The 72,089-nt window shown below is 51.0% G+C and overlaps 2 protein-coding genes and 2 long non-coding RNA genes across 6 annotated transcripts in view; all 4 read right to left on the minus strand.

Annotated features, from left to right (window-relative positions):
* Positions 1-3,380: 3,380 nt before the first annotated feature.
* LOC119102429 (uncharacterized) lies at positions 3,381-5,831 on the minus strand. The gene is made up of 3 exons (XR_005094693.1): positions 5,487-5,831; positions 3,863-3,930; positions 3,381-3,525 (listed from the first exon to the last, which is right to left on the minus strand). It is a non-coding gene; the product is annotated as an uncharacterized LOC119102429 (long non-coding RNA).
* Positions 5,832-5,940: 109 nt separating this feature from the next.
* LOC119102436 (uncharacterized) lies at positions 5,941-10,506 on the minus strand. Its single transcript, XR_005094695.1, has 2 exons — positions 10,470-10,506; positions 5,941-7,112 (listed from the first exon to the last, which is right to left on the minus strand). It is a non-coding gene; the product is annotated as an uncharacterized LOC119102436 (long non-coding RNA).
* Positions 10,507-19,695: 9,189 nt separating this feature from the next.
* Positions 19,696-27,724, minus strand: LOC119102394 (glucosamine-6-phosphate isomerase 1-like). Of its 3 annotated transcripts, XM_037225777.1 has the most exons (9): positions 27,497-27,724; positions 25,629-25,763; positions 24,900-25,001; positions 24,189-24,371; positions 23,586-23,770; positions 23,017-23,112; positions 22,515-22,592; positions 22,268-22,317; positions 19,696-20,229 (listed from the first exon to the last, which is right to left on the minus strand). In XM_037225777.1, exons 2-8 carry the CDS (start codon positions 25,750-25,752, stop codon positions 22,276-22,278), a joined length of 810 nt encoding a protein of 269 aa, XP_037081672.1. In that variant the 5' UTR covers positions 25,753-25,763; positions 27,497-27,724; the 3' UTR covers positions 19,696-20,229; positions 22,268-22,275. The 3 variants fall into 3 exon arrangements, with proteins under 3 accessions (XP_037081672.1, XP_037081668.1, XP_037081660.1); XM_037225773.1 differs by lacking the exon at positions 22,268-22,317 and having other exon boundaries at positions 19,698-20,229; positions 27,597-27,721; XM_037225765.1 differs by lacking the exon at positions 22,268-22,317 and having other exon boundaries at positions 19,698-20,229; positions 27,497-27,721.
* A 41,678-nt stretch (positions 27,725-69,402) lies between these two features.
* Positions 69,403-72,089, minus strand: part of LOC119100307 (atrial natriuretic peptide receptor 1) — an 18,801-nt gene continuing 16,114 nt past the window's right edge. The window contains exons 7-10 of the mRNA XM_037223416.1: positions 71,588-71,693; positions 70,993-71,072; positions 69,741-69,838; positions 69,403-69,445 (exon numbers count right to left, since the gene is read on the minus strand). Coding sequence (XP_037079311.1) covers positions 69,403-69,445; positions 69,741-69,838; positions 70,993-71,072; positions 71,588-71,693 — 327 coding nt within the window. The remainder of the gene's footprint in view (positions 69,446-69,740; positions 69,839-70,992; positions 71,073-71,587; positions 71,694-72,089) is intronic.

Raw genomic sequence — 72,089 nt, forward strand, 5'->3', positions numbered from 1 at the left:
GGCAGCCCGCTTTTGAGCTACGTTCCTCGGACTGCGGGAACAACGAAGACTAGCCGGATCGAGTGTCGTTCACATCAATTATATCAATGATAACGACAAGAGATAAGCTGTCCGAAGAGAACCGCACGCCAGGACAGCCGTTGCACATATTTGCTGCTACCAAATTTTGTCTGCACATAACAAACAAATTACCAATGTTATGCACACCGCAACGGTCTCATTCCAATGGTCCAGCGGGTGGACGCCTGATGCGCGGGACGAATGACAGCCGCCATGTACTCGCGACCTATGGACGACAGCACTTGTCCGATAAGGAAAGATAGTAGCTTTACCAATATGCATCCAACAAGCTTCTCTAGGCGCGAACTCTGGTCTCAGCTCTCATCTTACAATGGTTTGAGCTTAAATGTGCATATGCGTGTGAACTACAAACTAAACCCTTCCGTACAAACACGGCAACAACTCCATACAGTTCACGATAGACTACTATTACCACATGAATTTGGCGTCGGAAAAACTTACCGCCTACCAGTGGGACATTTGTGTGCAATATCGTGCAACTGTGCCGCAAAGAACCCAATTTTCATAAACATTGCAAAATATTCAGAAACGTATAAAGCAAGTACGCCTGATTAACCGGTTTGGACACAGCAGATGATTCCAGGCATAACTAGCTCTACATCAGTACACAGGGTCTCAAGACATGTCTTCCACCAATATTTGGGGGCCAGGCTGTGCATAGCAATGACGCCCATCAGTGGCGCTTAACATGATTGCCACCTTCACCCCCACATGCCATCAATATAATCGAGTCACATTTGCATGAGACGAAACCCTGCCCAATTATTCACAGGCAAGGGATTGAAACCTGTATGAAATGCCGCATTTTGTACAACACCATGATCTCAGCAGACAACACTTCACTGTCAAGCCCAATGCCAAGTCGGGCAGCATACAAGTTATAGTTATGATGAACACAGCGGCTTGTCAGCCTGTCTTCGAACACCACAATGAGCGAGCCCTACCGAGTTACGCATCCGAATCAAACCTTCACACGGTCCGCTACTTGAACCTTTTTTAAATACTAGGAGTCAAACCACCAGCACCGCGCTCCGTTGACCCGCTCTGTGTCACAGCTCGGAAGCCAGCGTGTCGTGTCATACCGACACTCAGCGTGCGCGCCATGTCGTGATCTCGTGAGTGGAGTCATGTTGAACGTGATAGGCGACGCAAGCCGTGAAAACGGCAGCTGTTACTAACGCGGTGGCAGAACTCCAATCGTGCCCGAATGATTCCTGTGCAATGATGAACCCTGCACGCCGTCTCGACTGCAATCAACGTGTCGCTTATGATATGGCGAGTATCCAATGCTCATGGATTTGCTGAGCAAATATAGCGATCAAGCAGTCCGCCGTTCCCAGGGAGGCTATCGGTCCAAGCAAAGCGTGAAGATAGCGGACGCACCGCTGTCCGGCCGTCCGACTGTGACAGACGGCAACACGTCCAAAGCACCTAGTTGTAGAGATCGACTACTGATCTGTCTTTTGAGAAATCACTGGTAGAAAAGAAGGCCAAACAATGCGGCGACAAAAGTCGGCAAAAGTAACCCATGAATTAGGTCCCTGTTTTGAAGAAGTTGTGAGTTCCCATGCGGAGAATACCTGCCACCAGTACACCGCGGGTACCTGATAAAATTACCACATAAATTAATCATTAGAATACGCCATTAAAACCCATGAGATGTCCAGCAGCATTCATGGCCACGAGGGTGAGACCTCACAGTACAGCGAAAGGCCGTTAATACTATGTGTAACGGAAAGACCACACATGATCCCCCCCCCCCCCCCCCCGGTGTGATACATAATCACACGGTTATCAGACCAACAATCACACACACATCCCTAACACTTACATCGAATCAACAGCGCTGGGCTCGAGCCGAGGCACGTGCCATTCTTATTGAGATTTATGCCGCGGGACCATCGGATCGAATCCACGCACGTTTTGTTGACCGCACGACAGTGCACCGCTCGCACTGCCATGTCAACATGCTACCTTCGAGGACACATGCTTAAAGGGTTCTTCCTTGCTGGTATGATATCAATGTCATTGCATTACCACCGATATGGAAAAGAAGACAATATATAATTGCACCATCTGGCTTTTGTTCTTTTCTATGTCCTATGCCTAGGTACCTATAATACATATTTATCAACAAAATTGACTGTCATGAATGATGTATCATGCTTTAGGTCAAACCAAACAGACGTCCTCAAATTATGGAAAGACTTAATTCCAATGATGACCCTTCAATTCAATGTACATCAATTTCTAGGTCATGTAGCATTCATTTCTAACCTCCCATGGAACATGAATCTATTGGGCAGCCCATCATAGGCAGTTACTACTCATAATAGTCAATCAACTGTTAGCCCCAGCACTCAATTTACACACACCTATCATGAAGTTGTGTCTGCACAACTTTAGAATGGGGGAGCTAACATTTGTGCTGGAAACCCCATGTTCGAGCACTGCAGGTATGCAAAATGTTTTGTGTGGCATGTAACATAACATGTTTACAATCTAGTTCTTACAAAGTGTATGTTGGATTCTCTGACTTTCAACATTCACTTTCAAGCATATCAAAACATGCAAATATTTTATACTGGGGAGGGAGACAGCCAGCAAACCTCCTAAATACACCCATGCACCATGTCACAATGAGTAAGGTCATAGGTCATTCTCATAGGATGAGAATAAGAAGTCAGTAACAGAGACAGCAGGGCAGACTTTAATTTGAGTGACCAAGCCCAATCAGGCACCTTTTCACTACCTCCATGATCATGAAGATCTTTCCAAAAATGTTATGCAATACAGGTCCATACAGCTTTCAAGAATGATTTTGGGTTTGGTTCCATTGTGTTGTTTATTGCATTTTTTTCCAAAGCTTTACAGGCAACATTATCACCAGCCAAGCCCTTCATGCAACATTGCAGAAGCAACAAAATGTAACCCACCTCATCCAAATAAATGTGGAAAAATATTACCAAAGGTGGAACTTAATGGCATTTCATCCATTTCATGCACCAATAACAAGGCATGGACCAGGTAAGCCCTGGTATTTTTGAGCAATGTGTGCAAAAACCATGCAAGCCCAGCTCAGTGAGCTTCTGCACCAAACTACCACACTCTTGGAAAGTCAGCAAAAACAAAGCTTTGAAAAACCATCCCTTTTCATGTTTTGATAATGCTGAAAAATACTAGTCAACAGCACTATCTTGTGTGCCTCATGCTATAGGAAGGGTGCTGCCAGTTGTACACATATGACATGCATAAAACAGCCAATTGCTTTTGAAGCTCATAAATGCCCCAGCACACAATGCTGTGCCAGCATACCCAATTATCACAGCTCAAAGCAATGCACCACTTACTCTGATGCTTGTCAGCTAATGAGATGAGGGATGAGGAGATGTCTCTCCTCCTGTAGAAGCACATCACCTTAGCCTCCACATTGCCACTTAAAGTCTGAAACATACCAAAAACATATCAACACATCTGACTGTATCACAGGTAGCGTCAAGTGCAAAAATGAAACTTACATGAAGTGGTACAAATAACACTAAGCAACTCAATCATTAAGTGACACATCAAGCATAACACCAGAAGACTACCTTTCATAATGACCAACATGATGTCAAAGCGCAAAGAGCACAAGACACATTGATAACACAGCAAACGTAAAGCAATTATTGACAGAAAACTGCATGACAGGTTTTGAGAGTAATTACTGATTTCATCTGTATTCATTCTTTCAAGTACAACCAATACAATATTAGCATCATGACATCAGTATTCTAGTTACCTTATTTAGTTCCTCAATCCTACGAATCTGGTAGGGAGAGGTGGAGGATGTCTCAAAAAAGACATAGTCTGAAACAAAAACAAAAACAGAGTCAATCAGAAACAAAATATTGTTTAGCGACATTGACTAACTTTGAAAGCACTTGCAAAATGCAGATATGGCACACCCTTTGGCTCACTTAAATCATTCACCCCATGCTGATGTGCACAAACATCCAAAAGCAGCATAACTTGACACACATGATAGTAATTTGTCCTAACTCTGCCCAAACTGTAGACCAGCACTTATTCATAATGCATTTTTTGGTTATCCTTTAGGCAGGTAGAATAACTCCACATGGTGGCATTAAGCCACTATTAGATGACAATAAAAAGTGGCAATAAACAAATATCAAGGCAAGAAACTTACAGACCAGCTCAAAAACTACAAGCCCTTAATTGATTCCAAACAGTTTTCAAGGAACATATTTTCTACACTGTAGGCATGTGAGTAAAAACTAACACTGACATAAGCTTGACACCTGCAGATTCTAGTTATACTAACAAAATGGCATACAACCATTCTGGCTCACTCAGACCTTCAAGCACCAATTTCAAATCATGTCCATGTGGCAATATCACATGGGAATCACATCAAACACTGCATTGTGACATTAGCAAAATATACCAACTAGTCTTCTTTATGAATGGAAACATCACATCAACCTGAGATTCAAGCCCATTGGCAAGAGCACAAATTGCATTGACAGAGCACTGGAACATGAAAACCTGCAGCTTTGAATCTTTGACATGACTGAGCATGAAATTGTGCACATCACCTATTCAAGACATTAAGCTTTGAATACCTATGAGTCGAGGAAGCCAGAGAAATGCAAGCCAGTGGAAAACAGAGATATAACCAACTGGTGCTGTGTGTTTCATATTTGCAAATAATAAGGTTCTGCCTTGGGTCCCAGCCAGTGTTTTTATTTGAGCAACAAACAATAATATTATGTTTTGGGCTTCATCTGATCTTTTATTTGAGCAGCAGCCAAAACAAATAATGTAGTTTGCTGCTATCCTATATAACATGAATACATATGCAAAATGACCTGAACCACTAAAACACACTCTCGTGCAAATACCATCTTTCCACACTAGCATGTATCAGGTATCATACACATTCAAATTGCAACATATTAGTTGAGGCTGCTACTTAAAGTGTAATTACAATTGTTATTCATGTACCTGTGCTAAAATAGCTGACAGTGTGATCAGTCAAGCAGAACAATCACAGTCTGCATGCTAAAATGTGGCTTGAATGATATCAAGTGACTACATCACTTGGAAACACACCCTGTTTCATAGCTGAGGTGTAAATTTACTAAGAAATATCCCTATCTTTTTAACTATATCTGCGCCACGAATGTCTCAATGCAACAGAGCCGGTTGCATGTACGCGTTCTGGTCAAAAGCTAGCTTTAATATTGATATGCTTACATATTCGCCCGATAATTTAATTCCTTCGCGCATCATGACCATGCAGTTGTGCCGGTCTATCCTCATCCATTTCCCCATCAGCCGGCACATTCAGCAACCCACGCTCCGCAGAACAAACAAAACAAGCTGCTCCCCTCAAAACTCACCTCCAACCCTATACATGTTCGCAGCCATTGCATCTAGATTCCTAAACGGAAGAACAACACTTTACAAGCATCTTCAATGCTTCTTCATGGTCACAACACTCCAAATGTCCGCGATACTCGATAATTAATATGGATCACAGCATCCGCATCACCACCAACTTCGCCATTTTCTGTGTTTCCTACTCATTTACAAAACTCCGTGACGTCACAAGCCCCGAGGCGTTCATCGGACGGGTGGCAGAACGGGTAATGATCCCCTCTTCAAAAGATCTAGGTTTGTTGGATCACTCGCACGCAGCTGAAGCGGCCGCAATCGGCGAATGGAGTGAGTTTTATCCCGGTGCGTCCACCACGCCAACGGCCATTTTATGACATGGTGCGTAACGGCAATCAGCCATGCAATTGAATCCAGGTGGCGCCCCCTGACGACTCTGCTGGGAAGGGAGGACCGGACGAATGTTGTACTGATGTATTTGCGATCAGGTGAATATTTACATGTATCCAAGTACAAAACACGACCGTGGAGATTTGCACTGTGAATATCTGGTAGCAAAATAAATACGAAATGTCATTTGTCTATTTGTTTGATGCATCTAGTTACAATGTTTCGTTGGCACGGGTGCTTATGATAACGTCGAGCTGTACTGTGCGGAAGTACGTCGAGCGACAACGAATCCGTTGAAGGCACTGGCGACGGCGGGTGCGAGGAGCACCGGCACTGGGGCGGCATCTGTTGGTCCGAGGTGTTCCAGTGCGCAACGAACTTGTCGAACACAATGACAGCAAGCTCGATTGCTGCGATGATAAAACAATACATATTTACCGAATGTGTCACATGGATAATTGCAACACGACAGACAACCGGCGCTCAACCGCAACAAAACAGAACACTAAACAACACAGCGAGAGCGTCGCAACTTCATGAGCAACAAAGCATAAAATTACATCTATCAAAACCGGGCGGCCGTTTGCCGGCCACGGCCGCGTCGAGCCCGCCGGGCCCTGGTTCGCCTTGTCCGCGGGCGTACTGGTCGGAGGCCTTGATTGTCCAAACATATCACATACAGAGACAGTAGCTGAGATCTTGCCGAGCCAGTCGGAGGGGTCGCCAGCGGAGCTGCCGGCTTGCCCGGCGCGAGGCGTCGTTCGCCCGGCCCGTGTCACGGATGGCGCCCGTGACCGCCGGCGGCCCGCGCGGGGGCCGGGCGCGGGCCCGGCACCCGGCGTCCCGCGTTCAGGTGGCAGCTCCGGGGCCGGGCGAGCCTCCATCGGCCCGCCGATACGGACCGCGCAGCTTAGCCGGCGCCGGCTGGACCGACAGGCCGCGCGAGGAAGAACAGAGAACAACCAACCAATCAAAAGCCAAGACCGTATTGCTTCCGGCCGCTCCCGAGGCCGGCCTCCGCTCCGCTCGGCACGACCGGGAGGCCCCGCGAGGCCCCAGCCACGTCCAGGGGCGACATCTGCAGTGGCGCCGGCTCCGACCAGGCCCGCAGCCCGATGGCGCGCCGTCAGATAGCACGCTCGGTGGCAAGCGGGGCGCCGTGGAGGAGGCGACCACCAGCCGGGTGGACGGCGAGCGACCGGCGGGGCGACGCTACCGGCGCGACAGGTTCAGCGGCATGTCTGCAACGGCGACACAACAGCGCGGTCAGTATGGCGGCCGGCAGGGCGACGCTACCGGCGCGACAGGTTCAGCGGCATGTCTGCAAAGGCGGCACAACACCGCGGTCAGTATGGCGGCCGGCAGGGCGACGCTACCGGCGCGACAAGTTCAGCGGCATGTCTGCAACGGCGGCACAACAGCGCGGTCAGCAGGGCGGCCGGCGCGGCATGACGCCGCCGCAGGAGCTCGACAGCACCCGGCCAAGACTGGGCGCCGTCGTGCCCCGCAGCCTGCAAGCGGGTGGTGTAAGAGGAGCATTATTAGCTCAGATAAAAGTGAGTGGTGTGCCCGAATCCATTCCAAATGGAGGCCACACATTATTTCCATTGTCGATGTTACTAACCCACACTCTTCATACCCGGACCCAGGAGCCCGCCGTTGCAAGATCGATTCAAACATGAGCGAGTACAACAGTGATACCGATAGGTATGTCAGTAATTACGACCACCAAATTGGCAATCATGATCACCCTCAAGGAGAATGTGTCGCCTATGCGCGAATGTATCCAACCCTAGCCACTGCAATCTGTGGCCCGGCGTAATCAATGGCCTGCAGCGCTTTCCTGGTGCGTCGGGAGACGAGCCCGACCATGTGGGGCCAAACCAGCGGGACGGTATGATAGCCGCTGCCGCCGGGGGTCATGTGAGGTCAAAGGAGAGGGGGAGGGGCCGATGACCTCTCCGTCCTACCCTCCCACCGGCAACACCTCCGGGACCAAGTGCTCGACACTGAATGCGATAACGATGTCTATTTTCAACATTTGTCCCTGTCAGGAGAGGTACCGGCATTGTAATATCAAAAGAGCAGCATAATTTACAATGTCCTGGTGTTCAAAGCGCAACATGCCGTATGTGCCTTTCGTCGAGCTGTTTTGGTTGTTCATTTTCAAACCATATGACAGAGAGACCTACACTGGAAAAAAAACCAACGGAGACATCCACAGCGGCGTGAGAGCCGCATTTCAAAAACACAATTATGTTCATACATCGTTGAATTTATGATGCTCCTTATCAACACTGCATGTAAAATGCTGTCAAATATCACGTTCAGGGTTGCCATTTTACATGAGGGTAAAAAGAAGCTGCTCAATCACCATTACTTTGTAATAACAACGTATCTGTTCACAGCAAACCGATACAACAGCATGACCAAAAGACGTGGCGTTAGAATTACCACGATACATAACCTACCACGTGACCCTGCGTCCTTTGATCACCGCCCATGTAGCGCACGACAAATTTCTTCTACAATCAGATGAAATGTGTTGCCACTCAGAGGTACGCATTAATCACCTAGCAGCTAGAACAGGTGTACAACACCATGCCCGCAAAATCAGACGAGCATGGGCATATTAACTTCAAGTCAGTGGCTGCAAGCTAATGTTTCAAATCTTGTACGCAAATATAGTATGGTTCGCATTAAAAACTCATGCTACATTGCTGGCCCCACGATGCGCATTTATTCCGTACAATAATGCAGTAAGAAACTGGATTGTGCCTTTTGATCGAGGCCTGGCAATTCGAGCACGGCCTGGTCGGGTCTGGGGCTGGTTGGTCATTCGGCTGTTGGTCTTAGTTCACCGAAAGAAGACCAGCCTGGTTTGGGGAACGGTTTCATGTTTGCACCGGCGTCACGCATTTGCATTACATCTTTTTTATCAACGGCCAAAATGCCTCTTCCACTGCCCTTATCGTAATGCAGGATACGCAGCATTCAACACATAGTATCGGACATTGTCACTTGGTTTCTCCAGAAACTGGACTAGGCTTGGCCTGTCTTGGGTTTACAATGGGCGGGTCGCCTATGGACTGGCATGTCTCTCACATCATACTGTTGGCATCATGTCTGATGCCAACACCCACGCGTTCCATTTCTCTTCTGAGAACATTTTATGAAAGCGTGCATATTACCGGCTGATTTCAACCGATACAAGCCGGTTGGCGGAAACTGCTTCGGCCGGCTGCTGTCAAACCTGGATGTTAGATTTCGGGATGCAAAATCCTTGAAACAGTACATGGGAGGTACAAAATTCACACCATATGACGGGAAAAGTGGTGTCTAAAGATTTCGAGAACCGCGTGCCATTTTCATCTTCCTTTGCTTTCTCATCCGACGCCAACCGTTCTGAACGACTTGGGCTCAGCATGCATCCTTTTGAACACGAAAATGAGTTGCACACTTCCTACGGCCAAAGGTGAGGCAACTCCTTCCCGTCTGCATGGTGCCTTCTGTGCTCCCGCCGTTTGCTCTTTTTACTACTTCATGTTTATAAATTTTCGTCCCCGAACGATAAGAGGTGATTGGGGGTTAACACATGGCAAAGATAATGACCCCATCTATACTTACCGATGGCGTAAAACCTCACAGAATCTTGGAGAATGTGCGACCGGCAAGCAGAAGGAAATGACATGCAAATTAGGACCAAATGACCACAGTTTTTACGAACATCCCATAAAATAGATATCAGTGCTCCCAACGTTTGGTTCACAGCCTACCATAATGTTACTGCAATCCCCCACACGTGGCACGCGTGGTTACACCAGGATACTGCGATTGATTAAACGGCCACCACCAAGGCGAGCCGAACCGCTAGCCTCCGGAAAGCGGGCTTACCATGTCTAACGTCGCTGGCCCTCGTCTCATTCAAACAATTTTGAGCGATACATTTGTGATGTGAGGCGTTGCTTCGACTCATCCAAGTTGTGGGGACCACGAAGCACGCACCAAAGAATAGCTGGCAGTCGAGATTCAGCACAGACTCGCTGTACAATACATCAACACACCGAACAGTGAGAGCCCGCACACCGAAACGAGTCAGCGGATGGGAAAGATAGCTAGCTGCCGATTAGGCTTCCAGCCCTCAAACTATCGGCCCCGAGTTTTTCCGTCTCTCGTTGGTTGTTGGATAAACACTATCAAGACGTCTACGAAGGCCAAGCACGTGGTAATGACGACCACAGGTGCTACGTTCCTCAGGCCTGGCTTCATTTACCAACATGATCCAAACGACTACAGCGAGATGTAGCCATAATATGATACCATTTTATCATGTGGTTAACGCTTTTGTTTAAACAACTTCATGCATGAGCCTAGCACCTGGACAATATCCAAGCGCATGCACCAGAAGGACAGCGCTACAAATCTAGCAGTCAGCAATCCACAGTCAGTACTTCAATACATACACGCCTGAACATGACCTTGGATTTTGTTTGAACGTGGTAGGCGCGCATGGATATCTAAACAAAAACGCCTGCCACAACATCGTCGCCGTCCGCTCGCAACAACATCCATGCTCCAGCCGAGTGCATCATCATTACCTTGGTCAGTCCTGGCGGCTGCCGCAGCGGCGGCGGGACTGTGCAGGCTGGCCTGGTGCGCCGGGCTGGGCAGCGGCGGCCGGGCCAGCGGCGGCGGCGGCAGCAGCGGCGGCGGCGGCGGCGAGGCCGGCCCCACTAAGCGCGCCAGCCGCGGCGAGGGCCTGTGCACAGCTGGGTGGCTGAGCTGCGAGTAGAGCAGCGGCGAGACGAGCGGGTGCGGCGCGTAGCCGGCCGACAGCGCCGGCACCGGACACCGCTGCTCCAGGCCGCGGTACGCCATCGCCTGCAGGTAGTGCAGGTAGGGCGACTGCTGGCACGCCAGCGGGTAGCCGTGCGGCGGCGGCAGTGGCACCGGCAGCGGCAGCGGCGGCGGCAGCGGCTCGCTCGAGCCGGCCGCGCTGGCCGGCGGCGGCGCCGACGGCACGGGTGGCGGCCGCTGGCGCCGGCCGAGACGGACTGCGGCCGCTCGGTGACGCCAGCAGCGAGTCTATACTGTACACGGAAGCGGGCGCACTGGACGGGGCGGCGCTTGCGGGCGCGTTGCGGCGCTGGAGAGCGAGCGCCAGGCGCTGGAGAGCCCGCGCCCGAGGCGGTGGCGGTGGCCGGCGCGGCGACCGCCGCCGGCGAGCAGAGCCCGGCGGCGACGAGGTTGATGCGCCGGGCACGGCAGCGGCGGCGGCGGCGGCAGTGGAGCGCGCGCCGCGACCGGCTGGCGGCCCGTCGCGGGCGGCGTGCGACCGCTTGCGCGGCGAGGCCTGCCACGCGGACGGGCTGACCTTGCCGGCCTTGATGCGCACCGTGTGCGTGGGCCGCACGACCGGCCGCCGCCGGCGCTCCGCCAGCCGCGCCACGGCCGCCTCCAGCAGGGCGGCGCGACCGGCGGCGGACGGCGGCGGCCGGCGACGGCGGCGTGGGCACGGCGGCGGCCGCGGCGCCGGCAGGCTGAGCGCCGCCGTCGGCGGCCGCCGGCTGAGCCGCCGCAGTCGCGCCCGGCTGGCCGGCAACAGCCACAGACCGAGCGCGGGCCGGCGAGCGGAGCTGACGCAGCACGGCGGCGGCGGCCGGCCGGCGCCGCGGGCCCGCCTGCTTCCGCCGGTACGGGTCCACCGGCCACGGCGACGACTGCACCGACGAGCCGTCATCTGCCAGAGACGTCCCAGTCGGTCAGCACCGGCAGCCGGCCGAGAGCAGCGCTCGCACGAGGCCGGCTGACGCATCACACGTAAACAACGGGCACCGCCTGCAGATCATGATGATGATTTGGGCTTTGGGGCGCACCGACTACGTTGGTCATCTGGCGCCCATACCGCCTGCAGATCAGCTGGGGGTTAACTATACGTGCTGTTGAGGCCAACCAATATTGGAACTCGATTGCTCGCGCCCACACACAAGTGGAACTGGACACGGACGTCCAGCGGCAGGCTGGCCACAGACGATATGACCAGTATTCTTCGGTGCGCACACCACTGCGTCCAACTGATCATCATGCATTTCAGATACACGCAGAGCTCTGGCACGCCGACAATAACGGGCAGACTCTCCGTCCTCACAATCCCGAGCGAAGTCCGCACCTAGGACACCTATTCGCCTGAATCGCACGCACGTTGGTCTGTAACACTGAAAGGCACACCGATTCCCACCGAGCCCCCACCCAGCCCCGAGGATCCACCCGCAGCGCCGCAGACTGTGCACGTCCCGGTCCGTACCGCTGAATGAGGCGACGTTCTCCATGCGCGCGCTGACGGTGGGCGGCGTCCAGTAAGTCTTGCGCGACACGGCCACCCAGCGCTTCTCCCAGTTCTCCAAGCCGTGCGATAACTCCAGCAGCACTCGGCCGTCTGGAAAGCGGACAAGGTCGCGTCAGACACACGGACAGCAGCAGACAGACTGTCTGGAAAGCGGACAAGGCCCTGTCAGACACACGGACAGCTGCAGGCCGACAACTGTCGCAGCCAGGCCGTCTGGAAAGCGGACAAGGCCCCGTCAAACACTCGGACAGCTGCGGAATAGGTTGTCCGTCCAAACCGGAGACGCCGGAATGTTCAGCACGTTCATGGACCCACAACCACACCCGGCCCTCAGATATCAGAAGCAACCCTGGTCTTATATATCATATATCGCGACTGTGGGACAAACGAAAACATGAGTTAATACCTTGAAAACGACCGATCTTCAATCCGACTGGATGCATGGGTTAGACCAAGTTTTCAAAACATCATTGGGATATATCATGAACGTACCAGACGTTTCCAGCACCACCATGGCAACTCGTGACTGCGAGCTACGATGAAACGATTGCGGTGGCAGGCCAGCTGACAACTGGCCAAAGAGTTAGCCTAGCCCGGGCAGCCATGACTAAGCATCGTGTGTGCCCGTGAACCCCCCGCAGCATGGCCTGGCGGAGGTACGAGAGATAATCGCTGGGGGGTGGGCTAGAACGGCCGTCTGGGCGCCAGCTTCAGGACGCACGCGACGAGCTCTGCTAGCGAGCGCTCCAGCCCGACGCCACTCGTGCAAACCATTCGAAGTAATCCCCACACAAAACAGCACATAGGTCAGACTCGGACGTCCGACAGAGCTATCAGACACTTCGTGGATCGCACTCCGGATGGGAACTCCGGATCGCACTCCGGAATGCCGGGCGTCCATCGTCGACAAAGGCCAAACGGTCATTACAACATGGTGAACATATCACAAATGGCTTGAGACAACTTGAGACAGCTGAGTTTAGGACTGCTTAAACAGCTCATGCCGAGAATGCAGCTGAATGCATAAAAAGCGACACAACAATCAACTTGGACGCCGAAGGAAGGCCCACAAAGCTATGGACAGGCTTCCGCATCATTCTGAGAACTTGTAGGACCTGTACCGCACAGGCGCTAAAACATTAAACCACCGCAAATATGGTTTGTTCTGGGAAAACCAGACTGTGAGCACAAATTAATTCTATGAAGCTCTGCTTATGCACAAAGCACAGCTGAAACCTGTCTCACGGCGAACGAAGTGTTTGACATTTGACATTAGAGTGATTATCTGATCACCAGCAACTCCAAGCTGTTCCACACCAAACGGTCATTACAACAACTTTGCTTTGAATTGATAGCAACCAGATAATCACTGAAATCACTGTTAATTGCGCTGAAAGCAGCGTGCATTGCGTCAGCCACAGCTCGGTCCAGTATGACCATACGGCGCAAAACCACTACAGACGTACTTGGAATCATTACAATTGAATGCACCACTGACAGCGGCCCCACCCCGATCGAGTGGAACCTCAAACATAACGACTGATCAAAACGGAACCGACGCACTGCTTGGAAACGGACTTCACGCACCCACTGCTAACGTGATGGGGCACATAACAAAGAAGCATTGCGTGGTCACAACACGACCCATGGGGATGCTGAAGTCTGCCTGAAGCCACGCGACGTCTGCCTGAAGCGCGGTCGGCGCGATGCCTGAAGCTTGCCGCAGGCTTTAAGCCGGTCTCGAGGCGCTCTCGTCCATATGCATCCCACGGATCACCGGTCACGTGCACATAACGTACAGGGATGGTCGCAAACACGCCACCGACTTAGGCCAAGCGCCTGAGGTGCGACGGTGGCGTTACGGGAGGATAGTGAGCCAGACGCCCACCCTCGCAGCGCGGACAAGACTGCTTTGAAGGCGCGTGTGTGGGAACCATGGCGTACGCTGCCTGGTGTCAGTAATGGCAGCTAGACTAAGCAGTCATCTTTCCTACTATCGTGCAGTGCTGTAGATTAGCTCATGGGCTACACAGCTCACAGTATGTAACTTAAAAGGAAGCAATGGAGCATGACACACGTCATTTCACTTCTTAGCAAGGAAGATACTCAAGCCCAGCATAATATGGTCATGAAAATAACCAAAATGTATTACACAATTCATTGGAGGACTAAGCACGCCACATCCCCGACCACCATGTATCCAACAATACCCCACCTGAATCGCTGTGGATGAAAGACCCAGTACATCTTGGATGGCACAGCACTTGGGCGAAAAGGACCTCCAATGGGTGAAAACACCATGATCATGCTGACATGTGAAGTGCACTTGAGCACAGCCTGCTTCCTTTACATCTGAGCTCATATCAAAAGCAGAAAGAAACACCTGAACACTATCAGTGCGGCGCTGAGACAGATACGAGACTCCGCTCCACGTCCGCCAACCCACACACACCAGCGACTACAATGACCCACTCAGCAACCCCCCCCCCCCCTACGCCCCCCCCCCAAAAAAAACAGTTCCTTGTCCCTGTTCCCCCAGCCCCTGCCGCGAAAAGCGGCGCTGTGTCCACCGGCAGCACCGCACCTTTGCCGTAGAACTTGAGCCGTCCGCCGGCGTCGGCGCGGTGCTCGGGCCTCCGACAGCGGCGGCGACATGGTGGCCGACGGCGCCGGCGACCAGCACGGCCGGCGGCGGCAGCTGCGTCAGCTCGCCTCCAGCGGCGGCTCGGGGCGCGCCTTCCAGCACGCGCCCGGCCGCCTCGGCCGCCGCGCGCCGTTCCGCCTCCGGCGCGCTCATCGTCTCCATCGGCTCCGGGCGCTCCTTCATGTCGCGCGCCGCCGGCGATCGCCTGGGGGACGGCGCGCACGAGTGGCTCAGCGACGGCAGTTGGTGGAGAGCAGTGGGATGATGGAGAACACTGTGGCTTTATGGTTACGAATGACAGGTGGAGGAGCATCAGGTGACCAATGACACAGTGGGATGATGGAGAACCCTGTGGCTTTATGGTTATGAATGGCAGGTGTAGTAGCATCAGGTGACCAATGACACTTATGTCTGTGATCATATGTCAATGTGCCCCCATGACATTGGCAGAGAGCTGCAGTATATTAAGAGAACTGCAAGAGAACGATGGGTACAGCACGCATGTAACAAATTGATTTCAGAAATGTTCCTAGTGCAGCATATCACATTCATCCACGACACTGAACCACATGTGGTCACCGGCATACTTGGAATTGTACTACAGAATTACATCTGCTATATTGGTATGCAAGTCCTGATGCGGCAATGCATATCACATCACGCATTTTCTGGCATTTACAAAGCAAACTCTGCAAGGCAAATTTGGGAGTTTATGATGCTATACTGCTGAAGGTACCATACATGAAAACAGAAGCAAATAAAATAAACAAATAGTGGAGACATTTTGACAAGTACAACATGAAGCATCCCAGCTACATCTAAAAAGTGTGTTCATCAAAGGCAGCATATAGCAAAATATGGAAAAACTGTATATACCAGACTGCCAAGCACATTGCATTCCACTTGAGAGAAAAAATGCTATTTACAGTCCCTGGGTTCCAATTCATACAGGTCAAAGACACTTAAGATGATACAGGGCTACAGCCTATAGCGAAAATACCTGCCCTGATGTGGAAAATGCATAAGAATGTCAGAACTGTGACAGTTTACTCATCACACAAGAAGAAAGCATTGTCAGGAAAATTGGGAAGGCAGAAATATCACTACATCAAATGGATCACAGCAGAAATTGGTCTAATAAATGAAGTCAGGGTAAGGGCAGACAGCTAAAGGCTTCTTCATGATACATATTTTTCTTGCCAGCATTATGCTCAATGCATACATGTTTCCAGGACATTTCAAGACCTCAAAGGTGTATGTGTCAAATATTTGGCCTTATTGACAAGGCCTCATCACTTGAAGTCATGGCACAGCAAAGCTTCAAAATGACATTTGACACTATTCAGCATTGCAGTGTGATCACTGCCAGTGATCATGATTTACCAATAAAGGCAACATATCTGGCAGCTTAATGCCTCAATACCCTTCATCATAACTCTTGACACATGCTGAGGGTCCCCACCCAACAATGATAAAAAATAAGCTCCTACCAAGAGGAAATGCAAATGTTAAATAAGTGTCCAACAAGAATGGGATACAGTTGCAAGGGATTGAGCATGAAAAACAACATTCATTTGAGCTAAAACAAGCAGAACATTCTTGATTCTTGAGTCTTATTTTGATCTTAAAAATTCCTGAAGCCACTGAAATGCTGCTGAAGGTTGCACTTAACCAAGTGCACCAGACCTAAAATATTTCTAGATTTAAAATAGCACCAGAGGGCATTTACTACTCACTAGGCCTAGACTTTAAGGCCAAAGCTTTGAAAGCTTACTTAATACTACTAATAGAAAACTACTGGCAAGGAAAGATATTTGTGAATCACAATACCATGGAACAACTTTTAATAATCTTTTCTACAGCAAGCAGGCAGCTACCAGGGTGTACATGCAACTGACTATAACTGACAACTCCAATGACCTGAGCAGGCTGTTTACTTCATGGAAGCCTGCAGGTAAAAATATACACTCTTAATCATGTTACTGAGCACAGCTGACTCCCAATAGCATATTTATGACACCATGATCACTATCTTATCACACACTGTAAAATCAGTCTGAATGGGTCAGTGAAATAGGTGATATGCATGCAACAAACTTGGTAATTACACATATATGTATTTGTCTAGTCAGCTCCTTTCAAATCACATCAAAGCTGGACACCTAAAGCTCAAACCTAAGTTGGTCATATGATGGTTATTTATCAATCTACCATGCATAATGCAATGGCTCTTAACACATTCATATAGCATACTTATGAAGCATTGCTGACATCTTGCATTACTCTTTACAGCCATTTTTATCATCACATAGCTTATTTCACACTACATACTGAGCCTGTATTCTGTTTTAACTTGTGCAAGTCCACACAGAATATAGATACAAGAAAATGCAAGTACAGTTAAAGTGTAACTTAGAGTAGATCTTCAGCAAGCCAGACAACAGGTGAAAATCACTGACCTGAATGGCTTGCATTACCTACTTGTCTGTATTACTAGTTACTTGTTTATGTAAATAAAAGTAAGCCCCAGGTTACTATGTTAATTAACAAAAATCCACCTGATGCAGAACAAGACAGCACCAGCCCAATAGGCATGAGTGGCCAACTGCTAAGAAATGTGGGTGTATGAAGCATAATTAAGTGCAAAATGGTGGTCAAATCATATACAGCCTGTACCTTTCAAAGTAAAAGTAAACTAAATGTACCAATGGATCCCTGTAACGCATGCATTCATGTCCATGCATCCATAGCATCTTATCCAGGTCTATAGACCCTACGCCACATCCCATACGATACAATTGTAACGCAAGCACGGAACGCCTCAAAGTTAGCCATTTGCACAATGTAAGGTCATCAATAACACCTTACCGTCTGCATAGACTTAAATATTTTATAAGAATTACAAACCTCTCATTATACTCACAGCCAACAGGAACAAAACGAATCCAAAAACAATGCCCACAACAACCTATCTTTTCGCCTGCTTCAGTTTCGCCTTCATCCCAAGAACTTTTGATAATTACCTCCTTTGACAATAAAGAGCTATTTCGACCGGCAGAGGGAAAGCCGGGCCAAAATATTGCTACCAGATCAAAATGGAACGGGGCTGACAAATTAAGGAGGTGGCTTATTCATCTTGTATGGGAATATGACTGCGGTCAGGGGTAACGATCCCAGGGGCGCAGCCAGAATTTGCGAGTGGGGGGGGGGGGGGGGAGGAGGAGGAGCGGCTATCAATCATGACTTATGACGGGAAGTGGTGCGTGTTTTGCTTTGTGTCTATGATATTTAAAATCGCTTTGTTTTTTATGACCAGATCCCGCAATTATATTCAGTAGTGTCGTGGTTAGAAAACTACGTTCGCACGTGACGGGGGACTAAAACCCCATGAGCCTCCCTTCCCTCTCATTGACTGAACCACTGCTGGATTCGCACAGCTGCCTTGGCAGTGCCAGGGAATACTGTAAATGACAGTGAACGGGAACACAGTGAGACGATGGAAGGGCCCATGTATCATGCCGGGGACCCAGTAACTGTCACGTTTCGGCCAGGGTCTCAATGAGTAGAACTGGGACACTTGTGCCAATTACCGGACCCTCTTTACCAGTGAGTGCTCCTTTTGTGTGAACAGGCGCCCATACGTCGATCCAGGACCAAGTGTTCCGGTTAGATGGTTTCCTGCGTCCGTACACTGTGTGATATGTGCCCCTGAGAACCCCAGGTCAGCCGGGGCTCCTACTTCGGGTCGCTAGAATTGGAGCTGGTAGATGCTTTTCTGATACTCCGCCTTGGGTACTCGGGGCTGGGACGAAAAGGCCCTTGAGCCCCTCATGGGAAAAAATAACGAGCTCCATAGGCACCGCATTCTTCACTCCCCCCCCCCCCCCCCCTGTCGGGGCAAGGTGGTGAGGGGTATCCGCAGAGTTCAATCCCCGAAACCCAGTGAAAGCGCTCTTTGGTATGACTAGATCGGCAGCCCCTGTGGGGTGGAGCTTCTGCCTGCCAACCGTCCAGATCATCATTGCAACCATCGCGTTCCGGTGACACTCCAGGGCGGGGAAGAATTGAGGCTTGGAGACGCTTCATCCCGCCATGCGACTCGCCTGGGTTCAGTGCTCAATTCCGCAAAATTGGGGTGATTGTCTCCTTCCCAGTGATGGACTACACATCTGACAACCCGACCGGCATAGGCACGCGCTTGGTGAATGGTGACCCCCACCAAGGCACGTCGCCACACCCGCCTAAATGCTGATTTGTTCAGAGTATCAGAAGGACAGAGATGGTGGCGTTTGAGACAGGTGACATGAACAGCACTCCCACAGTTAAAAGAATATCATGTGACACATCAATGTGAAATTGATTACAAAAACAGTTCCTTTACTTGCCCACAAAACTTGTGGAAGTTCGTTCGCTCTCACCGAGCATCGCGCACAAAATACCCTGGCGACCGTCGAGGAGTGACTGTTGACCCCTGGAGAACATCCGTCACAGGGCTGAGGCGTCACTTGTCTTTTCACCTGCCGGGATTGCCGCGTAACCTACTTGGTCGTACGCCTTCGCAACCATCGTGATGTTGGCCACAAAAATGTAGATCTACACGCGTAGTCCACACCTGATTGGCGGGATAATTTGCCTGATGATCGAAAAACTGACTACGTGGGCTGCTGCATACCAGCCGTGAACAACCCAGTTCATACCCTCATTTTGGGGCACACCATTATGTCCACGGCCATGTTTGCTAGCTTATCAGTAGCATATGGTTAACATCCTAATCAAAGGTTTGCAACACTTCTGCCCTTGGTCTAAAACATGGGTAGCATAAGCAATAGGTGTATTCTGCTGCAGATCTGCAGGCGTAGACAGCAATCATACAGACAGCATCATATATAAACAGTCCTCAAAGAGTTGGGCTGAAGCTATGCTGAGCCAACAGTTGGAGCATTTCGCATATACAAGTTGACAAGACCACAAAAATAAGTTTGTCTTCTTGCAAGAGGCATGACACCGATCATAAAGTCATCTGTGCTATTATCACAGCATTCATGGCTACAAATACCAGTTGAAGGCGGTGGTGTTCTCCCAGGAGTTAGACGCCGCTCAAGATGGTTCCTACGTTACCATATAAACATGAAGAAGCCACTGCCCGCACCAAACAGCCGCTTCCAAATACACCTGACATCCGAGTACCACTGAATAAGCATGCGTACACGCCTAGACGAGATGCGGCGTGCCGCAGCCGTCGCGTGGCACTCCTTGGGTGGCTGCTTCGCGCCCAGGGGCCGGAGCAGCACCCGACCCTCTAGGTGCGGTGGGTGGACTCGAAGTCCACCGGATCGTGTATCTGTTTGCTATGCACGGACCAGAGCTCCTGCGGACACGGGACAGCCGTTAACCGCCTGACATCTGGCGGCCACACGCTTAACTTGTGGTGCGATGTACCGCCGTGGTATCGCGTCGCATTGCATTTTACGTATTGTCAACATGGTTAGGCGCATGGACGGCATGTAAACACTGGAAGAAAACGTCTATTTTACGGAGGTTATGTTCCTTGCAACACACTGGGTTAATAGCGGCAATTCGTAGCATCTTAATAATTCCAAGAAAACGTGTTGGAAATGCCATACAACATAAAGGCAGCTCGCAAACGAAAGCAAAACTGACGTCAATGGCATGTCCCTACCGGAGCTGCGTTGCGAATGCAGGTACCACACGCAGGACTAGATTCTAGCGCTAAACATGACCTGCACTGTCCCTCCATGTGTTGCTGCCTGCTCGACCTTTTGCGCCCACAATGAACGTCGTAAAAACTTCACAAAAAGTTAACTAGCACGCCACGTTTAAACACCTGACCATCTGGGCTCAGTGAACAAACATTTTCGCAGAGCTTCCCATGAATATTTTGGTCTCCAGCCATTAAAGGGGTTGGACCAAAAATTTTCCGAGGGTTGTAAAAGAATCGGTGTACGTTGTAAATCACTGAAACATGCATTCTTTATTCAGCTTCCAGCGATTATTAACTAGGGCACTATCTAAAAACGCCACAGCCAAGCGTTGTGGTTGAAACTGCAAACAACCAGACGGCATATCCAAACTGACAGGCACGGCTGTCGGCAAGTACAAGACGAACGATAATTGGCATCCCTTCTGTCCACGCCATTTAGGTTTCCGAACATTTTGGAAGGGCTAATCATTAAAACATGCTGATGCCAGGTGCGCATGCGTGCTCGCAGTGTGCGAAGCGTCACTGCTACTTGCTCCTTACAGTGTTTGTGTACAGATAAAAAATGGCTGGCTGTACTATGAGCTGCTCTGCCATAGAATCAAAAAAGTATGCTGAACCGGAGGAAAACGAAAGATCGGACACTTTCTACGAAAGAAATTATCGATGATTTTAGGTTGAGAATATCAGGATAGATATAATATTACATATATGAGTTCGGAATTTTTCCCAATGGTGTCCCACTCTCCCTTGGGATGCAGCTAAGGCCGCTGTAACAAAATTGAATACCAAGCAAACATTTCCAGCGACGGTCGGCGAAGGAAATGCTTCTTTCTCGTACCCCTTGCTTACTTTTCAAACAGATCTGGCCTAACATTTTTTCTCGGCCAGCTCCGCGGTTTTGCACAGTGCTGAGTTTTGCATAATGTAAGGTTTTGCAAATACCCTAGCTGCCACCAAGACCGTGGCAAAATTTCTGTCCAAGAGGGCAATGTTTGCTAGAAGCTCCTAATCCGGCACGTAATGTCACGTCCCAACAAAACACCTTGATCAGTTGTCAATTGCCTAATCACCACACAGCCTCTCTCGGCTTGCGGGTGGTCTGCCTTCACATTGCAATATATACGGCGACGTTGTTGCCTGCAGACGGACTATGCGAGAGCGCAGTTGACCAGTGGTATATAACAGGAGTGGCGTCTCAGCTTCCAGCCGCAGCGGTGTGGCAAAGTGCGCCACTGCCCCGTCATATAAAAGGCGACCATGCTTGCTTTTGGTTGGTTGTAGTTGATGACACTCTGAGCATATGTTTGGGTATTTGATCATCGCCCCGTGAACTGTGCAGCATGGAGAACGGCATGATAAAGCTTACAAACTTGACCTTACAAGCTTAACCAAAGTTTCAAAGTTTTGTTCCGCTTGTACCCTTATGCCTTGGGTCACTGCCGAACACTAGTTTTAACGGTCAAATTTACCGGATCTGGACACTTCGAGGAATATTCAGGCATCCAAAATCAAAAGCCCTGCTCCGCCTCAGACTAGCGCGATCCCGCAGGAATACATCAATTGCTCTCGCTATGACATAATATAGCAAAGCAAGGTCTGCAATAAAATGCTAAGATCAAGCAAATAAACGACAAAACGATGCAGCGTTCGTCTGGTCTGCAGCGGCTAGCCAATACAGCCTTACTGTAAACGTTACGAGTCTTCTAACAAACGCTGATGAACCTTGTGGAGACTCTGAAACGACGGGAATGGTGGCTGATCAGCACACACACAAACCGCCTGCCGAACGATGCACTGGTACGTCCAACTGAAGTGCTTAAGATTAAGTGGACTTCTAGAGAGCACAATGCATCAGTGACTCGGGTCACATGACAAGGACAAAGTTGGCTGTGAGGAATTAAATCGACGGAATTATCCTGACCACGCCTCACCTTGAAGTATTTGACCGTTTTGACCTTGAGTTCCATGGTGGCGTCTTCATCGCACACCATGATCGTCTTGGGATGTTGCTGCCACGAGAAGAAAGGCATCAACCCACGACACGAAGGCCCTATGATTGGGAGGAACATTATACACCCACAGCTCCTGCAGTATAATGAATCCCACCTATCCACATTTTTTACCCAAAAGGTTAGTTACCGCACGGTCTGATGATAGCTTAGCCTTCGTTGCACACGCAACATAGCAACAGAGGGCCACGAGCAGCAACACGCAGGCGGACGCAAACACACAAACAACGCAGGGGCACATCAAGCCTCCAAACTCGCCCAATCGCATCACTCGACGTGCCAGCCAGTCTGTGCGCCGGCCGTGACAGGCGCAGCTTCACACCGGGCTCTCTGAACGCAAAACAGCGTCCCCGCGGCGGGGCGGGCGCGGCAGACGGGCTGAGGGCTCGTGGGCCGGGGGCGGGGGGCGGGCGACGCGCCTCACCTGGAACGCCGACACGGTCCACATGTGGTTGACGCCCTGCTCGATGGCCTGGTGCAGGGCGTACGCCTTGTGCTGCCCGGTGATCAGGATCAGCACCTGGCGGCGCCGGGCGACCGTCACCAACACCGACCGAGCGGCGGGCAGTGTCCATGGGTTGTCATGACGACCATCTTGACACTTACACGACACGTTCTTCCTGCAAACACTACGAATGCTCCACAGAGCGCTTCCGCTGTTCGCGGGCCATGCAGCATTTTCTGATCCTGTCCTGTCACCCTGCGTATTTCGTTCCTCACGTCCCATCGTCGATTACTTTCGAGACCCCAAATTTGTTCGCAGGAGGTCAATAGGCGAAAGGCGGCCAGACTAGGCACGCGCGTCATCACATTTTCGGCACTAAACAGCCTCCGACGAAACATATAATAAAAGTCGCAGCACGTACGCACATTTGAACAGACCGCACACTGCCTGCGCTTCTGACCCCGATCGTACCGCGGGCCGCGAGCGGAGGTCGGGTGGGGCAATACCCTCGTCTCGGGCCTCCGCCCTCCGTCGGCCGGCGCTCTGACCTCGTTGGCGTCCATGACGGTGCCGACGCCGACGGTCAGCGCCCGCGTCGGCACCTTGTTGATGTCATCGTCGAAGAAGCGCGCGTTAGCCTGGATCGTGTCCTGGTTCAGCGTCTTCACGCGCGTCCGGGACACCAGCGATGAGCCCGGCTCGTTGAACGCCACGTGGCCGTCCGGTCCGATGCCTGCAGGCAGCGCCAGGTCAGACAGGTCAACAGAGCCGCCGGGGCGGACGCGGGCGCGAGGCTGGTGCATGCCAGCCGCCGACAGCGACGAGGGAGTCGTCGGAGCACCCGTCGAGACAGGACAGGACGACGACACGGCATGGCAAATCATGCCTCTCGCGCCTGACGCGGCCCACTTAACACCATCTACCTCAATCATCGGGCGAGAGGGCTAAGGTTAGCAGTCTCCAGTTCTAATCCGACCGACAGCGGGCAACGGCCGGTCGTCGCGCGTCCACCCTCAGACCGACAAGCGGGCACGGCCGGCCATCGCGCGTCCACCCTCAGACCGACAGCGGGCAACGGCCGCCATCGGCGCGTCCACCCTCAGACCGACAGCAGGCACGGCCGGCCATCGCGCTCCCACCCTCAGACTCACCGCCCATGAAGAGCTCGATACCGCCGGCGTCCTGAATCTTCTTCTCGTAGCGGGCGCACTCGGCCTCCAGGTCGGAGCACGTGCCGTCCAGCAGGTTCACGTTCTCCGGGTGAATGTCGATGTGCTTGAACAGGTTGTTCCACATGTAGGAGTGGTAGCTCTCCGGGTGGTCCCGGGGAATGCCTGCGGCCACCGGCGTCGGTCAGCGTAGCGCCGAGCATCGGGTAGCGACTTTGCAGGCAGGAGCCCACGTTGCGGTTAGGCCAGACTGCCAAGCCCTTGCCCGATCTGATTTGCTCGCGCGGGGCTCTCAAAATAGCGACTGCTTCAACCAGTAGAAGCTTAACTTACGGCGTCCTTGTGCATAGATCAGGGTCAAACGTCAACCATCGTGATGCGTGATGCATGACCGGTTTTTAATAACGGGCGGATGTTTCAGATTTCTCAAAATAGTTACCTTAGTGGATGAATACGGCAAAATTTGCGGAGCCTACGTGCATACACTTACGACCCCAATGGACCCAATACGACCAATACGACGATACGACCCAATGGAGTTAATCACTTCGACATAATACCATGAACTGGTTCAAACAACTAGGCAACCATTTGACACGCATTGCGCGGTTGCAATACATTCCCACAGCACAACCCGATAAATCCATGCAAATCAAAGTAACACGACCACAGCAAAGAGATGTGGTTACTTGCCGACGTATTCGTCCATGTTGAACGTCTTGACATACTTGAAGGAGACTTTTCCCTCCTTATGGTACTTCACCAGCTCTCTGTACGTGCCACCAGGAGTGCCACCTAGTGATCAGCAGCGAATTACGAACAGGACCACATCAAGTTGGCATTCAAAGGGGAATCACTGGCTCCGAACTTGTACAACTCTGATGACGCGCCACGGGGGGGGGGGCGCCGCAAAAAACAAACGGAATGCATGTGACTAAAGCAGGACATCAAAGGTACCAGATGCCGATAACAGTATTGAATGCTTATGTAGAATTAAGACTGATGTAGATTGATGATCACATGCACAATGGCATGTCATTTCCCATAAATAATGGCATATAGGCCATCTAACGCAGTAAGCATTCATACACAGACTTATGCAGCTTGACGACCGAACAAATTCTGCTTAGTCCTGCACCAGCAAAACACTGCCTTTTTCTGAACCTGCCATGACGTGAATCGCTATGCATCCAGGAAAGGTGAGTAAGCTCTTGCCACCATTAAAATTATTTTTACTGTTTTCGATAGCATCGCTTACAATAAAATGGAGGTGCTAGGTAAGACAGAGAAAACGTGCAACAGTCAAAAAGCAAATTTTAGAATCACCGCCACACACATATGGCATGTGCATGCAAACTCCGCAAGAAGAAGAAAAAAACTGCGTAACCCACGCGCAGGCACAACAGGTTGTTGCTCCCTCACCGGTGGGCAAGCCGAGCACGAAGTAACGGTCCGGTCCGGGGTTGAAGTCGAGGATGCGTTTGACGATGTAGCGCGCCGACCAGTCGGCCACTTGGTGCGCGTTGTCGAGGATCACCAGACGCATGGCGGTGGCTTCCTGCCGGGGGGAGCCAGCCTCTATCACCGAACGCAGGGCAGCTGCTGATGACACCCGGACAAGGCAGGAGGCCAGCCTGGATGAGGTTACATCACTGCAGGCATGTTGAGATGGGCAGTCCGTGCTCGTGCTTTTCGTCTGTCGACCCATCTCTGACCATCCACAATCTGTCTTCATGTATAGATTGTGGGGTATTTAGCAGGAACAGTGATGTGACCAAAATCACTCACAGGGTCATCAGTTGCATGCAACACTTATTTCATTCAGATGTCCAAACACATCAGTATGGAGTGTAACTAGATATCAGGGATGAAACTAAGATGCATTGAATCCAAGTTTTCAGGTTTTCCATCAAAAGATTTTGAAAAGCATTACCACTGAATACTACACCAGCCTCAGAGAGGCAACGTAGTTGGCATGCCAGTCCCTTTTGAAGACAAGCACAGGACTCTTTGGGCTGAGGCACAGCCATGATACATATGGATTCATTTCTACTCAAGGGTTCAAATTTTCTAGGCAGGTAACAGATGACACACCAAAGGTAGGGTGCTCTGCCTTTGCCATCATGTTCAAAACACATTCTGCCCTGCCTGCTATATCTGATATAGATCTTAAAATGCACTTGAACCAGGCACATGCAAGGTTTGCACACAGAAGAATGTGGGAAGGGTGCAAACATCTTCCACACAGCACCCACACTTTTTCAATGAGGACAGTCTTCTTTTTTAGCATGATTGTTATTCTTGTGCTGCTGCAATATGGGGTTGCCAGGATCTGGACCTAGTTCTGCTCTTTTGCTATTCACAAGCTGCTTCAAATATTGAATTTTGCCTTCTCTTTGCTATTGACTGAGTGTGGCAAACCTGTGTAGCAAAACTGCAATTTGTGAACTGTGTCTTGCTGAAAACAGGCTCTCAGAAACATGGCAGTCCAGCTAGGCTGGTCTAGGTAATTGAGGTTAAAATGTTTACAAGGATTGTGCACAACTCACTCAGGACACAGCTTTCCTCACACTAAAAAGTTGGTTAGCAGCTTGCAAGTTGGCATAAAAAGTTAGCAGGTTAGCTGATATATTACACTAGTTCCACAGAACTGCTATAAGTGTACCAGCTGGTAGACCAGTACGACAGGCCACTGACAATTGTCATGATCACACAGAAACATTAAGGATTATAAGAATATGATCCTTTGACATGCACACACTGAAGTAGAAGCCTTGTGCATCCCAGAACCAATTCTCTATCTGGCTTTTATTCTAAATATTACATATCAAGCCATTTTCTGAAGCATCCAAACCACACATGAACACAAAACAAAGAACACAACAGCTGCCAGAAACCAGTCTAAAAGAAAAAAACACACATGAATAAAACATATGCCACTTATTGTTGTTACCAATCCTCAAGAACTATGTACATTTATGACACTTCAATATCTAGCTTTTTGGTATGCAGATGTTCTGGGGTCACACAAGATAGAGTTCCCTATCCTACTGTTCATTTAACAATGTTTTAGTAGGCTATAATATTAAACTCATCCCATACAACATCATGATCAGTTTCAGCATGACAAATACAACAGTAATACATTTTCAAGCCACCTAGACACATTTGCATGGTACCAACATAACAGCCAACCTCCAGTTATCCGCCAACCCCAATTGCTATTCTATCCAGCATCTGCAAGGACAACACCTAATGTTCAATGCTTTCCCTGTTGGACAGCGGCATACCTGCTGCGTTCGGGTTGTACTGCCTCAAAAACGATGTCCCTAGTACAGGTTACCGTGCAAGCCAGCAGTCAGACCAGCGCTCAGCCGGAACAGGACGTACCCCCGGTTGATCAGACGAGAAACAGAACACCACGGCGCAGGCGCGCTAACGGTCAGGCAGACCCGGTTCTTATGCGGCGGATAAACGACCCGCGGCCCCAGCCAGACCGCCCCGGTCGCCGAACCCTTGACCGACTTGACCGCTCTGACATTGCCCACGTCCCGGTTGCGCCATAAAGCAAACGTAAATAGGATTGGCCTTGGGTCAGCTGATGCGTGGGGTGCCTGATAACCCAGCGAAGGGGTATGCCGAGGGCGTGCAACTGAAAATACCCAACTCTCGAGCTCAAACCTTGTTCATTTGAATGGAATATGGAAAAGACAACTCGTCAGAGGGAAGTGGATTGGTGTCAGCCAGAATTCCTAACATGTCAAAGGAAATAACGATGATCATTGTCATGACTTGGGCACTCCAAATTGTTTTCGAGCCTGATTTTTCTCAGGCTCAAAGTGTAAGCATCGATTCTCTACAAATCCTCCACAGTTGGCATGTTGCTTCGATCAACATTTTGTTGGGCTGAGGAATAGAAAAGGACTAAGTCGGGCAAACATAGGCGGATCCTGGGGGGGGGGGGGGCACGGGCCATGCCTTCCCAAAAAACTGAGAGTACGTTTTGCCCCCCCCCCAAAAAAAAACATTTCCAGAACTTCATAAAAGTTTCGTCTACTTACCGTCTGTTTTAACTTTGATGGTGCGGTATCAAACGTTTCTGTTTCGGAAACATTGTATCCTGACTCCTGACTGACTCATCATTCATCTCGTTCCGCAGCGCGGCTCACCGGTGTGCCCGCCGCCACAGCCGCTCCGCAGCTGCCACCACGCTCCATAGCCATTAGAATCATTCATTGTCCGGCCTGATTACCCTGTTTCACCGTTTGTCACCCTGATCACCATTTGGAATAAACCCCGTCTGACCAGTTGACTCTTGAAAGTAATATCTTATGTAACGAGCTTTGTAAACATGCATACTGTATATAGAAGTTTCAAAAGCATTTCGGTGCTTGAATGGTGTCCCTTCTAGGTACTCGCGAGAGGCACCATGCACTGGACCTCGGATCTCACGGCAGCCAGCTGGCGACGAACGGTTCCCCCCCCCCCCCAAAAACGGTCCCCGGACGAACTGTCCCCCCCCCAAAAAAAAAACTCCAGGCTAGATCCGTCCCTGCGGGCAGAGAAGTAATCAGGCTGTTGAGTTGACGGTGGGAAAGTTGGGCTGTTGAGCTGACGACTGGAAAGTTGGTCTGTTGAGCTGTTGGGCTGACGATTGGAAAGTTGGGCTATTGGCCTGATGGGCTGTGAGGACTAAGTTAGACCAATGATTGGAAAAGAACTAAGTCGGGCAAAGATGACTCATCCTACCATATAATTTGACCACACTAGGCTATGGGCGGGTAGAGACAGGCAGAGACACAATTCCGGTAGAACATGGCACAGCCTATCATAGCTGCTTGCCAAAACTACTCGTGTAGGAACTTGATTTTCCGTGAGCTCTGATTGGGCTACGCAACACAAAGCACAAGCAGACTCACAGCTGGGCCTTAGCTCGGGCAAGCCTCAAGATGGGCTCACGTGGGTCAAGTGACGTGACAGACTGAAGCCGCTTGTGCTTCAATCGCATTGCATAGACGTCCTGTTTTTGTATTCTGTACGTGTTATGCAATGAAATGAAACCAGCCTTGTGAATGCCAGAAGAACGACGTGAGAACAAATGTGTGGGTTATCAACTATCGTCGTAAACCTAGCCGACATTAAGACGATAACCAATTGAGACAGACTCTACCTGAGAGCTTATGAAAATGGGTGTGATCAATGTATTAGAAAGTCCGCCTGTCATGACGTTAGTAGACAGATTTTAAATGGCATCTTTTGTCGTCCAGACGCTTATTTTTACACCACCCTGCATGAAAGCTGGCTGGCCGGGCGTTTGGCCAGGTCTGGCAATGTCGGTTAATTTAGCCCATAAATGTGTGGTGATTTAGTTTTTGGTTACAGCGACCGCCACGCCGCCCGAGACCGATTTCGAAAAGGGTGACACTTGCCGCCCGTGTCGTTTACGTGCTTGTGAACTGGACAGTGCCTATGGACCGAACGTCTTGGTGGTGGTAGCGTCTTGTGCATTGTAGACGGTATGCGTATATTCATTTACGCCATACATTTCGTGTCGCTTCTCTCTGCTCTCAGTTTGCGAAGACCAGTCATCAATCCCTAAAAAAGTTCCGAAACGAGCCAATCCATACCTTGTGCTCGATGACGCGTGCTGGCTGCGCACACTGGTACCCTTTTGTTAGAACGATCGTCCGCTCTTTCTGCTGTCAAAAAAGGCTGGTTTTGAGACGCTGTCACACCAATCTAATGAGGAAAGCTATCTATCGTTCGAAAGCTATCTATCGGTAGGAGTCAGGGCTCACACAAGCACTGCTTAGCGTGAGCTCTGATCCCGGAAATCCATCCATTCAGAAGGTTCGGATCAAATCTTTTAAAAAAAAGAGTTCACATTGTAATGTTACAGGAAAATCTCACCCGGTCAAAATAACTTGCACGAAAGAGCCTTGTTTTATTTAGGCAAGAATTCTCCCACAGATTGAAAGCTGCGTGCTGGTGTGATCAGAAGTTGCAAATATGCTCGCTTCTATGCATGACGCGACACCCGGACTGTGTTGGGCCGACCCAAGTTGAAAAATTCCTCAATGCTGAAGTGAAGGCCTGTCCACGCTGCGCAGACGGCGTTCGCGCATAACGGAATTTTTACGTCTCCGACAGCGTCTGCGTGGTGTTTATAGTCCGGAGCAGTCAGCTGTCCGTACAACTGATGAAGGCCTGTCCACACTGGGCAGACGGCGCCTGGACGGGGATGGAGGCTCGCTTCCCCGACGGCGTCCGCACGGAGATGACAGCTTCGCATGCCCGACGGCGTCCGCGCGGGGATGGTAGCTTCGCATTCCTGACAGTGTCCGCACGGAGATGGCAGCTTCGCATGCCCGACGGCGTCCACGCGGGGATGGCAGCTTCGCATCCCCGACGGCATCCGCACGGGGATGGCAGCCTCGCATCCCCGACGGCATCCGCACGGGGAGGGCAGCTTCTCATCCCCGACGGTTGTCCCCAGGGGGATGGTAACTCTCATCCCCAACGCTGTCCGCACAGGGATGGCGGCTTCGCATCCCCGACGGCATCCGCACGGGGAGGGCAGCTTCTCATCCCCGACGGTGTCCCCAGGGGGATGGTAACTTCTCATCCCCAACGCTGTCCGCACAGGGATGGCAGCTTCGCATCCCCGACGGCGTCCGCACGGGGATGGTAGCTTCTCATCCCCGACGGTGTCCGCACGGGGACGGCAGCTTCGCATCCCCGACGGTGTCCGCACGGGGATGCGAAGCCACCAGCACCAGCTGTCCGCGCGGACAGTCATCTTATGCTTCTAATCTGCTGGTGAGCAGCATCACCAGCCCAACGTCACAACGTCACAGATGTCACAGACATCACAGATGTGGTACCTATAGCGAATGCGAACCATACGAGAAGAGAAGCGGAACACGGAGTACGCCAACAGAACAGCAAAAGAAAATATGGAAGAGTCGATGAACCGGAAGAAAATGCAGAAGATGTTAGGGCGAAGAGAGGACCGAATCAATGACTTCAATGTAAACAAACGGCAGTACTGACAGTTCAATTCTATCGGATACCGGAAAAGCAAAATATATCATTCGCACATAAGACTAGCGAGCGCGAGATTTAACGGGTACAGAGCTGATACCATACAACATGCGTTATCGCGGTAAGAGATAAATGTTGGTCTAGCGCCGAAATTTTTACCGACTGAGAGACGCATGACATTAATTGAACATTGTATGAAATAAATGGGTTTCGTGGGATGAGGAAGCTCAGTTTTCAAACGACAGAGGTGCTCGCGTCGGCCTGTTCAGGGCTGAAGACAGCCTCGCTTCGAACGAGAGAAGGGCAATGCAGAACTTTCGGGAAAGGCAAGACACAATCCATGAGAGTACATTCATCTGCATTATGACCGTAATCGCCGGCTGTTTGTGGTCGTAACACCACCCTTTTTAAAGCTTCATGCCTGTAGCCGTTGTAACCAGCATAGCAGAAAGGTAGCAGAAGTGTGAGGGAAGCAACCTTTCGAAGACAAATATCGCAATTTTCGTCCCATCACAACAATGAAGGTAAACAATTTGAACAAAAAGTTAAGACTTACGGCGCAAAATATGCGTTATTGAGAAAATCCACAGCGCGAGAAAAGACCTCATATGCTATCAAACATATATATACATACATATATATATATATATATATATATATATATATATATATATATAGTATCAAACGTATATCCAGAACCCTTTTCTTCTCAACATCATCTCATTCTTCTTATTCCTCGGAGCCTTTATTGATGACGAGGGGTGCAGTAACAACCACCAGAAAGTTTGAACACACCGAGTATGCAAATACAAGGAGTGGGTCTAAGAGTCCTTCCTAATCCCCTCACACGCTCTTGCGTCCTTAGGATTGCATCAGCCGTCCAGTGCATCCGACCTTCTCCTTTCTTGCTCCATTATGCATCCTCGCGACGCCCCGCTTGTCCCGGGCAGGCTGCATGTGTCAGCCACGGGTGAGCTGAGAGGCCCCTGGAGGGGACCCCGACCAGGCGCCCAGCACATACCTCGCAGATGGGTCCTTGCGCGTTGAAGCTCGGTGGTGGCTCCCCTCCCCCCCCCCCCCCCCCGGAGCATGTATTTCTGTCCTACCGTTATCCAGTGTCCTTCATTCCACAGGCCTGAAATGCTCATTACTGATCGGAAGGGCTCTAATTCAAGATAACCAGTTAACCTAGCCGTCCAGTTATTTGGTCATCTGGTGATCGCCCAGTGACCCAATGATAAAGCGGATAGCGCCGTACGCGTATAAGTAATCATCTGTTATATTTAAGGCAAGCTCTTCGGTCCAAAAAATGATTTCGATTATCGTGCGTCATGGCTGCTTTTAATGCTGCAAAGTTGTCTAGGCACGTGGTGGCTTGTCTTTAAATTTGCATAGCACCTTTTCTTTACAATAATTGTCATCTTACGTGCCCTGGGTATGACTGATAATAATGCTTCACAAGGAGAACGATGCACACGTTAGCCAGCTGACTGCCACTGGCCGTCCGGCTGCCCCTCAGCTGACCTTGACCCGGGTCCCGCCCGGAGGTCAACGGCAGTCAGGTGATGTGTCCGGGCGGGGGGTGGAGGCGGCGACGGCCCGACTGTGGGCAACGAGCACGCAGCGGCCGGCGGAGATTCAGGTAAGTAGCTCCTATGTCTCTTATTACACAGGTAGCTCGCTGCGCACGCGGGTCGGTAATGATCCAACGCACACTGTGGAGTAAGAAGCGGTGCAGCTGGAGGCGTCAGCGTAAGCCAGGAGCGGCCATGTCCAGTGCAGTCAGCTGTGACCCCCCGGGCCTGTTCGTGAGAGGTCGACTCATGGTAATAGGCAGCGCTCGGATGCACATGAGGCTCCGGCTAACACTTTATAGTTAATTTTTAACCTTTTTTGAGTTAGGTTGATTTTAAATGCTATAAATCTAAGGAAAAATATTATTGAGACAGTAGTAATAGAGAAAAACTAGGAGAATAGAGAAATTGATCCTTTGATATGTCGGCAACACGTCTTTATCGAAACAAAATGTATATTCCTTTCTAAAAAATTATATATTATCTATCAATCTAAATTGCTATTCGGTGCCACAATATCAACGCATCTTTATCTCCACTCGCCTGTTTTTTTCCCGAGGAATAAAGCTATTACTACTGTCTTATCTACGGCATAATGCTCCTCACAAATGCACTTAGCAACTTACGAAATGGATATTCTCATGATGCTAGTGTATTATTTATGACATCAAGAATATTGTTCTGCTAGGGAGGGCTGGCCGGCAGAGGTAAAAAGGCAAATGGACTGAATGCGACGTGCAGAGTCGACAGAAGTCAAAAAGGCAGCGCACCGTTAGCGGGTATGTTCTTAAAATTGTTCACAAAGGCGCAAAATCATCTGAATTTTGCTTACAATGTCATGCTGTAAAACCAACCGAAGAAATGACAATCCTAATCATCCATGGCATGGGTCATATCAGACCACGCACACTCAGTAGGCTGTAAAGAAGCAACAGCTTGCATTGCTTACTGGCATTACTCTGCCTACAAACATATCATGTTGAAATCGCAGCTTATTTTGGCAGATTCAGTGACGTCTACTAAAGCATTTGCATGTTGCTACATTCTGAAAACGAAGATCACTTTTCCACGGCATCCATAGAATGCACTCACCCCTGAGACCTCAAAATATACGGAAAGAGGACTGAGACCTTCAATATTGGTATAAAGGTGGTCGTGTACCCATGTCGCATACGTTGAATCATGAAATCCATTCAGTTTCTTCTAGATTATCCCCCGAGTCAGATAGCATGCTTCCTGAAGCCATTGGCGCCAGCGTTGATCGGTTACGTTGCGATAAGGTCCAAATGAACCGTAAATCAGTTTTTTGAAAATTAGTCATAATGATTTTGCATATCGCCACGAATTTCTTGGTTCGACAGAATCCACACAGGTAAATAAGCTTACCCAACATAACCGCATCATGATAAAAGCTTCTTGCAGCCAGGTATCTCGCACCTAGCCCAAAATAAAACTTACGCTCAGTACCTTTGGGCCCACGCTGAGCAGTGCTTGATGCTTAAGCCCTGACCCCACCACCCGATCGTTAAATAGCGGGTCAACAGCAGAATTTTGCGGAAAGCACTTAACGCACTGCAATGTTCAACACGATTCGGTCTTCCTCCTGACGTCAGCTGACCTTAAGCGCAGCCGCTGCCATCGGCCTTAGGCCGTACCCGTCAGTCGGGCGCCAGTAGCATAGCAAGTGCCTAATGTGACTCCAGCGCAGCCTGTCGGGGGCGGGTGAATCGAAGACGGACGCTCTAACCAGCTGAGCTATCGGGACGGACAAGTCACTCACTTTACAGTCGTGATAAGGGGATAAGGGATAAGCTTTACACATAGTGGAAAATTGATTTTGCCTCAATAAACAACATTGAACAATGCCTACTTAGGTTTAGTGCTATCAGGTACCGAGCACAGCATCTTCAACGCACAGTTTCGTGCCGTCCTCTCGTCTGACTTTGGGCGTGCATTTGGCTTGTTTTTATACTTTTTTTGCAGTCGAAAGTAACGGTGCACGCATGGATGTCACCGGCATGGTATCAGTGAGGCGAGATCACACGCTCTTTTAATATAATGTGACACTTGTGCTTTCTTTTCGCTTAAAACAAGTTACAAGGCTGAGAACGCCGATCTCCGATCCCCGATTAGATCACCGATTGCAGCAATTACCTTAGTATGAGCAGGCCCCTGAGAGGCTCCGCGCCATCGTTCATTCACAACACGGGATGTTTGGGATATATATATATATATATATATATATATATATATATGTATATATATTGCTTAAGCCCTGACGTATATATATATATATATATATATATATATATATATATATTTACGGTGATAATAACCAACCAGCCGGAACAGATCAAATGGTCATCGTGCTGGGAAATCAGTTGGCATTAAATGTTTCGTCGCAAACTCGAGTTTGCGTGACACCCCGCTTGACTCGTGAAAGGCAAGCGGCTCAGGAAGGTGAATGTACCCATTCGACAACGTACTTCCTGCATTCCAGGAGTCGGGGGGCTAAGGCGGCGCTCAGCGGTGGGGGTGGCCATGGAAGGCGACAAGCCTCCGCAATCTGAGGACATGATCCGGCCGTCCGAGCCCATCGCGTCAACGGCGAGGCACGGAGAGCCGGAGTTATCGCAGATGTCGCTGCGCTGCTCCCGAAGTCTTGTGGGATCAAAACGGTCTCCTGGAGGACGTGCTTCCGTTCGGTGGGGATTGCGGAACACTTCCTTTGAACGACATGGACGTCGGCAGCAGTCTCCTGTTCGACGAAGGTCACGACTCATTATTTAATGACCTGGACGTGCTCTTGGATGACGACCACACGCCATGTGACCTGGCCTTTGACCCCATTGAAGGTGATGTGGTTACCAGAACAGATGGGACAAATGGCTTCCATCAACAACCCGCGCGTCCAGGACATAGTGCTTCTCGCGCTCTGGACGAGCTTCTAGACATGGTGGACGACACCGTCTGGGACACCTCAGCCGGTGAAGGTCATGAAGGTGCTTTGAAACGGCACGTCCACCAGGGTGAGAAGTGGCCTGGAGAGCTCGACCACCTCGTGAACAGCGAATACGTCAGCTGCAGCTCCAGCACTTCGTCGCTGCACAGGTCGGCACTCTTGTCGCCGGGAGCCGGCCGCCACCGCAGCGGGGACAGCACAGTGACGGGGCTGGCGGCGTCCTCGGACAGGCAGGAGGTGCCGCGCCACTTCGTGGTGGTCAGCAGCGCGGGGCGCGCGGTCGGTGAGCTGACATTCCTTGACCAGCAGGCGCGCAGCTCCTCGAGGCCGTCCGACCTCTCTCAGACCGGACAGGGCGAGGTCAAGCGCGGCCAGCCGCACTCGCGGGCCGGAGCGGCGGCGGGAGTGGAGGATATCACCCGTGCTTTGCAGGCGGGCGGCGCCGCCGACGAGGCGTCCGTTTCGTCCACCAGTCCCGACTTCCCGTCGCTGGGTGGCCGGGCTGAGCCGCTCGGGGAGCTGTCGGGTCACCTCGCGGCGCAGGTGAACACCAACGACCCCTATTTCCCGCTGCCGGCGCTCGAGGTCATCCTAATGTCACGCGAAGCCAGATTCATGCATCTGGTGCAGAGCATGTGCCGGGAATATCCCCAGGAGCTGAAGAAGTTCATGATGGCCTGCGCCGGAGACAGGGGCATCGCACAGCCGCAGGACGGCGAGGTCATGTCTGTCAAGAGCATGCTGGAGCTTCGGAAGCTGATCGAAAATGTTCAACCGATAGATACAGTCCCCCTGGAGAAAGTGATCACGGAGGATGAGCGCGACCTAGCGCGACACGAGAATATCCTGAAAGAAATCTTGAGAATCACATGCCACGGTGACATGTCACACTGGGAAGCCAGGCTCCTGTGGGGCAAAGAGGAAAGACGGAGGCTGGAGGAGGAGGCCTCGTTGACTTCAACGTCGGACCCTTTCCAAGAGGGACTGCATCCCCTCCAAAACATCACCGACCAGCTATCCTCGATGGACGGCTTGACCTCAACAAACCACCTGGACTTTGGTGATAGTGTAGATGATGCTAGCGTGGCGTCGCTGGACAGCGACATCGAACCGGACAACACGGACCTGCCGCACGCGTTCTGCTACCCCAAGGGTCCTGACCTGCTGAAATCGAACCGTGACGTGGCGCACCCGCACGAAGACGCGCCCGTGGCCGACTCGGTTTGCGAGACCCAGTTCGGCAAAGTCAAGTTCTCCGTGTACCCCGGCATCCGCTGGGGCCGCGATCCGTTGCGGAAGAAGAAGCGGCTGGAGCGGAAGCTGAGCGAGGCGGCCAAGGGTGAGCCAAGTCTCTTCATCTGCGACGACCTGCTGGACCACCTGGACGTCGAGTCGTCGGCCGAGTCGCTGCTGGACTGCCTGCTGCAGCACAACCGGCGCTGCCCGAAGGCGGCCGCGTGGCGGAGGCAGGTGCCGGCGCCGGTGCCGCCGCCGCCGCCGCCGCCGGCCTGACTGGCGCGCGCGTCCCACCACCAGTCACCTCATCATCCGCAAGATGACTGACGGTACGTCATTTATCGCCGACGCCCCGTGCACGCCGCAGCGCACCATGGAGCGGGACGAGTTCCTCAGCCAGCTGGCCGACGGGCGGATGACGCTGGCCGGCGCGTCGCCCGACCACTACAACCAGCTGCTGGTGCGGGGCCCGGCCACGCCGCAGACGAAAGCGGGCATGGCCGCGTTGCGGCAACAGGGACTGTCGGGAGCGGCTGGTGCCGTCGCAGCAGGACATCTCGCGCGCGTCGCAGGTGGCGAAGGACCTGCTGAATCGGCAGGCTCGCGAGCTGTGTCGCTCGGAGCTGCTCGGAGCCGGCAGGTACGCCGAGTTCGGCTTCGGCCCGCCCAGACGCACGAGCGCGTGCGGAGCCCCGGACGGGTTCGGCAAGACGAGGGCTGGTGACGGCGAGGACGGGCGTGCGACGAGCCAGCTCGGACGATCCGGGTCAGTGCCAGCGGCCACGCAAGGCGATGATCATCAGTGGAGGGCTATGGTCGAATCCATTCTCCCGACTGTCAGCAGCGCTTCTGCGGACCGATCTGACTGTGGGGCATCCAGGAAGAGGACCCTCGATAACAATGATAACAGTGCCGAGCCGAGGAAGTCGGCGTCTCGTTCCAGACAAGTGCAGGGTTCCCTGAAGCCGTTAGCCACCGGCCAGCTGCCCACGATCCTGCTCCAGGAGATCCCAGTCATGAACGTCAACCGAAAGCGTCCCAGCTGCCGGAAGGGCGCGACCGGCAGGCAGCCACTCCTCCTTCCCAAGCCCTCCGTGTCGGCGCCATCCGACCCGGCCCACAGCTCTCTCGCCACACAGTCGCCCTCGGCGTCATCCGCTGCCACCAGATCCTTCTGCACGCGGCTCAGCCGCGGCTACGACACGCTCAAGGGCGCTTCCCTGCTAAAGACCACGCAGCAGCCGCAGGCCCTCAGTCCGCGGCCGCCCGGCCCAGTCTCCGACGTGACCTCGGGTCTCGGGCGGGGCCACCTGGCTCGGGTCGAGCCTGATCTGCCCAATGCAACCGACATGGAGGTGCTGGCGGATCCAAGCTCAGAACTGGCGGACGCAGGCGATCTGGCAGAGGACGCTAGCTCGGGAGACGCGCATCATCTGAAAAGAAGGATCAGTGAGCCCCCTTCGCCGAAAAGCCTCCAGGCCCGGGACAAGATACTGAGGGGTGAGTTAACCGGGGGGGGGGGGGGGGGATGGGCAACATGATAAGGGCATGTGCGGTGGCGACTGCCAACAAATGCGCCATCTTTTCCGAATGAAAGCGATATGCCTTCCTCATGTTCACTGGGACAGCAGCGGTGAAAAGCGTATTGACCAAAGCCTCTTCACATGCGATGTATGCTAATGCATCGGGAGCTTAATTCGTCAAGAACTTGCCACCAAGGCCCAAAAGGTCATGGTAACTTAATATGGGATGCTGGTAGGCCATGCCCACCTGGAATCCTGGCTCCTATCCCCGCGGCATTCATGGTAGTTGCGCACTTTGAAGCCAGGTAACAGTTCATCATGTCTCTTACGGCAGGCTGGGAAAGGCCGAACTGATCCGGCTGTGTATAGAAAATCTGCGGTTGTAAAGCCTGTCGCGCAAAACCGTCGTGTGCTCTGTCCTACACACGACGCTTAAACACATAAACCCTTCACCACGGTGGCCGACAAAGCAATGCAGCTCTCAAGCTCCCGCTCTTGGGCGAACGTCGGTGAGCGTGTCATGTCGGCTGTCGTCGTTGGTTCCAGGGAAAGGAGCCCGTTTTATGTCTTACAAGTTATTACAAACTGGAGCTGGTTCTCTCATTTTTTGCAACTAATTTGGACGACGTATGACGGAATTGTCTTCCAAATGGGTACTGCGCCACTGTAAGACCCTGCCCTAGGCCAATACAACACAGCGGCAGAACGCCCTGTTTCGGGCACCAGCTCGAGCTATTTTGACTTTAGTTAAGTTTGCGTATCTTTTTAAAGTGTTTTATGAGCGTTTTCATTGCACGGATTTCTGGGATCAGCGCCCACGCCGAGCCAGCCTTTGATTCATGAGCCCCGAACCCACCATCTGATCGTGAAATTTCAGGTCAAGGATAGAATTTGCGACGAACGCTTGACGTCATTCAATGTCCGGCACGGTCCGCCCTGCCCTGTGACGTCACCGGGTATTAGGCGAGGCGGTCGCCAGGCGTTGCGGACCATCCCAGTCGGGGGCAAATGGCGAGCGTCGAAAGCGTCTCGAACCCACCCCTCCACGGGCGAGTGAATCGGAAGGCAGACATTTTAACCAACCAAGCTATCTGAACGGACATTTTTCGAGCTCAAAAAGGTTAGCGCCGCCCTAACGGTGGGCCGCGGGCTCGGCTGGGTGAAGAGATACACCGAGGCAGGCGGTGTGGGCAGACGTCCGTCATCGGCAGGCGGGAATCGGACGGAAGATAGCGTCAAATTACGTCAGAGCCTGATGAGAGACGCGGAAACAGCGATCAGGCTGTTAGCCGGCGAGGCCCAGCGCTTATCACCAGGAGCGATAGCGCTAGCGGTCAACAAACTGGCTGCCAGACACCGTTGTTGGTTGGTGGTTGGCTGGATGCGAAGCGATGTAAAGCATGACGCAGTGGTGCCCAATCTAGCCTTTCATAACTTTGCGATGCGTCCAGCAACTTGAGCGAGACTCAGCGTAAGCACGTCGAGTGTATCCCGTTCAACCTTGCTTAATCTTTTTCCAAAAGTCCTTAGATCGGAAATGTGGTCTATGTCAGGATTTATTTCTGAATCTATCCAAGCGCGCAACGAATTGGCTGTTTGAATAGAAGAACTGCGATAAAAGTGGCACACACCCTTTACTCCGCAGGGACAACAGAAAAGCCAACTTCAATCGTGGCGCGGTACCTTCATTTTGGATGTAGCAAGAATGTCGTCCCGTAAATAAAAAGTTAAAGGGGAAATGTATTGGAAACATGTACGATTATTCACGGTGTAGTCTTGATTTCACGCAGAATGGGGCCTCATATGAAACTCTTCAATTTGATAAATTTAGGCGCCCTCAACCACTAAAGGGCGGCTTGATGTGTACACTGTGGGAGAAACATCGGACAAATTTCGGCCATTTTGTAGAGATATATTGGCAGATCATCTTTCGCATATATATATATATATATATATATATATATATATATATATATACACACACACACACATATATATATATATATATATATATATATATATATATATATATATATACTGCACGTATGCCATCTCATTTATCCCACTAAGTAATATTTATGCATTGAGCATCGGATAGGTGGTCGGTGATGGGCGAAGAGTTTTTCATACGAACAAACACCTTACGGCAACAAAACTTCATAAAACTTTAAAAAAGATACGCAAACTTTACTTAAGTCAAAATAGCTCGAGCTAGTGCCCAAAATAGGGATATATATGTGTATATGTATATATATATATACATATATATATATATATATATATGTATATATATATATATATATATATATATATATATATATATATATATATTCACATTTCCCATCGGTAGCGGAGTTTTTTGGCGATACTGTCATGGCTTCGTTCCTACACGACGGGGGGGACAAACACTGTGGTTTGCCAAGTTTAGCCAGTCACGGTCTCTTAAAAAGGAATGTTGATATCTATATTGATGTATGTATGCATATGCATATATCTATATATATACATACATATATATATATATATATATATATATATATATATATATATATATGAATACAGATCAATACAAATATAGCTACTATTGTCATTGTTAAGGGACCGTAACTGACCGAATTTCGCAGACTACTATGCTTGGCCCCTCCGCCTCGTGTAAGAGCAAAGCCGTGACAAGATCGTCAAAAGCGCCACCAACGACGGTGAAGGCTTTGTTTAGCTGAATACTGTTTCACCGCTTCTGGCAAAGACTGTTATCCAGGATGAATCATCGTTGGTTGCCGTAAGGTGTTTGCTCGTATGGGAACTCTTTGCCTACCACCGACCATCTATCCGATGTTTAATGCACAAATATTGCTTAGTGGGACAAATGAGATGGCCTGCGCGAATCGAGGGAAACCTATCATAGGGATGAAAACTAGGCTTTCTGCCTGGACTATTCGTACCCTATTCATAACAGTAAAGTTGCTATGACATCGCATAATGACTCGGGTTCGAGGAGCGCTTAAATCAAATCACAGGACGGTGCAAGATACAGAGATGTGGAAACCAGCGGCAGTGCTGCTTTACGAAACGTGCGTTTCAGCCGACTTACTTCGTATTTCCTACATCCGCGATTGCGAACACCAGGTTCCAATGCAGCCAAGTGCTGAACACCCAAGGCTTCAGTCTCCATAATGTGTTGACTATATTCCAGATATAGTATTGTGATCCGGTTTGTAAAACATATTGGTATCCGCGTGAGGCATTTACAGATAACAAACAATAAAAGACTTTCAAATTATACGGCAAATAACTTTCAACCGATTCAACTGATACGGCAGGCTTTTAACTGATACAGTGAATAGTCATGTTTTTCGGTTATTTAACTTTACTCCTATTAGCTGGACCGTACGGAAGCAATTAGCTGTCTCCCAATTGCGGTTTATTTTCAATGGTGGCGTTTTTCAGGAACAGGGTGCAACATGTGCTCCAGTGTTCCAGCGGTGGATGTTAATGGGACTCAGATTGCACCGGGCGTCTTCACCGCGCATCATGAGCTTCAATGAGCGCCGTCAGTTTCTGTTGCCAGAGGCTAATTGGGCCGGTCTACCGCCCCACGGGGCTTGACTTCGGCTTAGGCTCAGGCTGGGTGCAACGCATGGTAGCTTTCCTATCAGGGGCGGCGCCTCCGATTTTGATAAGAGGTGGGGGGGGGGGGGGGGAGGGGCGAGGTAGTGAAACCATCACGACACTTGGATACAAAAAATTGGTGAGGAAGCAAGCGTTCAATAGGTGGCGCTCTCCTAAAATATCAACCCACGCAAAACCCTTATGTGCCTTGCGCTGGACCACCGTAAGGCATGGGCACGGGAACCGAGAAGCGGTACAGGGACTGAGATCACTCTTACAGGGACTGAGATCAATCTAACTTTCTAAAAATTTAACAGTTGCCCTACGGGTGCTGACTGGAAAGAAATGATTCAGATGGCTATCTCCCTCCCCCTCCCAACTTCGAAGGACGTTACTCGCTCGGGGCCGGCAGAAATCTGGGCACGGAGGCACGGAATGGAAAACATTGATCATGATATTTAGCGTTTGTGGGCGCGTCGACTACGTGGCCATTCGGGCATTCTTAAAACCGTCTGCAGCATGCCGCTAGGTCAGAACTGCGTCACTTATATAAAGCTCCGCACTTCATCTGTTTACCTACACGGTCACGGAAGGCATTGAATATGTTTGTGAAATAAAACAAATTATGGGGAAATACCGGCGAGCGATCTTTTGGATGTATTAGTAGCGTCGTGCTAGTATTTTCAGCAATGCAGTCCTGCACCGATGTGAGGGAGCTGCATTATGGTAAAAATTGGGGTAGGGGCCCTTAGTGAAAGCTTGTATCAAAACCATGTTTTCCTCCAAGAACGTTGCTGGAATGCAGGAGCTGTCCCCCTTTCTGATAAAAAAGGGAGCGTCCCGTCCCCCCTGATGTCGGCCCTGGTTGCTCGTGCATTGTAATTAAATGCTAGTTTTCACTTTTCCCCAAAAATGCCATATGGACATTCCAACCACGCTGCCAGGCTCTGGTTCAACACAAGTTTCTACTTCTCGGCCTGGTTGGGACTTCCCGCATTAACCGGACAGAACTAGCCAGCGGACTGTAACAGTTGCCGCGCTACAATGCGTATTGCCGTTGGCGGCTCGCATTCCGTGGGGACGTCCCCTCAGGAATGTGCGCTGGACATCCCTCGTCTCTGTGCTTGAGCTCTCGCCCACGCTTATTGGCCTTCTGCCGCTCACCACCCGATAGCCGCCCACGCCCAGACACCTGAATCGTGGTATAGCATTGCGGGCTTTTTCCTTCCTTATCTTAGAATTTCAAACCATTAGAATGGATGGATTTTTGTGATTACCCCTCACGCTAAGCAGCGCTTGCTGCGTGAGCCCTAACCCTAACTGTCCGATCGTGAAATCTCAGGCCGACGGCAGCACTTGTTGCGTGAACCCTAACTCTAACTGTCCGATCGTGAAATCTCAGGCCATCGGCAGCATTTGTTGGCGGAGATCTAACGCACCGCGGTGCCTGACACGGTTCGGCACGCCCCCTGGCGTTGGGAATCACCGGCCGCGGGTCAAAGCTGTCAAAGGTGAATAGTGAGCGCCCTAAGAGAGCATGCCACTTTTTGGACTTTTCGCTCATTGTTGGATCAAACATGTCCAATTTGATCGGTAATGCAAACTGTTCTGAATAGCTCAGAATTTAGATTTCAAGTAGCCTCCTGTGGATTAAGTCTCGTTGAACTCCCTGCTAACCACTATAAAAGAAATCATTTGAATCCACGTTGTTATTTCAACGTGTCTGTGTGTCCTGTAATGTTTGCAGCTCACTCATTTCTCGGAACGCTTGTGCAATAAATCCTACGAAAGCTGGAAACATTCTTTTTAGAGAAAAAGATATACATGCATCAAGCTACGTTGTTATTTCAACGTGTCTGTGTGTGTCCTGTAATGTTTGCAGCTCACTGATTTCTCGGAATGCTTGTGCAATAAATCCTACGAAAGCTGGAAACATTATTTTTAGAGAAAAAGATATGCATGCATCAAGCTATAGTCCCGCGAATTCAATGAGATGTTATACTTTGACCGATTTCTTACCTATGGCGCTTAAAGCGGTGGCTATTTTCGAGCCGCCTTTGGCTTTGGGAAACGAAATATCACATGGTCTTTAATACGTACTGGTGCAAACTTCAGCCAGCCAGCCAACCAACTTCTCAGCTTCTCGGTGACTGGCCTTTACCGGCCGCTATGCTTATCACAAAGGCTCATTTGTACTGACGTCATTCATACCAATAGAGGTGCCACTTTTTATTGCGCCTGCCCGCAATGCGCGGGTTAAAACAGTTCAAAAACGGAATCTCTAACCTGTAACAGCTGATAACAGCCACTGCTATTTTAAGAATTAAGTGGTCCTGAGGTTTCACCAAAGCCTGCTTTTGAAATATGCTCCAAAGTTGAGACGCTCCCTTTATGTGACTCAGACTCACCCCGTCACGGTGGGAGAGGGGGGGGGGGGGGACAGGGTTGGAAGGCAGGCGCCCTAACCAGCTGAGCTATCGGGACGGACGGACGAGCTTACCGTAACTGTCCTTGCAGATCACGGACGGTAGGCGCATGCCGTGTCATTTTACAAAATTCAATTTTGCTGTTCCAAAATTTGCCTGTCGGTGATTTCCTTATCGATGTAACCCATGCGCCTGATATAAATGCGTCTTGACATAATAGATGTTCGCGATTGTGCTACGTGTGAGCCTGGGCGGCATCTCCACACTTGCCGATCATTCTTACGGATGAAACTGCTGCGCCATTGACATAGCTCTCACGCTGCGGGCCTCCCCCCACCCCCACACATGCACAACGGCCATAAGACGGCACTGACCTCGCGGCAGCGACGGCCTGTCCGCACCGTACGTGGCCGGGCCGTCACACGGCGGTGCGGCCGCGGCCGCGGACGGCGGCAGCCGCGAGCCGGACCTGACCGTGCGACCGGCCGTCCTCAGCGATGGTGGCGATGCCCGAGGACGCCGACGACACATCGATGCACTACCACCGGCCGCGGCACTGCGACTTCAGCGCTCTCGTCATCGGCGGCTTCCGTGCGGAGTCTGCTGGCGGCCGCGGCCGGCTCAAGATCATCTACAGCTCGCGGTGAGGTCTCCGCCTCGAGGTGGGATCGTGAGGGGAGCTAGGTGGGTAGAGCAGGCGGCAGCTCGCCTCGATGTCATGAACGTGCGGCTCGTCGCGAAAACAACTTCTGCTGACGGTGAGATCGTCTTCTGCTCTCGGCGAGATCGTCTGCTGCTGACGGTGAGATCGTCTGCTGATCTCGGTGAGATCGTCTGATTCTGGCGGTGATTTTATCAACGGCTAGCGTTGGTGAATATGCCGCTCAAGACATGGCCTACAACTCCCGGTGATGCCATCTGCAGATCATGATGAATCTTTTCACATCCCTTCGTGGGGTTGTTCGCAGCTTCTGGCGAGTTTGCCGCTCAATATGACATCGTCTGCAACTCATGGTAAGATCATCTACAGGCCTCGGTGAGATCATCTGCAGGTCCCGGTGAGATTATCTACAGGCCTCAGTGAGATCATCTGCAGGCTTTGGTGAGATCATCTACAGGCCTCGGTGAGATCATCTACAGGTCTCGGTGGAATCATCTCCAGTTCGTAGCGAGATAACTCGTAGCTTCCAGCCATTCACAGCACATCCAGGGACCATCTCCACTGATGGTGGGATCGCATCGCCTTCAGCTCGCAGTGGAATCGTGTGCGAGCTCACAGCGGTATAATCCTTTCATTCATAGCTCAGGTGGGACCATCCACCATCGACGGTAAGGTCACCTGCACCTCCAGTGAGAGACTCGCCCCACGGCGAGGTGTACACTGAAGACCAGGTCATGTGATAGGTCTGTGCGCGTGTTCCCAACTAAATTGCGAGGCTATGGGGAGCTACATGACTGCAAACCTACAGATATCTTCAGAGATTACAAAATAATTGGCGGTGGCCGTCGCCTGTTTTTTTCCGAACGTCATTGGCTATCACGGATGGAATAATTGTTCGGATTGTTGTTCTCGTCGGCCGTATTAGTATGTAAACACCGCTTCGGCAGGTTAACTCTTCAGCCCTCGTCAGGTGGCATAGAGTCCTGAGGATCTATATGAGGATCGCTGGAGGGTATATGGCTTTTAGCCATGAACGCGTCACAGCCCGAATACCCTCATTAAAATTTCCTGAATTTGAACCAGGGTCTTCCAATTGCGAGCCCAGCATTCTACAAGCTGAGCTGGCTGGGGCGGACAGCAAACACCGAACAAATGGAATTGAAAGCCAAGCACCATCCAGTTCTTCTTAGGACTTCAAACACCTGACTTCAACACCTGACGACGGTAGGAGAGTTAAACTGGTCGACTACGTTGTTAACTACGTTGTTAAGATGCTAATGCACTAGAAGAAGACAATAGTCCGAACCAGTATTGCACCCGTGGTGTTTAAAACCCGACTCAACTCTCTCCAAAGCCTTTTGTTTTTTTGTCGACATGCCAAATTTAAGCATGACGAAATTTTTGTTCCTAAGGTATCATTTTAATGTTTTCCTTAGGATGTTCGGCGACGGAAGTTATTTTTATGGCTGCTGAATGGAAAGACAATATGTTTTTTTCTGGACTTGCCGTGAGGATTTTCAGACAGCCGCTCGCAGACTTTCTTCAGGCTCCCGCCGTCTCCAGGCTCCCTTCGGGCTACCTTAAACATTGCCTCTGGCCAGCTCGGAGCCCTTTTTCAACACAGAGCCCCTGGTAGGCACTGTGGGCCTCTGACAGACGCTGAGGCCGCGACCGATGTAAATCACCGGCCCCGGACTTGTCCCTGCTTGGGAAATGGGCCCTCACGCCCAGGCCCATACGGAGCCAACTGTTCGGTACTGGTGATGCCTGACCAACACAGAGGCCCTCATCGGCTCAGGGCGCCTCAATCGGCGCAAAGGGCGTTCTGACCGGCAATTGAGGGCCCGGCACTGCGGGCCCGGGCCCTTTTAATTTCATTCACTACAGTCACCAAATACAAATGTATTAGCGATGCACAAAATCCACTCACAAATGGATCAAGCTGACAGCTGTGTGATTCAGATTATTAACGTTGGCAATTTCAATAACTATGAACGGCAATGCTTCTGTATGCCTCAGAACGACAATTCGTTGATCAAAAACGGCATTCTTCTGCTTACTGAAACACCGGCGTGTTCCGTCGGTGTTGCATTTTTGCACACACGTACCCAAGGCGCGTGTCTCCTCCACCCCTGCAGACGCCCCCTGCGTGACAAGCCGCACCCCTCGCTTTGCGGCCTGTGTGAGTACATTGGACGCGGGGTGTCGTGTGACGTTGCGTGACGCAATGCGCGGCGGCTGGATGTAAACTGTTTAGACCGACTGACAAGATCAGTGTAAGTTTACGTCAAAGTTTATGTAAGGCAGCTTGTAAGCACGCAGCTCATCGTATTCTGATGTCGGTATCGAGCGATCCCAGCCACAGCTTCTTGAAGATTCTGCTTTGCGCAGCTGAAACGTCCCTTTGTGCATGCAATTTCCTTTTTTAAACGACATGTAACGTCTGCCATGCAGCAGGCATTGGATACGCAACATTTGTGGTAGGAACAACTCAAATCGATGCTATAAGATTTGTGGGGAACGGATCGCCATTCAAAGACTTCCAACTAGTTGCCCATGAAGGTGACTGAACCTGCTGGTGTTCCGTTCAAACGCGCAAAAAACCGGTCGGTAGGTCCAACAGCCGGGATATTGCGTTGGATGCTTCAGTCACTCTTTCGCTCAAGAGATGGCACTGCAAGCGCTGTTGGATTATCCTTGCGGATAGTGGGAAGCAATCTGTTGATGACGCATGACAAGACTGCATAAATGACTGCGGTGGTCAAGCAGCCTGCGGAGATCCAAAACAAAATAACACTTAAAATCAACCGTGTCTTCCATGTCCCCCATTTCAATTTTTGCTAAAATGCTCAACACCCTCCAAAAACAATTGTCGACAATTTAAGCATAGAAAATGTCCATGTATGCACTTAAACTTCATCCGCTCTGTTATCGTATTCCTCGCTGTGTCCCCGAAACCCCGCAACGCCCTGCTTGTCCGGGCAGGCTGCACGCACCAGGCACGAGTGGGCCGGAGTGTTCCCTGGTGGGCGCGCCCTCGAGCGCCCAGCACGCCCCGCGCAGAGTGCGGCGTGTGCGGGCTTGGTCTTGCGACTGGGTTCCCAAGTGCATGTTATGCTGCCCGACCGCTGGCCGAAAGGGCTCTCACCAAACTAATCAAAACCACCGAGTAACTTTGCACTGGGGTAGCACCCAATAATTTCGCCATTTATTCGAAATTTGGTTACAGCGACCCGTCCTTATGTGTACTCTCAGCAGGATGCCCTTTTCAGCACACCGTAAGACCAAATAGCTTACGGTGAGCCCACCTGCAGCTTATGGTAAGATAATCTGCAACTAACCGTGAGCTCATTCACAGCTCCTCCGCCGATCCTTGGACTGGTTAGCATATGTGCTACAATAGGCTGGAAGCCTGGAAATTTGCGCATTAGAAATTCAAATACAAAGTGCCAGTACGGTCACTTTTGACATCCGGCGTTTGACGGAACCACACACCATTGACTGATAGTGTGGGCGCTCTACTCTCTCGAACATCTTACCAAGCGCATCGAAATGTCTGCCACGCGCTTCAAAATGTCTGATCTATTAAGCCCATTGAAGGATATTAAAACGGTATTACTTTTAAGCGACGCTCTACGTTGCACGCACCTCTATATAACACCTTTAACGAGTAAGTTTGCGTCGTTAACATCCTTAGACTCCAATATCCGTTAGGTGTAAAGATAACAGAAGATAGTATATATTCCGATGAGATAGAAGATATTTGGCAATGTGTGGACTTACCAAAATTTCTGCTGGTCACAACGCCATATCTATTGCTCAAGGACTCGCGCTCTCGGTGAAGCTTCGCACATTTTTTAGGCTCAAGTGCTCTCAAGGTCTTAGAGAAAGCATCGACGTTCATCCTTTTGCACTTATAATTAGGGAGAGCAATAAGTTCCCCAGCATATCAAAATAAGTAAGGGAAGTTCCAGCTCCAAACAGCTCTCTTATAAAGAGTGTGCATCATTTTCGTCCTGAGCATTATTAACACGCGCTCGAGCGGCCGGTCGAATAACCCTCGCTTGATTAGGGGGGGGGGGGTACATTTGACCCCCCGAAATCTTAAAAACCAAGCGAGCTAGAAACACAGAATTCGCAGGGTGGATTGGCTTGCATGTAAGCTCACTTGTGTCAAAATTTCAGGTTTGTAGATTATGAAATTCGGGTCAGTTAGCTTCAAACAAGGTCAAACTCCAGATTACTGTCCAAAGTGCCCCCTGATGTGATTGTGTACCAAAGTGACCAAAGTGCGTCCCTATGTGAATGCCTTGAGCTTACACACCTGTTTTAAGCAAAAGATCACTGGTGTTCATTTTAGTCAAGTGACCTTGTTTGACCTTCAGAAGGTCATGGTGCCAAGAACGTAAGAGATTGTTTTGATTTTGGAATTTCGATAAGCGTCAAGGATTACGCCATGCAGCATGTTCCCAAAAATTAAAGGATGATCTGGGCTATCTTAGGTCAATGACCATCTTTGGCCTTTAAGATTTCCATAGAAGATGAGTGTTTTGGATCCTGTTCTCAAAAATTCAAGATAAGGACCAGAAACTATCCCTATAAGCAGGTTCTCCAGCAAAAAGTAGGTTGGCTTTGATCTCGGTTTGACCTACGTACAGGACTCAAGGTCGATAGAATTTGTCTTTGTCCTAAATTCAGCTGTTGCATTGTCTAAGGAACTATCTCAGGGTGTATGGCTTCGTCTTGCACTACGTTGTCGTATCAGATTGAACGACTCTCTAGAAATTGCCTTCGCTGACAGCCATGGCCTAACTTCGGCCTGCAATAGGTCAGTTACCTTTCAAGGCACGTCTGATCCAAAGGTACCAAAGGATCTGCTATTAATTTGCCTACAGCTATGCAAAGCCGGAGCAACGACGCCACGCCTATTATACATTATTTTGAAAAACCCTCGAGGGTCAAATCACTCCCCTCTTACCCAAGCGAGAATCAAATTCGTTTATCACGGTGATTGGTTTCCTAGACTCATCAAACAGCTAGGCATTCCTTGCATGACCTTCATAACCTGAAAGACACACCATCAATCCAGCGAACTCCATTCGAATCACTCGTTTGCGAACCTGAACATCGTCTCATGACAAGTGTGCTGGCGGCCGTTACAGGAAGATCATATACGAGTTTGACTACCCGCCACCGAGCGAGGAGGTGGAGCGGCGCAAGGCGGTGCATATTGAGATCAAGTTCTCCAGCGTGATCGCACTGCAGTCCACCGCTGAGCAGGTGACTGGGCAAGATCGTCTTCACCGTGCTCTCGTCTGGGTGCCACGGGAGAAATACCGAACGCTGAGCATTAAACTGTTGCTCAGTAGAAGCACATAACGTGTCTACCATCGGCCCCTTAATCTGGAACGCGCGGGCCCCCACTGATGCTCATAAAAAAGTCGTTCAATGCTCGCGACAATCTTCACGGTTTTCATGTACAGTTTGTTTTGCGGCAGTCGGGTCGTCCAGTTGAGGATTTTTCTAGTCCGTTTACCTTTCCACGTCAGGACACCATGAACCGATCTTCCTCTACTCTGCTTGTATACGAAACCCTGCTACAGATGAGTCCCATCCTCTGTCGCAGCTGAACAATGCGTCCCGTCGCGCTTTGAGTTCCACTTCCTGGCGCAGCTCAACATCGCGCGCCGTTATAACTGAATATGGCTCCCCACAACATCTGAATTGTTGTCCAGTTACAAGCATGTCTGCATCATGCTCCAGGAACATAATATGCCATGCCCTATTCCAGCAGAGTATACCGCGCACTGCCGCAACAGAGTATACCTCGCTCTGTTGCAGCAGGATATATCTCGCGCTGTCGCAACGGAGTATACCGCGCACTGTCGCAACGGAGTATACCTCGCACTGTCGCAACAGACTTTATCTCGCACTGTTGCAGCAGAGTATACCTCGCACCGTTGCAGCAGAGTATACCCCGCCACGTCGTAGCAGGGCATATCGCGCTCTGTCGCAGCAGAGTATACCGCACCCTGTTGCAGCTGAGTATCGTCGTCTGCGAGATCCCCACGGTACTGGTGGGCCGGCGGTCGCCCCAGTCGGCCGGCCCAGCGCCAGACGACAGCCGCAACGACCCGCGGCTCCAGCGCCTGGTCAGCGGCGACATCCGGGACTCACCCATGCACATGGTGCGTGACCTCTCCAGGTCAACAGCTCAGACGATGTTGCCATTCGAGGTGGACTCTGATGACCTTAAGAGTCGATCACTCCCTATGTGGTGGTGGCTGTTTGAGGTTGACCTCATATCTCCATCCGTGCCATTTAATCCGAGCGCTTTGTAGATGCCCTTCGTTGACCAGGGGGCCCATCTGCTATTTATGGGGGAGGGGAGGGCTGCATCTTTGGTCGATTTAAGAGCCTACACTGCACCTACCTACGTCCGTGGCCGGCCTGGGCCCCTGTCTGTGTCTGCAGTTGACCTGGAACTCTCTGGTGACGGTGGATGACCGGCACCGCGCCCCCGCGCAGCTGCAGCTGACACCCGCCGCCTGCGAGGTGGCCCGCCGCACGCTGGGCCGCATCAGCCAGCGCTTCCAGAGCATGCTGTGCTGGCCGCTGCAGCTGGACGGCTACGTGCCCCGCTGGCAGCTGCTGCCCTCCAGCCGGCTCGGCGACAACGCTGAGCCAATCAGAGGTCGGCGCAGGCCCGTCCCCACTGCCACGGGTCTTGATGAACTGTCATGATGTGCTTCACTCTGGATGACGGATAGGCTCGAAGGGCACTTGCCTACTGCGGGTTTTTGTACCCGGTTCCAGGCCGTTATCTGACGCGCTGTTTTTGTTTTTGTTTTTGTTTTTTTGGTCACTGGCGTTTTTTTAGCGTAAGTGTTTGGCTGCGTGAAATTCATGCGCTCGAGCGCAACAAATACGATTGATACGTCTCTCCTATTGCGTGCTTCCGCTAACATTCTTGTGTTGCAGCCAGCAGCCGCAGAAATTCGCAGGAAGACACCGTAAAGTGGCTGCGTTCCAGCGGCCACCAGAGCTGTGCCTGCCAGTTTTCTTGCCGGTCAGACACAATAAAATTGCAATGCATTGGACTTCAAAATATTATGTAAAGCAATCTGAAGTGCTCTGACGAAGGAGCATGTAAACATCAGAATGCAGGCCCGCAGGATGCATCGATGGCGCCTGTGCCGGTCACCTACAGCGAAAATTCAGGCGACATGAAGCTGTTCTGAGCAAACGCAGGCATCAGAATCTGTATGGACTGATTCAGTGATCGGCGAAGCAGTGATCGCTTCTGTCTGTATGCCACAGCGTGCGTCTCGGTGCGGCGCCACTGTCGTCGCTCTGGACGCGTCGTGTCGGCGCGTTCCTGCCGATGACACCCCCTCCCCCCCCCCCGCCCTCGGGCAGCTCGCTCGACTGCCCGTGCTCGCGCGCCTCGCTGCCCTGCGGCTACGGTGGCTCGCCGTGCGACTGCGGCCCCGGCTGCGGCAACACCTTCAACACCCTGCTTGAGGAGGCGGTGGACGTGGAGACGGCGCGCGAAGACACCTGCCTCGTGCAGAACGTGTTCGCCGTCAGCAAGGTAAAGCAGAATTGCGTGGAGTTCTGATAGTGCTGCTGGTGGTGTTGGTGGTGCTGACGAGGGTAGTGATGGGGGTACTAGTGGTGTTGATGTGGTGTGGTGTAGCAAAACCAGGACACGAATGAAGCTGGCTTCAGCTGGTCGTAATACCATCCGTGATTTCTGGGCCCTCCCATTCCTTCTGAACGTAGCTGTGTGAATCTTGATCCTTCGTGACCTATGCTGTCCCCCGTGCCATGTGCTATCATTCGTTACGTGTGTGTTGCCATCCAGGGGTGCAACCAGTATTTTTGTAAGAGGGGAGGGGAAGCGAAGCTCGTTGAGCGCGCATCAGTTCGATTTGTAACTTTCTGTCGGGGACCATCCATGGTGAAAGCGAAAAATTCGAACTGAGGACAGCTCATGCCCCCCCCCCCTCCAAACTCACCAAGCCCGGGTCCCTTCTTTGGCTGCACCCTGCTGCCATCAGTGACCTACGCATTTTTCAGTGATCTACCTTTTCCTCCGTGGCCTATTCTCTTCATCCATTGACCTGTACTGCTTTCTATGTTCTATGCTGTGCAGTCATGACGTGCACTGTTCCTCCGCGACCTGTGCTGCCCCTCCGCCATTCGCGCTGTCCCTCGACTGTTTGCATGTGGCGCGCGCCGCCCTCTGACCTGCGCCGTCTCTGCGCCAGTCGCGAGAGATCCGTCGGCTGCTGGCGGCGCGACAGGCCTGCCCGCACTGCCATCTGCCGGTCCAGATCCGAGATGTGGTGCCCATGCAGCGGCCGTGCCCGCACTGCGCCAAGCCGGTGGTGTTCTCCTGGTGCCAGAAGAAGCTGCGCAACAGCCGCAATCACTGCCTGGTCTGCATCGGCTGCTCCGACGTCAACTTCCAGCACTGCTTGGTAAGGACAGGCCGCCCCCCAGCCGCAGACCGCTGTGCCGACTGCAGAAGTAGGTAAGTGCACCGTTCTCGCTTGTCGCGTACTGTTGCGAGCCCTTTTCACCCTTTGATGCTCGTTGGGCTGGCTGCATGGTGAGAGCGCTATTCCCCCTCCCTCGTTGATCACGCCTGGTCAGTATGCCAGCGCCCAGAGCTCTGCAGACCCGTGGGTTCACCCTGACGCCTGACCCCTGACCCCATGGGGTCACCCTGACGCTGCGCGCTGCGTTGACCTCAGATCTGCAAGTTCTGCACGCGCCGCGGCCGGCCCCGCGGCCCCTGCACGCAGTGCCTGGCGCGCGGCGGCGAGACATGGCGCGGCGCGGCGCGTTACGTGACGGCCGAGGGGCGCCGCTGCTCGCGCCAGCTGATGGACGAGCTTCGTCTGAGCGTGGCGCCGGAGGCGGCGCAGGGTGCGGCGCCGCCAGGGGAGGAGTCGGCCACCGACGCCGGCGAGGGGGCGGGCGCCGGCTGTGATGCCCTCACTGGCTGAGGACTGGTCACTTCATCTGCTGACAGATTGGTGCAGACTCTTGGTAATCGCCAATTCCCAACCACGTTTGGATCGTGGTTTATGGCAAGGGAAAGGGTTGCTATGTCTTGGACGATGGGTTATGAAAAAAGGACAGATTGGATACTCAGTTTCTTTTCTCCGGCTCGATGAAAATTTGTTATCAGAAAACCATTCACTCATTTCTGACAAAAGGCTGAGAATGAGTGGATTGGAGGCGATCTACACTACAGCTTCCGTCTAAGATGTAACGGGTCAGGCCAAGGTCAAAGTTCAGGTCCAGGCTATTGACTGTTGACTGTTAGCTGTTGACTGTTGACTGTTGACTTTTGAAATGCGCTGTTGTCCTGCATAATCGGCTTGGGACTTATCATTGAGCACTCGCCAGTGGACCTTCAAACCATGTGTTCAGCAATTCGTACGCGGCGTGGCCCATGCCCGCGATGAGACAGTGTAGTTGGTGCGCATTTACACTGGTGCGTAGATGAACCACTTATTCAAGGCGTTTCGTGTTCACGCGTAATTTCAAAATTCAAGACGCGAATAATGCTTGCGCCTGGATACCCACTTCCACGCCAGCACCCAGCGTGCTGCGTCGCACCGTGTCTGCGTTGCCGGCGGGGCGCCCAGCGGGCCCTCGATTGCGAGCTCCTCTCGCAAGGGGCAACATCTTCGCCCCGCCCAGGGTGCGACCAGAAGATTAAACCGCGCTTTGGTGTGAGATGCGTCGTGTGATGCCTTACACTCTCAGAAATTATTGTATGCGGTCTGCAGCTACCTGTCGGACTTTACCAAGGTGACGGATACAGTAACGAGACTGAGGAGGTAACGAATACCCGCCTGGAACAGGTAGAAATAATGTCCTGTTAGCTTTCGGGATGCATTGCCTCATAGCTATACCATGAATTACCCTGCACTCAAGCTGCCATATTTGTATGTCCCGTGCACAAAGCGTCCGGAGTGATGGGATCTTCAGTGGAATGCGCTGGACATGTCGGTACACACTAGTTCAGGGATGTTTTTGTACCCAAAACGCTGTGAGCATGAATGAAATATTGTGTTTTGCCGGAAGACACGGGCAAATAATTGCGCATTTTGTTTGTTAGAAGGTGAAAATATAAGTTATGTACAGAGCAGGCTTTGTCTCAATATGTCATGATCATATTTAGGTAATCACCGGGCATCGGGACAAGATCTTGCGCTAATATTCAAAGCAAGCTCTGAACATGTTCTGCATGACTTGTTCAGCATTTGGTTCGTGACGTCAGCATTCGAATGGGACGTGGAAAACTTCCAGCCAGACACTCGTTCAAATAGGGGGGGGGGGGGGGGGGCTGGCTGTCCAGAGTTCACTCCTGCCCGAGTGAACCTCCCTCGCTGAGTAGGGCCTATCCATAACCTTTGATGAAGATAGTGTCCCACCTTTAGCGCACATCTCAAGAACATATCTAATGAAACCTCGGGACTAGTTACCTCTACTAACGACACTGGATAGAGCCACAGCAGCACCGTTAAGACATAATACGGATATCAACTTAAAATATTTTCGAGCTCAGATTACACTTTGTACAGCGTCACGCTTCCCTGCAGTCGCGACCACCGTCGCCATGGCAACCGACGTGCGCACCTGCACTGGTTCGAATAAAAGGAAGTTTATGATTCACCGAGCAGGCAGCAAGGGCCTGTTACCGGGAAGCGCATTGGTTGAAGTTTCAATCGGCGTTTCATATGAATCATGTGATGCTCCCATTTCCGAAGCCGAAGTGCGTCTCGAAAAGAACCACTGTGGAAAGCGCGAGGGCAGAATCAAAACCATGGTGTAACGTTTTGTTGAATTCGCGGGCTCATAGCTTCATGCTCGCATATCTTTTTGGTCTAAGCTTTCATAGCATTGTGTGTGTGTGTGTGTGTGTGCTGGTATACATATATGTGTATATATATATATATGTATATATATATACATATATATATATATATATATATGTATATGTATATAGTCCCAATGTCACACTCTGATTTAACTATGGATTGCTTGTCGTTGACCTTGACTTCAGTTCGTTTAGCTCGATTCCATTCAGTATTGATTTTAGTTTTGAGCACTTTCCTATACAGCACATTACGCGCTTCATACTCAGATACATGATACATGTAAACACATGCGTGATGCATGTATTTTCATTATGACATATATCACAAACATTTCATCAGTTCTGATCATTCACGCCTTCGTCATCTCAGAAAACGGTGGTTTTGGCGGCAGGAGGGAGAACGAGACTGCTGATCGCCTTCGAGTGACCCAATCAGCAGAGACAGCCAGTAAGGTGTGGTGCCCGCGTGACGTTTCTCTGACGTCATATTAGTTTGGCTCACCTTCATCTTGGCCGCGATCAATACTGCACAGAAATCCCCTTGCATCAAGCTGAGAATTACATCGAAAATCCCAACGATGGAATGTCAGCTTGCCGTGACTTTTGACGGCATTGCAAAAAGTTGGTCAATCTGGTACTAATACTGGCGCACTGGCGCACGAGCTCATCTCGAGTTCATCTGAGCGTCACGGGCGATTCGCATACCGAACTGGGCACGCTAGCCGAGAGAATTCTAGTGTGTCGGGCAATGAGCTTTGATGAGTCCCAGCCGCCCGGTGGAGAGGCCGCTTTAAATCCGGCATCGCTGTCTTCGTCTGACGTAGTCTGTTCTTGCGCACCGGAGACGTTTGGCGCCGAGGCGGTGCTGTATCAAAGCCTGGTATCACAATCTAAACCAGATTGCCCTAACATAGTCTGCGTCTGTCGGAACTGGGACCGGTCTGCGCTCGTCCGCCCTTGTGCACGCCCAAACTCTGCCGGCCGGCATGCGTCCACCCTGGTGCACGCCCGGACTTTGCTGGCCGGCACGCGTCCGCCCTTACGCACGCCCGGACTCTGCCGGCCGGCACGCGTCCACCCTGGTGCACGCCCGGACTCTGCCGGCCGGCACGCGCCCGCCCTTGGGCACGCCCGAACTCTGCCGGCCGGCACGCGTCCGCCCTTGTGCACGCCTGAACTCTGCCGGCCGGCACGCGTCCACCCTTGCGCACGCCCGAACTCTGCCGGCCGGCACGCGTCCGCCCTTGTGCACGCCCGGACTCTGCTGGCCGGCACGCGTCGCGGTGATGGGCCAGAATGCCCGGGGACGAGCCGTCAGCTGCCTGACCACACTATACGCAAGCGAGCACCACCACATGTAATGCTCGAGTACGATCAGAAGTAGTGCCCGAACACGGTCAGATGTAATGCTCTAGCACGATCACATGTAATGTCGAGTACGATCAGATGTAATGCTCGAGCACGGTCACATGCAATGCTCGAGCACGATCAGGTGTAATGCTCGAGCACGATCAGATGTAATGCTCGAGGACGATCAGATGTAATGCTCGAGGACGATCAGATGTAATGCTCGAGGACGATCAGATGTAATGCTCCCGTCCATGACAGACTGCACGCCGAGAACACAGGCGACACCACAGCTGTCATCTCTTATGGGCGTGGACGGAACGTTGTGGACGACGAATCCAGCATGCACGCGGGCAACAGGTTCAGTTCGACACGTGTGTAACGCTGCGGCGGCAGTGTTCTGTTCACATGTGTTGTGTTCACATGCGTTCTGCTCACATGTGATCTGTTCACATGCATGCTGGGCGCAGTTGCTAACATCACCGGACGCAGCAACAAGCGACAAGAAGAAGCGTGTAAGCGCACCAGTAACACGCTCCCAGTCTGCACTCGGAACAAACGGTGAACACGCCCGAACACCCAACTAACACCTATCCAGACATATATGGATTATAAGGCGTAACTCTATCACACACTGAGGTTCTTATTATCCATACTAGCTCATGGAGCGCCAGTGATTTAGTTTGTAGAGCAAATCCCTCAGATGGGAAGGCTGCTCAGTTGTAGGCAAGCGCGTGCCTAATCCCCTTCCAAATGTACTTTTCAAAAGTGAGTCAGATAACGACCAAACGCTGCGGTGTTTCCCCATTGCACGCACCAATCCGGGATGCTGCGTGCAGTAAGTTCGTTCATATAATCGTTTTGCGTGAACTTTAACACCCAGAACAATATGAACAAGGGAATTACAGCGAGCAAACATACCACGCAGAGTGCTCGGCGCACCTTCCATTAAACAACTTTGACAGACATCGTAAACAACACAGTACAGCAGATGCCATGGTTTGTGACGCGCCGCGTGCTGTGTGACGTCATCTTGGTGTGCATTTGACTTTACTGATGGTGCCGGGTCCCGATAAATCGTCTCCTCCGACGACGATGAACAGAGATTTACTTCGGCGGCTCGATCTTGCCTTGTACGCCCACCAACCAGTAGGTCTTGATGACGCCTTTGCCCTGCGGGATAGCGCTACGTCACAGACGGTGACGCACCCTTCACGCTTTACCACGATCCTCGCAAATCATAGTAAATGGATTCAGGACTTGCTAGCATGAACACGCTGTGTGATTCCCGCGGTTTCCGCACGTTGAAGAGCGGAGACGCAAGGAGCGGAGCATTACCAGGAGTCGTGTTCTCTGTCGCGGCTTTAAAAAGCTACGCCTGATGCCATGTACACAAATTTGTGGCCAGGCGGGTATGGCTAAGCGGAAAGATGATGGCCCAAGTTGCCATTCGACGTCCCGACTGCTTAGTGATGGGCACGCCGCTTCAGTCTTCACGTTACCGGCAGGCGCACTTTGACCGATGCGCAGAAGAGCGTCAGTTTGATTCCTCCCACCTCTAGCGTCCTTTTTCTAATTTTATTTAAAGGGAACGCTCTCTCTGCACGGTTGGGTACTTTTTAGTGTTTACCAAGAGTGGCCGTGTCATTGAGCTGCATTTTACGGTACAGATTCCAAAGGTGTGGATTCAAATGCAAAATGTCCCGCACGATGCCAGCTTGACAGCAATATCTCTCAGATATTGATTTAATTACTACAACAGGATTTTGGACTAGGCCTCAAAACCGTTTCTGAACATCTTAATACGATCCGAGTGAAGAGTTAGGACTTCTGGCCTAGCTATATGTGCACACACTGTGGAATGATTGTGCGGGGCGTGCACCCTCGCCCCTGCCGTATCCGAGCTCTACAGCTGCCTGGGTGCCGGGCGTGGGGGGGGGGGGGCGTCACGTGACCCGCGGGTCTCCCGATTCGCCGGGGGTCAAGGGGTCGGCCGCTGAGGCAGCGGCAGGGACCTAACGCTCGCAGGCGCCAGTCGGTTTTTGGACGAGTCCAGGCGAATACACGCCACGTTCACTTACACACACACACATATACATATACATATATATTTGTATGCAATTTATGTTTATATGTAATGTATACATATATAAACAAATGTATATATATATATATATATATTATTATATATATATATATATATATGCATGTATGTGTGTGTATGGCATGTGTATAGGTTGTGTGTGTGTGGTGTGTGTGTGTGTGTGTGTGTGTGTGTGTGTGTGTGCTGTGTGTGTGTGTGTGTGTGTGTGTGTGTGTGTGTGTGCGCGTGCGCGTGCGCGTGCGCGTGCGCGTTGCGCGTGGGCGTGGGCCGTGGGCGTGGCGTGGGCGTGGGCGTGGGCGTGGGCGTGGGCGTGGGCGTGTGTGCGTGTGTATAAATAGATCGAAAAGTTTTTTCAAAGATTTAGTCCCAACTTTTTGATTGAATACATTTCTGAGATCAGCGATCGCGCTAAGCAGTGCTTGTTGCGTGAGGCCTGCCCGACCACCGTTCGTGAAATTTGAAGACGGCGGCAAAATGATGTAGCTGAAGCTTAACGAGCCGCACCGCTTTACATGGCTCATCCTGCTCTCTGACGTCACCTGAACTTAAGCGTGGCCGTTGATTCGAGGGGGCCCCATAGCCGGCCGAACAGGTGTAGTTTTTTAATACAAAACGCGACAAAACTGGATTTCCCTGGTCTACCCGGCGACCTGGAACAGTTGTAAGCAAAAGTGAAGGGTTTATGAAAAGGAAAAAGTTATTCAATGATTGAAAAAGTTGTGAACTGGAAATTTTAAGCCTCATTGCACTATCTAGGGGCTCCACGCTGTTTCCGGGGGACCTGTACGCCCACTTGCAGAATCATTTCAATCGTTATGGAACATTGCACGTTGCCCTTTATTTCTTTGCATTTGTCGGAGGGCCCTGCGCTGTTATTGGGGCTCCTCCTGCTAGCGTGCCGGGGCACTCTTATCAAACACGGGCCCTTCCACGGATTCTTTCCATTTGCCAGAAATGCTCTGTAGGCTATAGCTGGGGTCCCATATCGTAACCGGCCGGGGACTTCTCAGTTGCTCAGGGGTCCTTCACGTGGGTCTCGGTTAAACTACCGGCACACTTGTGATATGCTCATGGGCCCTCCACATTTGTCTGGCGCACTTTCAATTCTCTGTCCCTTGCTTAGGGCACTACACTCTTGTCGGGGGCCCATCTGATGGCCTGCTTAGGCACACTCAGTCGTTCGGGGTCCCTCCACACTGGGTCTTGGGTATTCCTTTTCTGAATAGGGGCCCTACGCTCCTTTGGGGGGGGGGGGGGCTATCTGATAACCTGCTCGGGCACATTCGATCGTTCGGGGCCCTCTACATTAGACCTTGGGCATGTGCTATTTGGATAGGGCCCTGCACACTTGTCGAGGGGGGACCCTCTGTTCGCCGCCTCCGCCACACTGGATTGCCCGGGGGTCCTGCACATTGGTTCTTGGTGTTTGAATTTAGGGCTCTCTGGTCCTATCGGGGTCATCTGATAGCCTATTCGGGTACGCCCCATCCTTTAAATATGAAGATAGCCTATTCGGGCTTCACGCCCCTGTCAGGGTCCCTTCTGATAAGATGCTCAGGTCCATTCGATCGTGGGGGACCTCTACATCTGGCTTTGGGTACTTTCTTTTTTAATGGAGGGCCCTTTTCTCTTTTCAGGGGCCCTACCTGCCCTAGCCTGCTCTAGCGCACTCGATTATTCGGGTCCCTTTACATCGTGTCGCGGGTATGTCATATTTTAACGAAATATCCTACACTCGTGATGGGGCCCCATATGTTAACCTGCTCGAGCACATTCGAATGTCCAGGGCCCTCTACATTGCGTGTTGGGTACTTCCTATCTGAATGGAGGGTCCTACGCACTTATCTGGGACCCCACCTGTTCACCAGTTCGGCCACACTGGATTATTCATGGGCCGTGTATATCGGGTCTTGGTGTTTTAACTTAGGGCTCTACACTCCTGTCTGGGTCACCTGATAAACTGCTCGGGTTTACTCCAATCTTCCGGGGGCCCTCCGCACTGGGTTTTGGGTACTTTTTATTTAAAATGTGAGCCTTACGCTCTTGTCGGGCCGCTTCTAATAGGCTGTTTGGGCACATTCCATCATTCTGAGGCTACTTACATGGAGTGTTCGGTGCTTCCCATTTTAATGGAGGGCCCTACGCTCTTGTTGGGAGCCCTATTTGTTACCCTGCTCGGGCACGATCGATCATTCCGGGGTCCTCTACATCAGATCTTGGACCATTTCAATGGAGGGCCCTACGCTCTCCATGGGGCCCTATATATTAACCTGCTCAGGCGACCTCGATCGTTCAGAGCCCTGCACATTGTGTCGTGAGTGTTTCTTATTTGAATGGATGATCCTATGTTCTTGGCGTGTCCCATCTATTAATCTGCTCGGGCCGGTGGCGGATGCAGAGGGGGGGGGGGGGGGGGAGGCACGGAACCATGCCCCATGGACCGTGCCCAGGGAATATAAGGGCTCCAAAGGGGCCCATAACCGGCTGGACGGACGCAGTTTTCTTATAACAAAAATGCAATAAAATTGGATGTCTTTGGGTCTACAGACGACCAAGAACAATTGTTAGCAAAGGTAGAAAGTTCATGAGCAGACGAAGTTTATTCTTCGCTGATTGAGAAAGTATTGCTTGAAGGAAACTTCGAGGCTCATTACGCTGTCTAGAGACGTTACGCTGTTGGTTACCTGACCTCATATGTCCACTTGCCGGGTCAATTTGATCGCTAAGGAGCCTTCCACGTTTCCCTTGATCTCTGCATTTTCTCGCAGGGCCCAATGTGTTGTTGGGACGCTATCTATCTCCATGCCTGAGAACTGTTGATCGATCAGGTTTTCCTCCACGGATTGTTCCCATTCGCCCGAAAGGCTTTACATGCTTTTTCCGGGGCCCCATATGCCAGGGTACACTCATTTGCTCAGGGGCCTTTCATATAACTCTCGGGTTTCCTCCACCCGCTTGGAGGGTCTTGTGCTGTTGCTAGGGCTCTGGTAAGGCACGAAGACACTCGATGCTCAGGGGCCCTCTGCTTTGATCGAGAGCTCTCTCCCCTTGGTCTCATTTGCGGAGGACTCTTCACTTCTATCGAGACGCGTGTGTTAACCCGCCGCGGACTCTTGATTAAATAGGGGTATTTATTCATGCTCTTGGATAACTCCCCGTTGCTCAGAGAGTCTTGTGCTCTGGCCGGGGAATGTATATGTCAGCCTGCCGAGGCACTACCGATCATTTAGGGCCCTCCACGTTGGTCTAGGTTTTTTTTGCTTGCTCTTAGGACCTTATACTTGTTGACGCGAGCCACTTTGTTGGCCTCCGCGACACCCATGATAGCTGAGGTTCCGTCCCCATTGGCCTCGGTGTCTTCGCCTTAGAGCAGCAGTCGAATAGGCGCTGATGAATTTTTACGCACATTTGCCGAACGTAATTTTACATGCCACCGACGTCGCATGTGTTATTTCCATTGGCTGTTGAGTGAGTCACTTATTATACTAGTACATCACGCTCTTAACATATTTTGAATGCTAGATATTTTGTGCTCCTTTATAACAAAGGAAAAATGCTGCACTAGTCATCAGTCGTCAGCGGATGCCCAGCCGACCAGCCGTAAATACATAAGCTAGGAGTGAAGTCCACGCTTGGTTTTGATGGTTGTTAGCAGCTAACTCAAGTTGATTTTACATGCTGGTCCGAAACACGTAGCCTCAAAATCACAGCACTTAACATGATCTGTAGAAAACGAGTGAGCTCTATGTGTATGCATGCACAACACGCCCTAGCTTTATAGGGCTGTGCACGGTGAGATGAATTTCCATATTTATTAAATAAGTGAATAAGTAAATGCATACATAAGTATACATATGCCTGCATGCATATTCACCTATATATACCTATATATGCAACATATATATATATATATATATATATATATAAAATATTACATACGACTTTTCCTAAAATGTGATAACCGAAATGCAAGGATATTTTTTGGAGAGGCCCCAAACTCTAGGGGGCTCACAATGTTGCCGTGCCCCCCCCCCCCTTGACGAAATCCTGGATCCACCCGTGACAAAAAGTCTTCATTTTCACCAGATAACTAGCGATGGTAAGCATTTGATACATAAACGCATAAAGACACGTAGATACACGTAAATGTAGATACGCGCCGGTATAGATACTCACTAATTAACATAAACATTCCTCCCCTTGTAGCATGCTTGACATTTTAAACCTTAGCGGAAGCACCCGTACACGATTGCACCAGCCTACTGTGCATGCCAGCTTGCTACCCTGCGCGCCGGCCTTCCACGGACCAGCTAAGGCGATGGCCGCGGTATTCCCCAGCTGACCTTCATGGCGATGCCTGCCGCGGGGCACTGTCTCGAAGCCGCCGAGCGAGTCCAGGATGCTCATGGTGCCGGTGGAGATGTGTATGCGCATAGCGTCTCCTGTAGACTCCATGCGAGACGCAGTGTTTACAGTGTCTCCGAATAGGCAGTACCTGCGCCCAAGGACATCGACCAATCAACTGACAGGATCAAACAGGTGATCTAACACAACAGGCTGACCAATCAGCGGACGGCGACATGTACTGAGATTGTACAGACCAATCAGCGGAAAGAAGGAAGAAGCGCGGTACCAACACACACACCCCGACCAATCAACAGACGGATCTGATCAAGCAGCGCTTGATGGATGCGGAAAAAAACCATCTAGTATTCTTCTAACATATCCCAGTGGTTGCCTGATATATTTGTTTCAGTGGTTGGGGTTCACTCCTACGTTGTAGGTTTTCTTGGCTGAAAGTTGGAATCTTCCATCATACGAGCTTATAAGCAGGCGGCGCACCGAATAAAATTTAGGTGTAAATGCACCGCTGAGGAGTGGTTCGGGTAGACGATCGCATGTCAAACTATCACAAGCACTGTGTCGCATGTAAAAAATCGGCGGCATCAGGTTCACATGGAATAAATATCGTACTGGCAGAACATCGCATGGAAAAACGACCGCACATATAGATTGCATGACGATGTTATGCACGTGATAAATGTCTTACCAGATAAAGACCGTAATGGCAGCAGATCGTATGAGATCAAGATCGCATGTCGAAAGATCCTAGATGGTGAAGACCGTGCGATATAAAGGTCGCAATGACGGAGTTCGTACAGAACAAGGATAGCGGGCGACAAGGAGCAGATCGGTGACGTTGCTTGTTAAGTACAACTTAGCAGGAAGGCACAGTTACAGCTGGGGCCAGACCGGTAAACGACGGCGGCTTTAACGCCACCACTATAGGACGCGGTTGAACGGGCGCCCAGCCGGCAGTCCGCGCCAACGTGTAATGCAACTGAGACCAAACATTCGACTTTATTGTTTGACACCTCTGCTCCGGAGACACCCTCCCAGTGGAGAAACCTTGGCAGCAATCAAGCGGGATACAGATTTTGAAGCGTATGCAGATTTTATGGGTTTTTACAACGCGCAGTAAACGTACGGGTTTGTTGATGCTGGTTTCCTCGATACAAAAAGAGACACCGGTCAATGGATCTCATGTGGCGATTGTGGCTTGCAGCGGCTTTGCGACTGGACACTGGATTTGCCGGATAGTGCCCATACATCCGGCACCATAGCTGTTCATAACCGACGGCTATATAGCATCGGTTTCACATACAATGTTTTGCTTGTCACCTTTTGCATCACGAACTGTATCTCTGGTGATCTTTCTTCAGACGGACTTCATTCCCCGATCTTTTGACAACCAGATTTCTCCTGTGGCCTTACACTGTGCTCTGTTGCAATGCGCTACATATAAGTGGCTGCCTTTTCATAACAATTTTATCCCACACCATCTTTCGCTTACCCCATTTTTGTCATACGATCACTTGGGTATGTTCGTTTTTGAGACCCCTGCGTACGATTTCGTTACACCATCTTTCACTCTGTAATCGGACCAAGCCCATCTAGCGGAGAGAGTGAGAGAGAGGGAGAGGGAGAGAGGCAAAGAGGGGGAGACTGAAAGAGAAAGGGAGAGAGAGAGGGGGAGAGGGAGAGGGAGAGGAGGAGAGGGAGAGAGAGAGGTAGGGAGAGGGAGAGGGAGGGAGGGAGGGGGAGGGGAAAAGGGAGAGGGAGAGGGGAGGAAGAGGGGGAGGGGGGGAAGGAGAGGGAGGGGGAGAGGGAGAGGGAGGGGGGGGAGAGGGAGAGGGAGATAGAGGGAGAGGGAGAGGAAAGGGGGAGGGAGAGGGATCTGTGCACCAGGCCAATGTTCCTTAGGAGCAAATACGTCCAATGGAGCTTTTGACACAGCGAACGTATTCAGCCAATGGCGTCACACAATCCACAATTCCATCACACAATGCCATCACACAATTACTTAAAAAATGTTGGTACTCTTGCTGGTGTCCGAGCAGTCCGTGTCAGCGGAAGCACAGCTCTTGCTTTTGTTCGCTACAGGCAGGTATTTTCGTGTCCATTTATGTAGTAATATCATTCAAGATTAATTACAGCATTATTGCGATAACTCAGCACCTGCTTGTTGACGCTGCCTGCACAGCCATCTCTCTTGACTCAGACATTATTTGGTTACATCACGATGCCCTCTCCCTTTGCTCTCCGAGACCCTCAGATATCTTTGGGACTTTCCCCCGGCTCAGGGTGCCTGCGCTAGGCCCTGTGGGAAATAAGCGGTCAGCCCGTTAAGCACAACGTTCGGGGAGCGCAGTGCAACGGCTGATGATGCCGGGAAAAACAGAGCTTGGAACTGCGTTGCGCATTACGCGACAACTTAATGCCGACGTGCCAGCGGACACCGGCATTCATTAGCGTCAGCAGTGTCCTGACACCAACTGACTGTTTTTGCCCGGCAGACCGCTTTTCAGTATTCAAAAACATTCATCCCTAACTAACTGCAACACAACGGTGTTGTTGCTGAATATTGTTGGTAGGTGACAAATGCAGCTGGAGCTCATTATGTGCTGTATAATGTACGCACATGCACTAACTGACCATGCGACGTCAGTGGCGGCCAAAAGGCCTGCATCAGCGGACGTCATGGCTGCACACGAGCCTTCTAGAATCCCTTTGCCCAATCCACCCGTCATCTACGCGCCTGTGGCCATATCCAGCACTTTCCATTTTTGATCAATGGTGGGCATCCTTTGCCGGGCCGTTAGCATTTTCCAGCACTTTCGGTCAAACTGTTGGATGGGTGTCAGGGAAGTTAATGCCAAAACTTACTCTTTTGTGTTGAACAACGAAAGACAAAGTGAAATTGAAAGTAGTGTAAATGAAACCAATTACGACTAAAAGAAGCACAGACATTAGCATTATGCTTCTTTCACTCAAATGGGCAGTAGCATTGATTAATGCTCCTTGAAGTATCTACTAGACATTCCATAAACCTCTTACCCAGGAGGTGGAAAAAAACTTTTGATTTGCCGGATATGATCGGTGACAAAAACGGGCATCACATTACAAGAGACCATCGCAGTTAGACGAAACTCAAAGCTAAGTATTGGTTTATACTCGCCAATGCTTGCAGTGTGAGCTTGTGCAAGGCACACGTCGAAACGTTGACAAGTATGACATGCATCTCACTGTATGAGCAGATTCAGTCGCAAGATGCTGCCAAACATAGTAGCTTTAATCAGGATAGTTTTAGCAGGGGACAGAAATATACTACAAATTACATTATATCAGTGCTGAGGTCACAGGTCAGTGGTGACACAGTTCTTTTCCAATCCCCTCAGATCAATGCTTTTCACAGATTTTTCAGCTAAGATTCACTTTACATACTAAACAGTGCAAAACGCCAAACAACTAGCCTCGTTACTAGTCGTAACACCTGTGGCTAGCCACAGTATCTTGCGACGGACGCGATCAGTTTGTTTTTTTACGCAGCGTTTTAAAGCGTCGTGCCAGTTGAGACAGATGGGCTCGAGCGCTGCCACGCGGTGATGGCTTGTGTTCAGTGTGCGTTCGGTGCAAGGCTGTTAGGCTGCCGTTGGTTGTGTTCAAGTCGTGAGAAGCTGAATGACTTAAAGAACGTAGCCAATCGTCAGTTGTGTGTGTGTGTGTTTTCTGTAGGAGCTGTGCGGATTTTCTAAAAATATATCGTGGACGGCGTCCCTGGTATTAGCGTTAAAAAGCCCTGCCGATATAAGAGGCTTTTTGTTTGTGCATAGCAAGCTGTACAATGCAGATAGTAGTAGATAGTAGATAGAAGATAGTATACTGTAGGTCCCAAGGTCAACGGAGGACATTGAAGCGACACATGCCAAGGATTCATCAGGGGCGTACTGCTGCAGAGAGGAACAGCGGTTTTGAGATGAGACGCTGATTGCTGAGCATCGCTGGTGCAGGCCCCACACTGCCGGCCACATCCCAGACTTAGGCTCTGACCGGCGGACAGGCGTGAGATGAAACGCTTCCTACTGACATTGTATCGTATACAGTGCTAAATGAAGGTAGTAGAGGCGTATACCAATGACTTTTGCATCTGCTGATACCAGAATTGCTTGGACTTCTTACCAAATTCCGTTGACTGGGACCATGCTAGGCAGTGCGAGTCATGCGCCGGAAATGATTAAGTGAAGGAAGTGAAGGTTGCCAACACTTCCAGCTGATTGTGCGATAGCGTCACAAAACCAAGAGTGATATTGTTCGCAGGTGCTTGTAGATCCATGCTGTTGGTAAATGTAGGGCTACAGGGATGCAGTTTTGCAAAATACATGGGGATGAGGAAGGGAAGGGGCACGAAAAATGGCTGAGCCTGCTTCCGAAATGCACTTCAAACAGTTTTCTCCCCGGGTTTGACACACTCTCTTTTGAGAGCTTGAAAGGAGGTCGTGGTGTCTCAAAATTACTTTGGGGAGGGCTGAACCTTAAAAATGATGATTAATGGAAAATCAGGAATACAAATAATAAAGACAAATAGGCAACTTCATTCCTGGACAGGAGGCACAACCCTCCCCTCCCCTCCCCCCCCCCCCCCCCAACTGAATAGGAAACTACGCGCCTCTAGACTGGTAATGTTAAGTATATCTCTATCCGACAATTTTATAAATCTAGTCTAAGCCATCATTCAGTGTTTGACGGCCAGCAGATAATACTTCGTGCAAATGGACTCCCGAGCCAAAAATGTTTGATGGTTATGCCGCATTGCATTTCAGTTGTCTTTTGTGTGGTTCATCGCATTTAGAGTTATAATGCAACAGTTTGGGACACAGGTAAAACGGTTCAAAATGCCATCAATGACGGAAAAGGCACTTTTCTTACACCTACTCTCACCCATACCAGTATCCGCACAGGTCATTTTCCCTGAATCTGCGCCCAATCCAACCCGTTACCCATTCCATATGGAAACTTTTACTTTTAACCAACCTGTGAAGTCCTTCAATCACAGCAAATAACTGATGATGAAAGTCATACCATGGCGAATTCCTCTCACAGATTTATCCACAGATCAAACAAACAAATGCTGGGGGTGGCGACAAAAGGCAATGAGCGCAGAGGAGAGTATTTTAGGACCATATTTCATGCACTGCACAGCATATGGACTTCCCATGCAAACCGAGCCAAACCCAACATGAACGAAGAACCCAACCCCTCGGCGGCGCCCGTGCACCGCTCCCACCGTTCGCGGAGCACCGCTCTGCGGGCGGCTCTGCCGAGAAGCCGGGCTCGGCTCACAGCTCCCACCGTCCGCTGAGCGCAACTCTGCTGGCGGGTCTGCCGAGCAGCCGGGCTCGGCTCACCGCTCCCACCGTTCGCTGAGCGCCGCTCTGCGGGCGGGTCTGCCGAGCAGCCGGGCTCGGCTCACCGCTCCCACCGTTCGCTGAGCGCCGCTTTGCGGGCGGCTCTGCCGAGAAGCCGGGCTCGGCTCACAGCTCCCGCCGTTCGCTGAGCGTCGCTCTGCGGGCGGCTCTGTCGAGAAGTCGGGCTCGGCTCACCGCTCCCACTTTCGCTGAGCGCCGTATTGCGGGCGGCTCTGCCGAGCAGCCGGGCTCGGCTCACCGCTCCCGCCGTTCGCTGAGCGCCGCTCTGCGGGCGGCTCTGCCGAGCAGCCGGGCTCGGCCCACAGCTCCCGCCGCTCGCTGAGCGCCGCTCCAGCTGGGCGGGCGGCCCCGCCGAGCAGCCGGGCTCGGCTTACTCACCGGGGCATCTTGAGGCCGACGACGCCGGCCGCCGCCGGACCAGTATGCACGCCGATCCTCAGCTGCAGCTTGTACGTCGGACGGTGCGGCACGCGAAACTGTGGCCAGGTGACGTCCGTCACACGAGAGAGGTGGCTGCCGTGCCGAACGGTCGTCGCATGGGCATGCGTGGGTGGTGCGTGCCGCTCTCACCGATGCGTTTGAAAGGAGTGTTCCACATTTGAGGACGTTGAAGCAAGCATCAGACATGATGGAATAATCGCACTTGTAACTATTGGTGTGCTTTAACAGGAGAAGACTCCTCTAGACAATAGAATCTCTCTGCTTAGTGAATATGCTCCTCATTACATCATAGTTTGATTACGTCATGGTGCCTGGCAGAACATCGATTGGGAGTCAATTGACGGCCGTTATGTCTGGAAATCGTGCTGGCGAACGTCAGATATGAGCGCCTCAATAATTATATCGGTGTTGGCCTCGATCGCCTTGACTAATGGAATAGCTGGCTTTAGATGGCGTTATTATTGCGTCATGGATCCCTGCATGACCTTGAAATAGTCTCGCCGAAATAGTCTGCATATCTTCCCAGGCGTCTAGCTCAGAAACTAGAGCGATTTAGGTCTTAAGAGGGCCAGGGCTGTGAAATGTACCGATGATCTGCAAGACAGCTATTTCAGTCCAAAACCCCATCGACATGTTGTACACTCCCTTTAACGGGGGGGATGGGGGCAGAAGCTGGGAAGCTCGACGGGCCGGGACGACAAAATTTGGACAAGCTAAACGGCAAGTCCTACAGTGGTGCACAGAAATGATAGATCACGCTGACTCTGACTCCCAATGCTGGACAAGGTCTCACGTCTATGTTGGAAAAGTGCGCAGACCTTCCGATATAGACAAGACCCGCTCCAATGCGAAACATTTGAGCAGGTGTGGGTGGCGGCGCACTCAGATGTTGGAGTGCGCTGCATTCGTATTGCAGACGATGGTGACGAATTAGGATTTTGTAGGTCATAAAGGTGCTGAAACAACTGCCTACTTTAATAGCACGAACCCAGTCCGCGCAATAGCATTGTTTCTAGTCACAAAATCAAATCAAATTGACACGATATTAAGACCAGGCCAAGACACACCATACTGAAAGCACCGAAGCCGGTGGGGAGGTAGACGCTGGGTCAGAGTTACTTTTCACTACCGCTGACAGTTGTGCAGCTGATAAGTGTTTCAGTAAACAATAGCTGTTATTAGCAATTACCTTTTTAATAGCCTCCAGTAGCGCGATGGACATGAGCGCGATCTGCTGCCCGTGCAGGTTGCCGTTTCGGACTGGCAATCCTGCGTCGAGAAATCGCATTAGTCGCATCAAAAGAGATGTGTTATCTATCGGGGCATGCATTTGCTGACATTATGCGGCAGTAAGGACGGGGACTAGTAGAGACTTTTTGGCGGCAGGGTGGGTTGCAGGGGAGGAAAGAGCTCTAAATGCTTAATACGTAGCATCATTATTTATCTATTCGGCCACATTCCCCTTCACTCCCCTAAGAGCTTCAACTAAAGGATACTAAAGCAGGTCTTAACGAGGTCTTTCATTGGACGTTTTGCCACCAATAGATTCATCACTTCAGAAAACACCTCTTAAAAGCCTTAAGTGTCTGGCTTTGTAATTTTGTTTATTTTTGTCAGGATGTAGCTTGCAATGGGTCAACTAATAGCATTGCCTTCTCTGTTCTTCGCCCACGCATTTGAGGAGATGGCCCGAGGCTCGATCCACTACAACATGACGGCAACATATATAAACAAAGCAGAATAAGGCTCCAGATATCCCCAGGTCATCTCCACGACCAGCTTACCCGAGACCACCATGTACGCGTCACCAATGGTCTCCACCTTGTACACGTCGTAGTTGGATATTATCTGGTCAAACACCGTGTAAAGGCTGTTCAGCATGTCCACGATCTGAAATGAAGAGAGAGAACTTTCAAATGAGGAGAAAGGATCGCACATGAAGGCACCCACGGCATTATAAGCTCGTGTAAATGCTTTATCGTCACGGCCAGTCTACAGCATTCCGACTCAGTGCTACGTCTTCACGTGTTCAATCGCATACCACTTTGACTGCTTCCAACAAATGAGAACACAGAGCTCAGATCTCCGCAGCTGCAGTTATTCTCTTACATCTTGAATTGCTACAACGACGTGGGTCTCGAGTTCTGACCAGCCTTGGCCTGGAGACCATCCCTAGACGATTTCTGCAGACCATTTCTTGTATTTGATTTACGTTATCGGGCCGCCGGCCGGCGGCGTTTAGACAAACACGTGTCACTATTTTACCTCGATGCACCACATGTTCTG

Source organism: Pollicipes pollicipes, unplaced genomic scaffold (assembly GCF_011947565.3).
Source record: "Pollicipes pollicipes isolate AB1234 unplaced genomic scaffold, Ppol_2.1 Scaffold_2555;HRSCAF=2994_pilon_pilon_pilon, whole genome shotgun sequence".
Lineage (NCBI taxonomy): Eukaryota > Metazoa > Arthropoda > Thecostraca > Pollicipedomorpha > Pollicipedidae > Pollicipes > Pollicipes pollicipes.

Coding starts and splice junctions, on each gene's coding strand:
- LOC119102394 (XM_037225773.1), bottom strand. CDS start 25,752: ATGCGTCTGGTGATCCTCGACAACGCGCACCAAGTGGCCGACTGGTCG. Junction 23,771..24,188: donor TATCGAGCTCTTCATGGGCG/GTGAGTCTGAGG, acceptor CGCTGCCTGCAG/GCATCGGACCGGACGGCCAC. Junction 22,593..23,016: donor GGACCGTGTCGGCGTTCCAG/GTGAGGCGCGTC, acceptor TTCTCGTGGCAG/CAACATCCCAAGACGATCAT.